Below are 71621 nucleotides of genomic sequence, written 5' to 3'. Positions count from 1 at the left end.
ATATGACCTAATTTGTAATAAAAAATTCACCGCACTCAATATAATATGTTAAAATTATGGATGAAGATATTTTTAAGATTATAAGAAAATTAGGAACCTATAGAAACTTATTTCATGAAATTCCGAGATCGTTAGGTCCATATTTAGTGAAACATAGATAGTTTAGTATTAATTAAGTATGTTAGCGTTTAACACATGCTTGAATATGTGTTTAAAACTAAAAATATAGATCTACAAATGTCAGAATTTCATGAAACAAGAGTCTATAAGTTTCTTATTTTCCCTTATTCATAAATATATCCTCTTCCTTAATTTTAAAATAATATATTGTGTTTCGTGTTTTTTTACCTGAATTAGGTCAAATTCGAGTTAAAAAATCACCACGCTAAATATATGAGATTAAAAGTACGGATGAGGGTATTTTTAAGATCATGAGAAAATTAGGAACCCATAGAAACTTGTTTCATGAAATTCCGAGATCGTTAGGTCCATATATAGGCCTTCCAAATAAATTTTCTTTTATTTTTTATTTTTTTAAATTTGGGACGAATTCCAGATTCGTCCCAAAATCTGGGACGAATCCAGGAATTCGTCCCAAAATTTGGGACGAATATCTAGATTCGTCCCAGATTTTGGGACGAATCTGGAATTCGCCCCAAATTTAAAAAAATAAAAAATAAAAGAAAATTTATTTGGAAGGCCTATATATGGACCTAACGATCTCGGAATTTCATGAAACAAATTTCTATGGGTTCCTAATTTTCTCATGATCTTAAAAATATCCTCATCCAAAATTTTAACCTCATATATTTAGTATGGTGATTTTTTAACCCGAATTTGACCAAATCCATAATAAAAAATTCACCGCATTTAATATATTATGTTAAAATTATGGATAAAGATATTTTTAAGATCACGAGAAAATTAGAAATCCATAGAAACTTGTTTCATGAAATTCCGAGATCGTTAGGTCCATATTTAGGCCTTCCAAATAAATTTTCTTTTATATTTTATTTTTCTTAAATTTGGGACGAATCCAGGATTCGTCCAAGATTTAAAAAAAATAAATGATAGAAAAATCATTCTGAAGGCCTAAATATGTACCTAATGATCTCGGAATTTCATGAAACAAGTTTCTATGGATTCCTAATTTTCTCATGATCATAAAAATATCCTAAATCTGAATTTTAACCTAATAAATTAAGTGTGGTGATTTTTTAACATCAATATGACCTAATTTGTAATAAAAAATTCACCGCACTCAATATAATATGTTAAAATTATGGATGAATATATTTTTAAGATTATAAGAAAATTAGGAACCTATAGAAACTTATTTCATGAAATTCCGAGATCGTTAGGTCCATATTTCGTGAAACATAGATAGTTTAATATTAATTAAGTATGTTAGCGTGTAACGCATGTTTGAATATGTGTTTAAAACTAAAAATATAGATCTACAAATGTCAGAATTTTATGAAACAAGAGTCTATAAGTTTCTTATTTTCCCTTATTCATAAATATATCCTCTTCCTTAATTTTAAAATTATATATTGTGTTTCGTGTTTTTTAACCTGAATTAGGTCAAATTCGGGTTAAAAAATCACCACACTAAATATATGAGATTAAAATTACGGATGAGGGTATTTTTAAGATCATAAGAAAATTAGAAACCCAAAGAAACTTGTTTCATGAAATTCCGAGATCGTTAGGTCCATATTTAGGCCTTCCAAATGATTTTTCTTTTAATTTTTATTTTTCTTAAATTTGGGACGAATCCTGGATTCGTCCCAAAATTTGGGACGAATTTCTAGATTCGTCCCAGATTTTGGGACGAATCTGGAATTCGTCCCAAATTTAAAAAAATAAAAAATAAAAAATAAAAGAAAATTTATTTGGAAGGCCTATATATGGACCTAACGATCTCGGAATTTCATGAAACAAGTTTCTATGGGTTCCTAATTTTCTCATGATCTTAAAAATATCCTCATCCAAAATTTTAACCTCATATATTTAGTATGGTGATTTTTTAACCCGAATTTGACCAAATTCATAATAAAAAATTCACCGCATTTAATATATTATGTTAAAATTATGGATAAAGATATTTTTAAGATCACGAGAAAATTAGAAATCCATAGAAACTTGTTTCATGAAATTCCGAGATCGTTAGGTCAATATTTAGGCCTTCCAAATAAATTTTCTTTTATATTTTATTTTTCTTAAATTTGGGACGAATCCAGGATTCGTCCCAGATTTAAAAAAAATAAAAAATGATAGAAAAATCATTCTGAAGGCCTAAATATGTACCTAATGATCTCGGAATTTCATGAAACAAGTTTCTATGGATTCCTAATTTTCTCATGATCATAAAAATATCCTAAATCTGAATTTTAACCTAATAAATTAAGTGTGGTGATTTTTTAACATCAATATGACCTAATTTGTAATAAAAAATTCACCGCACTCAATATAATATGTTAAAATTATGGATGAATATATTTTTAAGATTATAAGAAAATTAGGAACCTATAGAAACTTATTTCATGAAATTCCGAGATCGTTAGGTCCATATTTCGTGAAACATAGATAGTTTAATATTAATTAAGTATGTTAGCGTGTAACGCATGTTTGAATATGTGTTTAAAACTAAAAATATAGATCTACAAATGTCAGAATTTCATGAAACAAGAGTCTATAAGTTTCTTATTTTCCCTTATTCATAAATATATCCTCTTCCTTAATTTTAAAATTATATATTGTGTTTCGTGTTTTTTTACCTGAATTAGGTCAAATTCGGGTTAAAAAATCACCACACTAAATATATGAGATTAAAATTACGGATGAGGGTATTTTTAAGATCATAAGAAAATTAGAAACCCAAAGAAACTTGTTTCATGAAATTCCGAGATCGTTAGGTCCATATTTAGGCCTTCCAAATGATTTTTCTTTTAATTTTTATTTTTCTTAAATTTGGGACGAATCCTGGATTCGTCCCAAAATTTGGGACGAATCCAGGAATTCGTCCCAAAATTTGGGACAAATTTCTGGATTCGTCCCAGATTTTGGGACGAATCTGGAATTCGTCCCAAATTTAAAAAAATAAAAAATAAAAGAAAATTTATTTGGAAGGCCTATATATGGACCTAACGATCTCGGAATTTCATGAAACAAGTTTCTATGGGTTCCTAATTTTCTCATGATCTTAAAAATATCCTCATCCAAAATTTTAACCTCATATATTTAGTATGGTGATTTTTTAACCCGAATTTGACCAAATTCATAATAAAAAATTCACCGCATTTAATATATTATGTTAAAATTATGGATAAAGATATTTTTAAGATCACGAGAAAATTAGAAATCTATAGAAACTTGTTTCATGAAATTCCGAGATCGTTAGGTCCATATTTAGGACTTCCAAATAAATTTTCTTTTATATTTTATTTTTCTTAAATTTGGGACGAATCCAGGATTCGTCCCAGATTTAAAAAAAATAAAAAATGATAGAAAAATCATTCTGAAGGCCTAAATATGTACCTAATGATCTCGGAATTTCATGAAACAAGTTTCTATGGATTCCTAATTTTCTCATGATCATAAAAATATCCTAAATCTGAATTTTAACCTAATAAATTAAGTGTGGTGATTTTTTAACATCAATATGACCTAATTTGTAATAAAAAATTCACCGCACTCAATATAATATGTTAAAATTATGGATGAATATATTTTTAAGATTATAAGAAAATTAGGAACCTATAGAAACTTATTTCATGAAATTCCGAGATCGTTAGGTCCATATTTCGTGAAACATAGATAGTTTAATATTAATTAAGTATGTTAGCGTGTAACGCATGTTTGAATATGTGTTTAAAACTAAAAATATAGATCTACAAATGTCAGAATTTCATGAAACAAGAGTCTATAAGTTTCTTATTTTCCCTTATTCATAAATATATCCTCTTCCTTAATTTTAAAATTATATATTGTGTTTCGTGTTTTTTAACCTGAATTAGGTCAAATTCGGGTTAAAAAATCACCACACTAAATATATGAGATTAAAATTACGGATGAGGGTATTTTTAAGATCATAAGAAAATTAGAAACCCAAAGAAACTTGTTTCATGAAATTCCGAGATCGTTAGGTCCATATTTAGGCCTTCCAAATGATTTTTCTTTTAATTTTTATTTTTCTTAAATTTGGGACGAATCCTGGATTCGTCCCAAAATTTGGGACGAATCCAGGAATTCGTCCCAAAATTTGGGACGAATTTCTAGATTCGTCCCAGATTTTGGGACGAATCTGGAATTCGTCCCAAATTTAAAAAAATAAATAATAAAAGAAAATTTGTTTGGAAAGATCTCGGAATTTCATGAAACAAGTTTCTATGGGTTCCTAATTTTCTCATGATCTTAAAAATATCCTCATCCAAAATTTTAACCTCATATATTTAGTATGGTGATTTTTTAACCTGAATTTGACCAAATTCATAATAAAAAATTCACCGCATTTAATATATTATGTTAAAATTATGGATAAAGATATTTTTAAGATCACGAGAAAATTAGAAATCCATAGAAACTTGTTTCATGAAATTCCGAGATCGTTAGGTCCATATTTAGGCCTTCCAAATAAATTTTCTTTTATATTTTATTTTTCTTAAATTTGGGACGAATCCTGGATTCGTCCCAGATTTTTGGGACGAATCCAGATCGAATAGGTATAAGTACGAGTACCTTATGGCAGAATTGAGAAATTCTATGGGTCGAATCATTAGTATTCTCTTATTTATCACCTGTGTCTACTATTTAGGCAGAATGCCGTCGCCTATTGTTACTAATAAAATAAACGAAATGGAAGAAAGGAGAGAAAGTGAGGAAGAAAGCGATGTAGAAACTACTTTCGAAAGGAAGGAGACTAAACAGGAACAAGCGGGATCCACCAAAAAAAACCCTTCCCTTTATTGGGAAGAAAAGGAGGATCCGGACAAAATAGATCAAACGGAAGAGATCCGAGTGGAAAAAACGTATCCTTTTGAAAAATCTCTTGTAACTTTTCTTTTCAATTATAAGCGGTGGAATCGTCCATCACGGTATATACAAAATAATCGACTTGCACGTTCTATACGAAATGAAATGTCACAATATTTTTTTTATACATGTTTAAGTGATGGAAAACAAACAATATCTTTTACATATCCACCTAGTTTATTGATTTTTTCAAAAATGATAGAACGTAAAATTTCTTTGTACACGACAGAAAAATTTATCCATGAAGACCTATATAATTATTGGGTTTCTACCAATGAGCAAAAAAAGTACAACTTGAGTATCGTCCCAGATTTAAAAAAAATAAAAAATAATAGAAAAATCATTCTGAAGGCCTAAATATGTACCTAATGATCTCGGAATTTCATGAAACAAGTTTCTATGGATTCATAATTTTCTCATGATCATAAAAATATCCTAAATCTGAATTTTAACCTAATAAATTAAGTGTGGTGATTTTTTAACATGAATATGACCTAATTTGTAATAAAAAATTCACCGCACTCAATATAATATGTTAAAATTATGGATGAATATATTTTTAAGATTATAAGAAAATTAGGAACCTATAGAAACTTATTTCATGAAATTCCGAGATCGTTAGGTCCATATTTAGTGAAACATAGATAGTTTAGTATTAATTAAGTATGTTAGCGTTTAACACATGCTTGAATATGTGTTTAAAACTAAAAATATAGATCTACAAATGTCAGAATTTCATGAAACAAGAGTCTATAAGTTTCTTATTTTCCCTTATTCATAAATATATCCTCTTCCTTAATTTTAAAATTATATATTGTGTTTCGTGTTTTTTTACCTGAATTAGGTCAAATTCGGGTTAAAAAATCACCACACTAAATATATGAGATTAAAATTACGGATGAGGGTATTTTTAAGATCATAAGAAAATTAGAAACCCAAAGAAACTTGTTTCATGAAATTCCGAGATCGTTAGGTCCATATTTAGGCCTTCCGAATGATTTTTCTTTTAATTTTTATTTTTCTTAAATTTGGGACGAATCCTGGATTCGTCCCAAAATTTGGGACGAATCCAGGAATTCGTCCCAAAATTTGGGACGAATTTCTAGATTCGTCCCAGATTTTGGGACGAATCTGGAATTCGTCCCAAATTTAAAAAAATAAAAAATAAAAGAAAATTTATTTGGAAGGCCTATATATGGACCTAACGATCTCGGAATTTCATGAAACAAGTTTCTATGGGTTCCTAATTTTCTCATGATCTTAAAAATATCCTCATCCAAAATTTTAACCTCATATATTTAGTATGGTGATTTTTTAACCCGAATTTGACCTAATTCATAATAAAAAAAATTTGCCGCATTTAATATAGTATGTTAAAATTATGGATGAAGATATTTTTAAGATCACGAGAAAATTAGAAATCCATAGAAACTTATTTCACGGAAATCCGATATCTCTAAGTTCATATTTAGTGTTTCCAAATCATTTTTTTATTTTTTTTAAAATTTTTTATATTCTGGGACGAATTTTGGAATTCGTCCCAGATTTAGGGTCGAATTCTGGAATTCGTCCCAGATTTGGGGACGAATTCCTAGATTCGTCCCAAAAAATAAGCAATGGAAAGAAATTTTTTAATTTATAAGTTAACCCTAAATCTCCTCCCACCCATCTGCCCCTTCACTCATCCCTTCACTGCAACTCTTGCGGCGGCTGATTCCTTCCCGATCGGCTGCGGCACAGGTAACCCTCTCCCTTCTCCCTTCTCCCCTCTTCCCTCTCCTTTCTCCCACATCTGCCCACTTCTTCTCGCGTGGCCGCGGCTGGCCGCGCGTGGCCGCGGCTGGCCGCGCGTGGCCGCGGCTGTCAGCGCCTGGCCGCGCCTGGCCGTGGCTGGCGCCAGTTGGCCGCGAGTCGCCGCTGCTAGCACTGATGTCGCAAGATTTGGAATGGTGGAGTACTGATCTGTGAAATTTAGGGCTTCATTCTTGTTTGTTAACAAAGAAAAGCACTGCAACTCTTGATCACTTAGATGCCAATGACCAATGATCTGTGAAATAGGGTTTAGGGCTGTTTTTGGATAAAGATTTGTAGTTCTTCTTGTATATAGATGTACAGTTTAGGGGTGTGGAAGTAATAAAATCTCAACTACACTAGGACAAAATTTTGATACTAGGGTTTCGAATCCTAAATGTATGGGGAGCTCCAGTATACCATAGGTATAAATTTACCTTTGATTTTCTGTGTACTGATCCTCTTTATCATTACAAATACTTGTAGGATAGTTTTTAGATTGGAATTAATTAATGGAGGGACAAATTACAATAGAGTTGACATGTTTTTTTTTCTTTGATACAAAATTCAAAGGGTGCTCATTATTATTATTATTGTTAAAAAGATTTTCTTTTAAAGAAAAAAACAGAAGCGACCCTATTCTATTTTTTATCTCAAAAATATCCTTATCAAAATATTTTATTTTTCATCTAAAAAATGTCAATTCTGATCCACAATTGCTCTAATATAGAGAGTAATTTTGTTTTTTCCAAATTTTGTTCCATTAAAATGTTATTATTTCAATTTAATTACAATTGCTTCAACTCTATTAAAATTGTTAGAATAATACTATAATAATTGATAATGTTGCTTGTGCAGGTTTCAATTTGGCATGATCTCAGTGTAGTTGAAGACAACTGTATTTGTTCACGTCTTTTCGGTATTTCTAAGTTCATTAATATGCATTTAATGATCTGTATATAAAGTTAGCTTTAAATAATTATTTTATAGTTGATTAATTGTATTTCTTCTTTTTGATAAGCTTTTCTTTGTTGTTTTGTCTTCAATGATAAGATTTATTTCTGTTAATAATGTTTAACTAAATAGCTGAATTCAGGTAAAATGCAGAATGAGTGAAGTTGGATGTATAACAAGAATTCAAGTATAATGCAGAATGAGGAAGAGGAGGAGGAGGAGGAGGAGGATGATGATAATCATAATGATGACTTTAATTTTTAACGATGGGTAAGTTTTGTTAGCTTATTTAAAGAAATTTCCCATAATTATGTATGATGATTATTTGTCTCATGTTTACTGTTTTACACATTAATCAATGGCTTGTTAACTTTTCTAATTTTTATTTTAATTAATATTGTCAATTTGTTTTTAACAGGGTTGGTGAGGCGAACTAAAGGTCCGAGAAAAAAAGTAAGTATTAAGTAACATGTTAAACTTTTAATTTTATTTATTTATTTATTTATTTATTTTCTAATTGCTTTTAATTTATTGAAATTTATTACTACTGCTTTATTAGTTCAAATTGCAAATTATGATTAGAGTTTACCTAACAACCAAGTAACCATGATTACTAAAACACTTGTATCACAAAAAAATTAAGTTTAATTAGTTTGTGTTTTCTTCATTTGAGCTATTTTCATATGTTAGGAAATTTTAAGAATATCTTTCATGCTCTCCATGTGATCATATGGACATAGAATATTTGTAGCTATTGATTGATATGGTGAAATAGGTATTATTATAACAATTTGATGTGCCATTTATATTAGGTTGTATCATATTTACGATGTTTTTACTTAGCTTCAAGATACTTCTTATAATTTTATGACATGGATGGTTCATATCGTTGGTAAATAGGACATTTATTTGAATGTTTAAGGAATTTCACAGTTATGTCTTGTTTCCAATCTTTCTTGTTACATGGGCATTTCGTATTATATTTATAATCTTTCTTGTTACACATGATCTGGTTTATTTGTTTGTTGTTATGTAGGCAAAGGAGATTTGAAGGGGTGCAAAGCTTTTGGGCAGACGAAGATGACTTGATGTATTTTTAGTTTATTTACCTCCTTGGATGGATGATGGACTTATATAACATTTGATTGTTGAACTTTATAATATTTTCTAGAAGCTTGAACAAGATAGATCTTGTAAAATTTGTTGAGATCTTTATATTTGTTGAATTATGAGTTGATCGAGTTCAATTATTACTCTTGTATGTGAAATTAAGATGTGTTGAATGTATATAAATGTTATTTGAATTTGGTGTTTATGTATCTATGGATTGAATTGCAAAAAGAAATTTAATCTGGAAAAAAAATTTAGTATTAGGGACGAATTTGGCGACGAAAACGATTTGTTCCCACTCTATCGTAATTGTATCGAATCCAGAATTTGGGACGAATATGTGGATTCGTCCCAGAATTTGGGACGAATTCTGGGACGAATCCACAAATTCGTCCCAGATTCTGGGACGAATTTTGGGACGAAAATTTATTTATTAATTAAATTAGTATTTTTGTCCCCAAATTTGTCGCAAATGCTTAAAATTTTGCAACAAATTTATTATTCGTTGCAAAATTAGGGACAAATTTGGCAACAAAAAAAATTTGTCACCGAATTCGTCCCCAAATTCGTTGCAATATTAGGGACAAACTTAGCAACAAAAAATAATTTGTCACTGAATTCGTCCCCAATTTTGTTGCAAAAATAGGGACAAATTTGGCAACAAAAAATTATTTCCTCCGAACTGAATTCATCCCCAAATTCGTTGCTAAGTTTGCAACAAAAAAATTATTCGTTCCTTTTTTGCGACAAATTTGGGGACGAAAATTTTATTCGTTGCCAATTTTGTCCCAAAATTCGTTGCTGAATTTGCAACAAATCATAATTCGTTCCAAAAGTTGGCATCAAACATTTTGGGACGAAAAAATTTTCGTCCCTGATTTCGTCCCAAAAAATTTTGCAACGAATTTTTTTGTAAAATTCGTCCCAAAATTCGTCCCAAAATGCCTTATTTTTTGTAGTGATAATCGAGCCGAGCTTGAGCTTTATTTAACGAATATATTCATGACTCACGAGTTTATTCGAGCTTTTATCGAGCCTAAACAAGCTTAATAAATATAAATTATAAATTTAAATATTCATTAAAAACTAAATTATATATTTTAAAAAATTATAATATTCTTGTTAAAATTTATAATTTTATTCTAATAAATAAATTTAATATATTTGGCTATGTTTTTAATAAGTAGAGTGTAAAATCTATAAATTCAATATCAAAACTATTATTTTTTTTATTTAAAAGTTGATTTATGAGCTTAACGAACATGTTCATGAGCTAACGAGCCAAATATTGTGAAGCTTGAGTTTGGTTTGTTTATCTTAACGAGCCTCATTAAACGAGTTCAAACGAGCTTTTATCGAATCGAGCTTTGAATACCTCACGAGCGGCTTGACTCATTTACACCCCTAGCGAGAAGGATGGCACGCGGTGCGCCCGAGGGATGAGCAATTGCAGAAGAGTACACCGGTAGACGAGAAGGAAGCGTGCGGTGGTTCCCAGAGACGAGCAGTCGGAGTAGAAGACTGCTCAGGGAGCAAGAGACGTAGCTAGCGAGAAATTCGGCACGGGGTGCGACCGAGGGACGAAGACTACAGATGAGTACGCTGGCAGACGAGAAGGAAGCACGCGACGATTCCGAGGGACGAGAAGCCGGAGTGGTAGCTTGCTCGAGAAGACCGGAAGTTGGGTTCGAGTGAGACCTATTCCGGATGGCAGAGATCACCCAAGCAAGCGGAGCCGGAGCAGAAGACCCGGACGGAGGCGAAAGCAGCGGGGGCAGAATGTTGATACAGTCTGACCTGGCTCTTGTTTTGATGTTGACACTGATTTAAGTTTGTATCAGATATTAATTAAACTCAGATTGATTTCTGATCAAGGTTGATCAGGTGGGAGGGAAAAGTCCAAGTATGGAAACTTGGCACACGAAGTCGAAGAGGGCTCGGAAGCTCGTTCTTCGGACTAGGTCAGAGAGGGCTCGGTAGCTCGTTCTCTGGACCACACGAAGTCGGAGAGGGCTCGGTAGCTCGTTCTCCGGACTAGGTCAGAGAGGGCTCGGTAGCTCGGTCTCTGGACCACACGAAGTCGGAGAGGGCTCGGTAGCTCGTTCTCCGGACTAGGTCAGAGAGGGCTCGGTAGCTCGTTCTCAGGACTAGGTCAGAGAGGGCTCGGTAGCTCGTTCTCTGGACCATGAGAGGGTCGGCAGCTCGTTCTCCGGACTAGGTCAGAGAGGGCCCGGTAGCCCGTTCTCGGGACCGGACGTGGAAGTCGAAGAGGGCTCGGTAGCTCGTTCTCCGGACTAGGTCGAGAGGGCTCGGTAGCTCGTTCTCTAGACCAGAAGGCTTTAGGGTTTAGGGTGGGAAGCTCTAAAAGATGTGGATCGGCCCGCTGACCGATCCAAAGGATACTATGATTATTCGATCGGTCACCGTCGATCAAGAATCGATCAAGAACTCTCGTGAACTCATCGAGATTACCGATCGGTCAGACCGATCGTGAGGCAACGGAGTTCGGGAGAAAGGATAGGGGATCGTCCGGACCGATCCACCTATAGCTGATCGGTCCACGATCGATCGAGTTTTTCGACCGATCGGCTATGGCGATCGGTAAGGATGTGGATCGGTCACGACCGATCCACGATAATGTCTCTGATGTTTCTCTGCAACTTCTGATTCGTCTGATTTAACCATCTGCTGTGAGCTTTTTAATTTGCAGGTTGCAGGTATCATGCCAATGCTTAAATTCAAATTAAACTCCATCAGGAGAATAAGACAAAGTGTTCTTTCTACTGTGTTTCGTTGCAAATGGTGCAATTTGAGCATCAACGTTTACTGGCTGCGATCTGGCTGCGATCAGTTGGCAGTTAGCTTGACTCCTGCTTATTGGTTCGAGCTCAGAGACACCTGCGAAGAACATGGGTTCTATTGGTGTGAGTTCAGAGAACCAGATGAGAAGGAAGAGTGATTGGCGACGCCTTAGCTTGCAGCAGCGATTCGGTGCAGGTTGACAGCGATTCGGTACAGGCTGAACACAGTGGAAAAACAGAGGCATAAGAAGAAGGATGAAGAGATAAAACGGTCGGTCGATCAAGCAAGTGCTAATGTTTTTTGAGATCTTGGCTGAGAAGCTGTTTTCCTTCTTGCGCTCTGCTTTTACTGTCGTCTTCGTGTGGCTGTGAGCATATTCTTCATTCTTTCTAGCCACTGATCATTGTAAGTCTTGTGTTTCATTTACATATCTCCGGAGACTTTGTGGAGAGGTTGCTCCACCGAGAAGGAGGAAATCTTTAGCAGGAATCTATCCAGGGTGTGATCTACCGAAAGATCAAGGAATCGTCCACCTTACGGACACGCCGAGGAGTAGGGGCAAGTTATCCCCGAACCTCGTACATACTGGTGTTAGTGGTGCTTGTCTTTCTTTTTCTTGTATTATATTTTCGTTTGCATATTTCCGCTGCGCTAACGATTTGTAGGAAGAAATTCCTTAAGCTTTTAGAGGAGGCTATTCACACCCCCCCTCTCTAGCCATCCGAAGATCCTAACACAGAAGACCCGGGCTGAAAAAGTCAACGAGGTTGACTTTCCCACCCGGGGCGTCCAGAATCCTTCCGGGCGCCCGGACCGAAAGTATATCCAGATTTCGGTCAAACCGAGATCTGTGCATTGGGGATAAAGTTTTATCCCTCCTAGGGGACCCGGAATACTTCTGGGCGGCCCAACCAAGGCTATAAATACAGTCTTGGTCTTGAAGCTTTTCATCAACTCAAGCAATTCATTTCCAACACTTGTACACTTCATTTCTAGATTAGCTTCTTTGTTTTTGCGCTTCACTGCTGTAAGAGGCTTCTCGGCCTGAAGGAGATAGTTAGTGCTACACTTTCCTTGGATTAACAACCTACCCGGTTGTAACCAAGTAAAACATCCTTTGCCTCTTCTTTCTGTTTATTGCTTTTATATTCTTATGCAAGTGTTTATTTAAAAAGTCGAGAAAGGTTGTGCTTTTTATTTTCAGGCTATTTAACCCCCCTTCAAATCGGCCGCCACGATCCAACAATTTGTACGTTGCATTTGGTTGTAATTTTATGGCTCTTAGATTCAAGATTTAATGTCCAAAGTTTATATGTTAAAATTATTAGGACATGATAAATGGAACCTAAACTAATTTGCTAGTTGTCGTGGAAATTTGGCGGTCTCAGAATGCACTATGTTTCAATAGAAGAATGATACATCATTTTGTGGAGTCTTTTCCTTTAGTGAACATATTTTAATCAATACTTAAAGTTTTATGATGTAATTTAATCAATTATACTCCTAACATATTTCCCAAGAACACTTTAATAAAAAAAAAAGACTAAATCTTGTTTGTGCTAATTAGGAGCAAAGTCATAAATTATGTGTGTCGGTATGTGCAATCACAATGTTTTGAATGTAATCATCATCATAGCCCTTATAGTGATCATGTGATAACAAGAATCATCCTTCCCATCTTATCGAAAACATATAATGGTTCTTAGTTTATTTGATCTGATTTAGAAAAGGAAACTATTCACGACCTATAAGCCATATCTAAAAACTAAGGGGACGTTTAATTTAAGGGAATAAAAATGAGGAATGAGAATAACAATCATTGATTGCCATTGTTGATGTTTGGATTATAGGAATCAAAATACAAATAAGGGAATGAATTCTTATAATTGGGTAATGACTCATTCCCATGTCTCCCCCCTTCAATGAGTCATTACTCTATTTTCAACAATCAAAATATTCTCTTATTCCAAAAATACCCTTGACCCAAAACTAAATTTTTCCCTTAATGTCAAATATCAAAATATATTTATTTAATTTTTCTTTCATATCACTTTCTCTCTCCTTGTTTTCTCTCATCATTTTATCACCCACTTTCTCTCTCCTTAATCTCTTTCACCACATTTTCTTTTCTCTTTTTTTCTCATTACACTTTCTCTCTCACCACATTTTCTCTCTCCTTAATATCTTCCATCACACTCTCTTCCCTCTTTTTTTTTCTCATCACACTTTCTCTCTCATCATACTTCCTCTCTCATCATACTTTCTCTCTCCTTAATCTCTCACATCACACTCTCTTTTCTCTTTCTTCTCATCACACTTTCTCTCTTATCATATTTTCTATCTCATCACACTTTCTCTCTCCTCAATCTCTCCCATCACACTCTCTCCCATCACACTATCTCCTTTTTTCTCAACACACTTTCTCTCTCATCATACTTTCTCTCTCCTCAATCTCTCCCATCACATTCACTTTCCTATTTTTCTTATCACACTTTCTATTTTTTCTCTTATTTTCCTTTAAGGCTAAAAAGGAAATTTTAATTTATTCTGATAGAAAATATTCAACTAACCAAACATTGCTTTCAAGAGTGATATCCATGCTCATACCCATTCCCATTCGTCAATACTATGATTCTCATTTCGATTCCTATTTCTAGGAAAGAACCAAATACCTCCTAAATTTGTCTCAATTTGGGTTGTACATGTTTAGATTTTTGGTCGTAAAATTGATAATTTGATAATGATAAGAACAATACTTTTTGATTATTGTAATGGTTTTATTTGTTTTATATTGTATTGAATGAATTATTATTATGATGATGGCAAAGAGAATGATGATGGTTGTTTGTTGATGTAATGTTTAATATATTTAAAGTAATTGTGATTTTAAATATTAATATAGAAGCTATAAACTTTCAAATGTTAATATCAAATATATTTTTTTTTTTTAAAAAAAATAGATGTTCAGAATGTGCATAAGACTATATATATATATATATATATATATATATATATATATATATATATATATATATTTTGATTAGTTTGGATTTTTTTAATAGGAAATCATTTTTTTTAAAACATGGAACCTGATTGGTATGTTTTAAGAGTTTAATATTCATATTTAAAAATATAATAATAATAATAATAATAAGATAAAAAAAAAAAAGTTGAAAACGTTAACTCTTACCCACTATAACTAATTCCGCATTTCCGCTAACTTTCCATGCCGAGCAGTTTTGTTGTTTCCTAATTCGCTATAAGAAACAAGGATGATGACTCAGAAAGGCACCATCGTTCACCCTCCCATCGGGCCCGGCGGTGGGCAAATGAAAAAGGCGAGATCGGTGCCTCTCCACTGTAATTGGTTGGGTAGGATTTCCATCTCTCGGTCATGTTTCAGAGCTGCTCTCCCAGCAAGAGGACGCGTGTCTTAACGAATGCTGGTCCCCTCATAGAATCTCGAATAAGATGCTTGAACGTGTCGTTATTTGCTGGGGCGTGACGGAGATGTCACAGCCGAGCTCATCTTGGGTTCCGCTAGATAAGGTCCGTCGCCGTCGACGTCTAGCAAGCCCCCTCTTCCGTGCTCTCTCTCCGCCAACGCCGAGGGTAAGCTCTTCCCGATCTTCGATTCTTTGAATCTTTGATTGCATCCCAGTGCAATCCTTTCAATCGTATGCTTCTTCGGAGTTCGTAATCGTTCGAGTTTCCTTTTCAACGCCCTGTTGATGAATCGTGATTTGCAGGAGTTTTGCAGCAAGGGTCGTCGATGGCTTCGATTCTTTCCCCGGCTCCTGGAAATGTGGGGGTACTGAGGAGCATCGACGATAAGGTCTGTGTCGGACTGAGGCCGCTGGCGCCCAGGACCTGCGTCGATGTTAGGAGGGGAAGCAAGGCGAGGCCTTTTTCAGTCGTCCGGGTAAGCAACGACCAAGATGTTTCGGTGAAAAGCTCGGGCTTGAGCATCGAGGAATGTGAGGCTGCAGCTGTCGCCGGGAACTTCCCTGATCCTCCGCCGCTTTATAAGCCACAGGGCCCTGCTGGAACACCAGTTGTTAACCCACTTGTATGTAAGGAAAATGGATGTTTGTAGAATTGGATCGGGAAGATCGAAAGAGTGTATGCGAATTTCATTCTTTTTTCTGCAGTCGCTTACTAGGCGGCCCCGCCGGAACAGAAAATCGCCTCAACTAAGAGCTGCTTTCCAGGAGACAACTCTGTCGCCCTCTAATTTCGTCTATCCACTTTTCATTCACGAAGGTAGTTATCAATTTGAAATTCCTCTTTTTCTCCTATCATTTTCAAGTTTGCAGTATCTCTTGTGTGGATTTGTGTCTCCTATATATCCAACATTTAACCAAAGAGAAGATAGAAATATCATGTTAATATCAATTTTGGATTTTTGATGTTTATAGGTGAAGAGGATGTACCAATTGGGGCTATGCCTGGATGCTTTAGATTGGGATGGAGACATGGCCTTATTGAAGAGGTAATTAGAAAATTTCTAATGTAAATGGATGCTTCAGAAAATTGTAAATAAACATGCTCTTTTGAGTAAGGATAGCTTCTCTATCCAAGAAAATTGAAAGCCTTGTGAATTACAGAAATGACTCCATTTCAAGAACTATTCTCTATTTTCTTTTTCTCTTTCTCCTTGACAAGCTTCTATACTATTAATCATTACTTGTCTTTATAAAGTACTACCTTAATTCTATGCAGGTTTACAAGGCACGCGATGTTGGTGTTTACAGCTTTGTGCTCTTTCCAAAAATTCCTGATGCCTTGAAGGTTATTTTTATTTATTTATTTATTTTTTGCATATTCTTGTAACTTTTATATCATTCTTTTGTTTGATATTGAACTTGTGCAACATGTTTTATTCAGTCTCAAGCAGGAGATGAAGCATTTAATGACAATGGTCTAATACCTAGAACAATACGTCTTCTCAAGGATAAATACCCAGAGATAGTAAGCATTTTTGTTCTTCATTTTCTCTTTTTTTTCTCCAGGTTCCAACTGAACTTTCTGCATCTATTAGGTCATTTACACCGACGTTGCACTGGATCCTTATTCCTCAGATGGGCATGATGGAATTGTGAGGGAAGATGGTAATAATCTATTGATCTTTTCCGTCCTTTATTTTCTTGCTTTCATTTTTCAAATCTGACTTTATTAATGAAGTAGTCTTCTATGATTCTTCTATGAGGTTTTTGCAACTTGGGTTAGCAAAGAACTCGCTTGTTTCATGAGGTTGAAGAGCTGGACCATGATGTGACCCATATGTTTCTGATTAAGATTAAGAGAAAGTTTGAGATAAAATTTTAATGGTAGTATTACTTGAATTAGGTCAACATAAATTGAAACCAAAAATATATCAGGATGGTTATTTCCGTTCTCAATATATTATATAGGACAAAAATAATTCAGATGTTCAATTGCATTCTATGACAAAAGAATTATTACCTTCCGCACTCAACACTTCCTCGACAAAGGGATTTGTATTTTGTGTTGATTCATTATAATTGTTGTGAGCATGTAAATTATAAACTTTAAGAAGTTTGATACTTACACGAGTTGCTTTCCTTTTATCTGAAGGTGTTATTATGAACGATGAAACAGTGTATCAGTTATGCAAACAAGCAGTTTCACAGGTATTTAAGATTTTCTTTTAAGTTTTTTTTATTATTTTATCATTGTTAATGGCAATTGTTGAATTTATGCTGTCTGGTTGACAAACAGGCCCGTGCAGGTGCTGATGTAGTTAGCCCCAGTGACATGATGGATGGTCGTGTTGGTGCCATTAGAGAAGCACTTGATGCTGAAGGATTTCATGATGTGTCCATAATGTCATACACCGCCAAGTATTTCCTTTGACTGCTCTAGTTTGGTTCTTTGGTACTGCAATGTTAATAACCATGTTAACATGTTAGAAATAGCCAACTTCAGAAACTCAAACGTCTAATGCTAACCCTTGTACTAAATGCATTTGCATAATCAGGTATGCCAGCTCCTTTTATGGTCCCTTTAGAGAAGCTCTAGACTCAAACCCACGCTTTGGAGATAAAAAAACGTAAGCAAGCAACATATCGTTTTCTGAAATCTCTTTGTTATCCATTTTAGGGATGTATTACTTGATTAATGTCCAAGTTAAACTAATTGTAGTACTTCTTTGCTGATTGAAGTTACCAGATGAACCCTGCAAACTATAGAGAGGCCCTGGTAGAAGTCGGAGCTGATGAGGCTGAAGGAGCAGATATCCTGTTGGTTAGTTGGTTTCCATTCAATATGAATAGCCCTTTATGATATCTCCAATTTGTTTTTTTTTTCCTTTTCAGTATAAGAATTTTGTAATTCCATATTGTAGGTAAAGCCTGGCTTGCCTTATTTGGATGTCATACGTCTTCTTCGTGATAATTCTGCTTTACCAATAGCTGCTTATCAGGTTAACCCCTTGCTTATATTTCACATTCAATATTATGCACATTTTGTAGCAGTTTTTCATTAGTTCAGAAACTTTCTTTCAGAAAGAAGGTATCCTTTGCTTTCGGTATCATATTATACTCTAGTATTATGGTGGTATACTACCATTTTGAGTATGTTTCTTTTCAATGGAATTTCTGCCTTGTTTGTAATTTTAGAGGTGCATGCGAGCAGATCAAACTTCACATAGAGATCTAGTAGCACCTAATGTTGCATGAAGGATAAACAATGTCACTGGAAAAATGATCTCACACCAAAAATGGAACTCACAAAGAGGAAATTTTATCATGAAGTAGTTCTAACACGGGGATCAAGGTCCCTTTAAAGAATCCAACCAAACAAAATTGAAAAAAAAAATAAAAATATTCTAGGATATACCATAAAGAACTTGATTAAACATGAAATATATCTCTTTTTGTTTTAATTATGGCAATTACCAAGTCAAAAACTACCAAAATGAGGGAAGAAGTGCTGTGGTTGACACGACCAGGTCTATGTGGAGTAGAGATGGTGGTGGTGGTGACGAGGTGCAACTATGCTGGGTAGTGTACAGTGTGCTGACAACAAAGGGACTAGTGGGCGACAGACAATACTTGGTTACAGGAAACCAGTGCTGGACATAATTTGCAGGAAGATTGTTCCTAGGAAGCAATGTCAATTGTTATCAAGTCCAAGTGGATGGAGATGACCATTGTTGTACTACCTACTGTGGTATACAAAGCAACAGGGAGGAGATGCGCGGTGGCACAAAATCTCTAGCACGAAGGACGATAACAAACCTTTACTGCATAAGGCTGACAATGTTGCTGATGGCACCTCAATGCCATGAGATATAGCTGCAGAGACAACAGGTGCAGGCGACTGTGTCACTCGGTTACAAGCAAGGCAGCCACGAGTGGATACACAAGGGACAGGTGTATGTCTGTGTTTGCAAACGACTGTGACTTACAGTAACTCAGTGGTAATTAGGCCTCATATGCAGGATTCAATGAGATTAACCGATCAAGATCTTTGCTGGTGGCTGGGGTACTCAAGGCGTGTGGAGACATGGAGGAACAAGTGTCTGAATGTAGAGGAGATGAGGGTTCTGCCCCTACAGTTCACATGGTTGGAGGAGTCAGTGTGAGGAAAAGGCCAGTCTCCTAAGGTCCAAGAGAGAAAGCCAATGCCAAAGGGAAGGGATAGTTCAGCTACTGACAAACATCTACATAAATTCAAGGGGATTGAATATATGAGATCCTAATGCATTTTATAAGAGGATTCTTTATAAAAAATATGAGTTGGGTATCAGAAAAACTATAATAAATTCCACAAACAATCTAAACATTTCTAAAATTTAATATAGCATAATTTTATACTATGCCACTTTACTGTCATGTCAAAATAAACCAGCTTTTGCTTTCCATTCAAGGAGACAATTGGCGTGCATCTTAATTCAATGACGAAAACTTTCCAAACATCAAATAGGATTTCAAAGTTGCTGCAGATGATAAATTTTCGTTGACTTCATTTAGTTTTTTTACCCTATTTTCTAGTACTAGCACTTATTGTGACAACATTATCCATAGAATAAATATCTTTATGACAATATAGGTCTCTGGTGAGTATTCAATGATAAAGGCTGGTGCTGTTCTAAAAATGATTGATGAAGAAAAGGTCATGCTGGAGTCGCTGCTGTGCCTCAAAAGAGCTGGTGCAGACATCATCCTCACCTATTTCGCTCGTCAAGCTGCAACTGTTTTGGCTGGCATGAAGGGAAAATAGAGCAACAACCACCACCTCATTTTGCAGGTACAGTAGGAGACGTCTTTCAGCGTTGTGTTATGTATTCCTACAATCTTGAATAAACATTTCGATACGGCCCAGTGTAATGCAATAGAGCAGACATACAATCTTGAATAAACATTTGTGTTTATGACTTTGTAAGGGAGGTTATTTTTCTGATATCTTCATCCGTCAAACCCTTTAACAAAAAAACTATTTTCCATCTTTTAGATATTTTCATCCGTCCAACATATTTTTATATTGATTTTGTTGCCAGATTTTACTGAGAATTAGAACTATAGTCAATTTGAATATCTATTAATCATTGATGGAGTTGCAGTTCTAGTGATACTTGCAAAATCAATATGATTAATCATTCGAAACTCGTAGCTTGACTAGTGTTGATGTGATTGGGTTAAGCTACTATCTTGGCTTGTCGTTCGGTTCTTCGCATTGTTGTTTACTTGAGGTTGCATGTTTGGAGTTGTTCGTTTCTTATCAATTTCATGTTTGGCGCATTTGTTTGCTATTGTTATCATCTCCATTGTCGTTGAGTTGCCATCATTGATTGTTTCAGGCTTTCAGCAACTGCCTTTGCACATTCTTTTGATTTTACATAGATTTTTAGTTGATTCTGAATTGCAACCCAAGTTGTCATGAGGATATTAAAATGGATGTATGAATATGAGGATAGATAGGATAGGAAATGAAAATATTAGAGAGAAACTTGAAATTATATTTATTGAGGGAAAATTTTGAGAGACATATTTAAGATGGTATATACCTGTACTTAGATGATTAATAAATATTTTAGGTAGGCGATATAAACTATGACAAATATGTACATTAAATAAAAAAGAGAAAGATAAAAAAATACTTAGTTAATAATAATAAAATAAGATAAAATTTATTTAAATATATTGATCCTGTTCGAAATTTGAGTCAGACGAATGTCGATGAGATAACGTTGGTATTGACGAAGAGGCGACTTTGACGCCCCTTCCACTTAGATTCTGTACATACTCAAATAAGCACACGGAGTGTTAGAAATTAGAAATTAGGAAAAAAAAGTCTCCGGAGCAGGTCCTCTGACGCTCAAGTCATGTCCTTTTTCCTCGGAAAAATAGTGTACGATGGAAGGAAAAAGAACTGTTGAAGACGAGTGTGGATATGTGCGTACCTGGCTAATGAAGAGGATCTCCCTTTTTATAAGACTCTGCCTGTCTTTTGAGCCTGATCGCTGCCAGAGGATGTCAGGTGTCAAGGTATGTTAAGGGAGGGAGGACGTCTGACGACCTCCCATTAGCCGAAGGAAGGTGTCATCTTTAGTGTGTGGCAAACCACTGGAATATTCCCTGACAGATTGTAGTTATTCTCTAATAGGAGGTTATGATTCCCTGACATTGTTGTCGCTTAACATTATCCGTCTCGCTAGGTTCAGCTGTAGACAACTCGGGGTGACTGCTCAGATGTGCTACAAGGATTGAGCTTTAATGAAGAGGAGCTGTGTCGACCCAGTCGGGGATTATTGGAGACGATGGCCTAGGATCTAGCCTTTATGATATGGCTGTTGCAGAGTCAGTCGGGGATTGTCTCATTTCAGGACTTAGATCCGGGGACCTGCCTTGCCTGTGACCGACCAGGAATTATACGGCTGGTGAGGTGAAGCGGCTCTGATTCTCGTTTTCCCTTAACTATTGATTGTCACGCCCTCTTAACTATTGACTATCACGCCCTCTTGACTTTTTACTTTCTAATTTTATCGGACCCCTCTTTTATGTACCGTATCATATATATATATATGTTGATATAATAGGGGATATAATTTAATAACGTAGAAGAATTTATATAGTTCATCATACTTAGTGAATTAAAATTTGATTGTAATTGTATTCATTCGTGTGTGTATACGTTGACAGTTCTCTAAATTTATTGTTTTGTAAATTTGATGGATAAGTTTGTTAGGCATATTCTATTCTTAGCTTAGACATATATATATTTAATATATATATTTGGTTATAGAAAGTATTATAGAGAACTTGTCAAAAAAAAAGATATTTACAATTGTTGTTTATGATTATAGGAGGATTAATTAAAGAGAGTTGGAATAATCAATCAACTATTTTTCTCTTTCTAAAATTTCATAGTTCAATTATATTATTTTAATTTTTCTCTCTTCTCAAATGGTTCGCATTGTCTTATCTAAGAATAATTATTTTTGAAAATAAAATAATCTTATGTTGATTTATAAAGGATGATTCGATGCACGCATCAATGTGATGCCTCGAGGAAAAATTGGACTATATAAGATCTATGCTACATAATTATATCCTGCATTATGAATACATATTTTTAAGTTGGATAATAATTATTTTTAGTTGAGTGTGTGTTATAAGGATATTTTCATATTATATCTTACTACATGATCAAAATTCACTTAACTTGATTGATCAAGTTGTCTTGATCAACCTAATAGGCCCATCTAGCCAAATTATCCATTGCAAGACACCACCATAACTTGTCTACATTTATTTTGATTATAAAAATATCTCCATATTAATAAAAGGATAATGCACGAAACTCCTATCCGAAACTCTTATCTGAGAAAAGATCTATTATACATAACCTTATTCAATATTCTAAAAAATACTCAGAACTCATATTCATCATGTCACACAACTATAATTTTACTATTATATTAAGACTCCTTTCAAAAATATCTTTGTATCAATCATAACTGAAAAAAAAATCTATTTTTTTTAATTATAACATCCAAAAATTAAATATTGATCCAGTATAGATATATAAAAGATTAATTTCAGAAAGTGGTATGCTTGAAAATAGTTTCCAACGAAAATTTACGAAATTGCACAATTTACCTTTAAAAAACATTTAAACTTTATACACAATTTTGATATTTATAAAAGAGTATATTTGTTCCAAAATGTCCCTAAATTTAAATAAATCTAAAATCTTTTAAAATCTTAATCTTTTTTAACAACGAACACCTTAAATTTTGAAAATGCTCAAAAGACAACATATTTCCCGTTTTATCCTGCTACACTTTTTCTTTTCTTTCATCTCTCTCTCAACAACATTTTTTCATTTTTCATTTCTCTTTGCTCTTGAATTAAATTAAACTTTTTCTCTTTCCTTTATATTTTAATATTAATTTTTAAAAATCAACCGTGATGATACTTGTTTCTAAAAATTAACATCATGACGGTGCTATTTTCTAAAAATTAGCACCATGATATTGCTAGTGTGTTAAATTGTAGTGTTGGTTTTTTAAAATAGTAAATAATGATATATTTAGGGTTTGGAGTATTCTAGAAATTCAAAGGAGTTTGAATGAGTCTAATCAAAGTTCTTTAAGCTTATTAATAAGTTTTGATCGAAATATATTGAAGAATTTAGGAAATTTGGATTTTTAAAAAGTTAACATGTAATAGAAGAGGATAGTACAGTAAAAATATTTATGATGTCCATCTTAATTATGAGATCCCTACGATAAATTGTGTATATTTCAATTGTCTTAAAGTTATAAATTTTGAAAACCTTCTAATCATCGTTAATGACTTCAAGATAATGTTTTTGGCACATATAGACTCCGAGGCACTTCAGAAATCTATAACACTTGGAATGTGTCTGATCGGAACTCTTTAGGTCAATTAATGAGTTTTGATTGAAATCCTTGGATAAATCTAAAAAGGTTTTAAATGATGCTTTTTGGGTTGAAACTAGGTTATTACGAGTTTCACCCGACAACAAATGTAGATCTCTGAATGACTTTTGATTTAAAAAATCAACATCTTGTTATGATATCTGAGTTAAAAATTATAACTTTTGGAAGTATGTAATTGATGTATACATACATATAACTTATCATAGAAATATTAGAATCAGACATGAATATTTTATATATCTTTTTCATTGTACTACTCTCTTCCATTATATAATAACTTTTTAAAAATCTAAATCTCTTATATCCATCATTCCATCAATGGAAGATATAAGCTTAAATTATTTACAGATCAAAATTTTTTCAAAATTTATGACTTTAAAGTAATTAACACATACATATAATTTAACATAAGGATATTAACACTGTACATGAACATCATAAATATCTTTATTACATGACAAAATTTTAAAAATTCAAATCTCCTAGATCCATTAATGAATTTCAGTTAAAACCTAGTGATAAACCTAAAGAATTTTGATTAAACTCATTCTAAATCTGATGGATTTCTATAACGTTCCGAAGTCCAAATATATTCTTCTTTACTTATTTTTAAAAATAAACACCACAGCATAACTAATATTATTATAGTGTTGAGTTTAAAAACTAGTACCATCATACCAATATTATTATAGTACTAATTTTTAAAAATCAATATTATAATAGTATGGATTTTTGAAAACCAACCAAGAGCGGTGCTAATTTTCAACAATACTAGAATAATTAAATTGTAGTCTTAATTTTTAAAAATATATATAATATTAACTATTACATACATGAGAGAAAATTTTAATTTAATTTAACCAGAGAAAAAAATTATTACGGGCAAAAAATGAAAGAGAAGAAAAAAAACTCAACTTTTGACCCGGATAAAATAGTAAAGAAATGTGTCTTTTGGATGAGTCTAGATTTTTTAGTCCCCAATTCTTAGTCCCATATGTAATTTGTACGTTAAATCACGGTCGAAATCTAATTACAATTGATTATGATTTCCCTTAGATTCACTTTTCCACATAACTTATAATTTTAAGTCGAGCTAGAGAATCGGAGACCACTGATAGCAGATGGACTATATGATATCGAGCAAGGGGCAGCTCACCCACCGCAGGCGACCTCCAATTACTTGACTCAACCCAAAATTATAACCTACATAGGAAGATAAATCCAAAAGATATCACAATCAATTTTGACCAAATTCCAACCACCATCTAACATACAAACTGTAAAAAGGACCAGGAGTCCTTAAGACGTACCACAGACGGTGGGCGCACGACATCTCTAACGTAATAACCATGATCGATTCTCAGGAACTGACAACTTGAGATTTACCTCATTATACGCTTGACACCTATGTACCTACATATACCTCCCTCTCTCTATATGTATATATAGAATCGTTTTAGATCGTTAATATATATATATATATATATATATATATATATATATATATATATATATATATATATATATATATATATATATATGACTGTGCGCGTCTCGCAGTATATGATGATTTTTTTATTTTGATTAAAAAAGTAAATAAAATATATTAATTTTGATTAAATAAATAAATAAAATATATTTTGCATGATTTTATTGGTAGGGTTTAGGCATCCTAATTGGGATATAATTTTTCAGTTAATTTTTTTTAAGATTTTACCTCTAGAGTTTAGATTTTCCAATTGGATTATAGTATTTAGTTAAAAAAAAATTAAAAATGAAATAAATTTAAGTATTTACGGAGTATTGTAATATGTTAAGGGGATATCGTAACGTATTAGCTACTTATATAAAGAAATATTATTTTTTTTTAATTCAAAATGTCTGTGTTTTGTTATTTTTTTTTAAATTTTGAATTAAAAAAATAATTAATTTTTTTTAAGATTTTATTTCTAGGGTTCAGATTTTCGAATTGGGTTATAATTTTTAAACTAATTTCCTTTTTAAAGATTTTATCTTTAGGGTTCAGACTTTCCAATTGAATTATAGTATTTAGTTAAAAGAAAAATTAAAATGAAATAAATTTAAATATTTGCTGAGTATTGTAATGTGTTTAGGGAATATATCTATATACTAAAATTTTATATAAGGAAATGTTGAATTTTTTAAATTCAAAATATAAAAAAAAAAAAAAAAATTGATATGGTGCGCGACGCGCACAGTCACGCACTGTGCGCATCACGCACAATATCAAAACTCTCTCTCTATATATATACTAGTGATAGTGCACACGCGCCGCGTGTGTAATATAATACATTGAAATCACATTGATCCTTTATAATGAAATTATATTAATTAAAATATTTTAATATTAAAATATTAAAGTAAAGTTATTAGTAGAGTCATTAAGGTAAAGTACCTGACTTTTAAAAATATCACCCTCACGACTTTCCTATGAAAAAAATTAATTTAATTTAATATTATACTTATCTTAGTAAAAAAACTAAAAAATATATATTTTTTAACATTGTTGACATAAAATATTTATAGAAGCTTCTTTGATCATAGTGTGGACTAAGATAATTATATTTTTTTTATGTAAAAAATTCAGAAACTTAATGATAAAAAAAATTCATAATAATATGCCGCAGTTAAGTCTCGAACTCTAGATCACTAATTGTTTCGCTTATGAAATTACTAATAAACTTTGAAATTATTTTTAGTGTGAATAGAAAAAAGGATATTAACATAAATTCATTTTAGACTTTATCAAAATTAATTAGTAAAAAAGAGAGATTTTTAATAAAACAATAATAAGATAATATATATATATATATATATATATATATATATACAGAATTGATATCCTACGGACCTTTTCCTACGGAACCATACGGACAAACTCACGTGGTTATTTTTTATCGCCGCCTTCCTATTTTTAATTATTTTTTAAAACCGCTTTCTATTTTTCATTAATGAAAAATTTTCTCTTTCCTTCGTTCTCGCCGAACTCACCGCGCGTCACCCTCGCGCCTCCTCGCGCCCCGCCGTCGACCGACCGCCCCCGCCGATGGCCCGGCAGCCCTGCAGATGCGATCGCACAGGAATCCGACCGCGAACTCGTTGGAAGCTGATGCGATCGAGTTCGGTCGTGAAGCATCCGGAATCCGGCCGCGATCTCGCCAGATTCTGGGCACGATCGCGACAGGAATCCGGCGCGATCGCATCCGGATTCCAGCGCGATCGCAGCCGGATTTCGGTCTTGAACGCGACCAGGCTGGAATCCGGCCTCGATCCCACCGGATTCCGGTCGCGATCGCGTCCGGAATCTGGCGTGATCGCGGTGGATCGCGGTCGGAATCATGTCGTGATCCCCGACGGGTTCACCTCTGGGCTATAGTGTGGGTGGGTCCAGGCGGCCGGAGGCCGCCGGCGGTGGGCAGGCCGGTCGGCGGGGGGCGCAAGGGTGGCTGGCGCGAGGAGGCGAAGCTGTGCGGTGAGTGCGAGAACGAAGGAAAAGAGATCCGGCGCGATCGCAGCCGGATTCCAGCGCGATCGCAGCCGGATTTCGGTCTCGAACGCGGCCATGCTGTAATCCGGCTTCGATCCCATCGGATTCCGGTCGCGATCGCGTCCGGAATCTGGCGTGATCGTGGTGGATCGCGGCCGGAATCATGTCGTGATCCCCGACAGGTTCACCTCTGGGCTATAGTGTGGTTGGGTCCAGGCGGTCGGAGGCCGCCGGCGGTGGGCAGGCCGGTCGGCGGCGGGCGCAAGGGTGGTTGGCGCGAGGAGGCGAAGCTGTGCGATGAGTGCGAGAACGAAGGAAAAGAGAAAAGACTGTATTTAAAAAATTTTAAAAAAAATGACATGGCAAGATCCGTAGCAATCCGTAGGCAATAATCCGTAACATAACAAAACTCTCTCTCTCTTTTTATATATATATATATATATATAACCAGGAGTTACGGTTCAAAATAATCTGAATTCAGAACTGAGTTACTCTTTAATAAAAATAAAAGCAAACCTTTTAAATATTTCTTAAAATTGTATGCGTGATTTGATAAATTGTCGATAAATCATAATAACTTCTCATTCAACCGTTAGACATCAAATAATCTGTTAAAAAACACTACCATTTGCTGCCAAAAATAATATGTACAAGCAAAAAATAAAATAAAAATAACATAATGATCCTCAACTCTCTTATTTTCTTCCCCAAATGACATGAGTATCCAAAAATAAAACACCGAAAACCAAATTCGGATGTACACTCACTTTCCTACTCCCTCGATTTCAAAACTGAGGGCTGCAAGGATTCCTAGTAAAATACTATGCCTTCGTCGATGAGAATCAGGGTCGGAATAAGACCAAGGCACATTCTAAAGATTCTTCCGTACAAGGATGTCGATAACTCATTCCTCATCCTCATCTTCTTCCTCCGAAGCTTCCTTTAGCCACTGCAAAAATTTGCCAACATTATAGTGATTTCCAGGAAGGAATATCCCAGTTTGAATAGGCAAGAACAAGAAATTCTGTGGTCAATCAAATAATTTCATAAGCAGAATCAGAACTTGAGGTGGGACAAGGGGAATTGTTATGGGCTCGCAAATGTTAAATACATCATTGGTCTAAAAAGTTAACAAATTGTATTCTCTTATCAAACTTTCAGCCTTATGATACCAATAGAGCTTTTATGATTATGCCATCCCTACAAATAATCTGGCATTGGGGTTAGATTCTAGCTAATTATAAAGTCTTTATTATCTTAATTGTTTCTATCGGCAATTGAAGTTCAAATATTTGAAATTCGTTAAGTGAAATTTCATATTTCTATAGCTAAACCTTGATTATCTTCATTAAACAAAAGACTCATCAAAACTGTACCGTGATAAATGATTCAGATTGTTTAACAAATATCTTGTCAGATTCATCTGCTGCTCCTTTCTCCGATGCCCATGACAAAATTGCATCCTCTGATAGAATGTCCTTCTCATAGAGGTAGCTCAAGATCTACAAAAGGAAATGTCTACTAAATAACTCCAAGCATCTGAAGATAAAAAAAGTAAAAAGCTTTTGATAAGGTTCATTGCCACCTACTAGCTCCGCTTGAAAACTTGATCAAGATAAACTATTAAGTGAGTTTATCACTTGGCCAAGAAAAAATAAGTATCATGACTAACAACCTCAAACAGAAGCTATTGTTATATAAAGTTTATTTAGAGTTCTTTCTATGGTATAACATATGAATACACTCGAAACTCAATATGATTATTATTCATCTCATGCATTGAATTCAGCATTAGTTTGAGTCCATCAAACAAAAGAGTTTTTATCTTGCAGCAAAATTGGTTTGATGCAATCTAAAAGATTTGGTTGACGTACTTTTTTCTTGAGCAAACACCAAATTGAATGATATTTTATTCAGAAAAAAGAATCATGATTGCATAGTAGTACTTGGCTGGGACACAAGCATTCTTCATCTACCTCTTTGTAGCAGTGTCAGCTATGCAAACTCCCATACCAACATCCCTATAGTTGTGTTAGACATGGAAATCCATACCCATGTTAGATACTCGTAACAGAGTAGGAATAACAGGTAATAATAATTCATAGTTCAACTCTAAATCTACAATGAGACTAACCAAAAGCTACATAAATACCTAAAGTAATAAATAATAATTCTTTTTACTACCGAATAATGAGATACAAGGTTGGTTATCTAGAGAGCATAACCTTAGAGATTACAGCTTAGACTTTCCCATTTACCAACATTTATTTTGATCTAACATAAAATAAAGGTTCTAGCTCTGCTGAGCAGATAACAAGTGCAAAATGTTATTAACCTATCAAAACATTTTAGTAAATGAGTTAACCTAATGTAGTCAGAAACTTCTAGACAGAACATCCCAGCTTAACAATTTTATGAATTGTAAATAAAATATAAAAATCTACGTTTCTCAATGCAATTGATGAAGAGTAGTTGTATCCTACTGATGAAGCTATTACTTACTGTACAAAACAAAGGTGATAACTCTGTAGCAGTCTCCGAGCAAATCTCTTCAAACTTCAGAATTACTTCAATCTGCACAAAAATTAGATTGAAATCTCATCTTATTTTTTTAAAAAGAAAAAAAACTTAATCAAAGAAATCATTTACAATTTGGAAAAGGAAGGCACTAGGATCACATGATTTTCAATGTCCTAATGGCTCCATACTGAACAAGAAAAAAACCAAAAGGATATTAAATAGAAAAAAGGGAAAAACAAACAAATATGACCTTGTCCTTTGACAAAGTGAGTCGGCATTTTTGTGGGATGTTAGAAAATGATAATATTAACCAATGTAATAAACCAAGTTGACTCTCAGTCTGTTCAGGCTGCGGTATTGTCAGACTTGCCATTTAGATTTAGAGATAAGTTTCACAGCGTATAAGATAATTGATTATGGAAATGCACTGTTTCCATCCTATCATCAAATATTTAACTAAATAGAGTAGGGTTATACAAGATGCATTCATATGCAATTACCAACAGTTAAGATGACTTCTAATCATGGTTCTAGAAAGAGCTAAAACTTTGGAAGGGGGCCCCATAGAATGTTTTGCAATTGATAGACAAATATTATTTATATGCATGTTTTATATATACGACTACACTGTCAGATATTTATTGTTATAGTTCAAATGTTTTGCATTGTACAAGTAACATATAGTACAAGGAGATGTGAATGGCAAGTGTTGACAAATATACTTTAGTGTATATAAACAACAACAACAAGCCTTATCCTACTATGTGGGGACTATACTTTATTGTATATATTGATCATTTTTAGGATAGGGACGGGCCGTGAGAAGCGCCTCACCTTTTGCTACAGTAGAAGCAGTGTATTGAACTGTGTGGAACAAAACTTGTTCCCTGAAAACACAAAAAAAGGCCATCACTTCTAACAAGAATATATGCTCGGACGGAAACCACTTGATTTTGGAAATAAATCGGTTTGAGTTTTTCTATTATATAAATTATGTTTTATTATTCCTCTATTTTATCTTTTTTTTCTGCCTTATCAAGTTATTTCTATTTAAAATATCATCTTATGGTTATAAGTATGTGAGCTAAAGATCATCTAAAAAGTCTATTAACTCTTCTTCCTCGTATATGCCACTTGAAGTGGCCAAAGGAGGTCTACCACTACCCTCCAAGTAATTGACAATCTTGGTCATCTTAGCAATTAATCATTTTGGGGGCAAACAATATCTTCCAGTGACGTACTTTAAGCTGGTAGATATTTTGGATTACCAAGTATATAAAAAAAATCAAGCAGATGGATGAGAACTACAAGAACATTATGGAAGCACATGCAATGAAACAAGACAGAAGATGGTCAGTTAAAATAAGAAATGCGAGCATTAAATGTATAACTTTTAGCATTAGTGAGCCAATCAAAGTTCAACCAACCATCAAATAACAAGATCCAATCTACACTTTATCAAGGGCCTTTGGCATGTTACGAAAGTTGTATTTTCTCCAAAGATTCTTTGAGAATAGAATCTTACGTCATCTTAAGGAGAAATGAATAGCCTATTTGTGCTTCTTGTCTGGAATAACTACCACAATTCTAATGCAGACAAATGTAAGCAAGTGGATAGCATGTATGTTGATATATAGATACATCCAAGGTTTCGAATCCCAAGCCAAGCTGGGGTTTTGGTCCCTGGCCGGCTCAAGAATGTTGCCCATGGCCATGCTGAGTGTTAGTGCTGCAGGGTGTGTTGAAAACCAAAAGAGAGGAGGAAGAAGAGAATATCTCACATACTTGAAACCCTCTTGAAGGAAGAGGAAGAAGAGGGTGTATTAAGGATGTCTTGCATACATCACACTTGGCACTTCAACACCATGCCAAGTGTCAGTGCTAGAGGGTGTGTCAATCGCCAAAAGAGAAGAAAAGGATGTCTTGTGTGCCTAGAATCCTGTCATGCATGTCCCTCAAGGAAGTTGACGAGCATCTCACGCCCATGAGGAAGTCGACGAAGCATCTCATGATGCCTCAAGGAACCTCCAGAAGACTCACAGAAGCCTCCAATGTGTCACGGCAATGCCTCACATGCCTCGAGAAGCCAACACAACATCTCGTGATGCCTTAGAGAACCTCTAGAAGACTCACAAAAGCCTTTGGTGAATGTGACAGCATCTTACATGCCTCAAAAAGTTGATGCAGGTTCTCACGATTCCTTAGAGAACCTCCAGGAGACTCACGGAAGGCTTCGGTTCGTTGTAAAAGCATCTTGTGTGCTCCAAGAAGCCAACAAATTGTCTCGCAACGCCTTAAGAAACCTCCAAAGGATTCATGAAAACCTTTGGTTCGTTGTGGAAGAATCATCTGTTTCGTGTAAGTCACATTCCCTAGGTGAGGGATTAATCTTGGGTTGTTCTGTGTGCCAACTGGCAGGCAGAATAAGATGTTCTGCCTATGTCGATCAACACACAATGAAATTTTAAACCATGGATATAGCAGTACAAATATTTGGGAAAAGAAGATACTTGGAGTTAGTGAAAAGAGCAGATTCTCCAGACAGTCACTTCAATTGATAGGTTAAAGAGACGAGCAGAAGAGTAACTACCACAATTTTCCATGCAAACACATGCAAGCAACAAGATAACATGAAAATTGTTATATGGTATAGTCGTAAAAATATTAGGAAAACAGATACACGGAGTTCACTAAAATAACAGATTCTCACAGCAGCCACTTTGACAGGTTAAACTGATTAAAGAAAGAAGAGCAAAAGAGAATTACCACAATTTTCCATGCAAACACATGTAAGCAACTGGATAGCATGAATGCTCAGCAGTAAAAATATTAGGAAACAGATAATGGAGTTTGCTAAAATAGCAGATTCTCACAGCAAGCCACTGTGATAGGTTAAACCGATACGAGAAAATAGAGTAACTACCCCAATTTTCATGCAGATGAAAGTAAATATGGATAATATGTATGTTGATATATAGGTAAAACAGAATAAATATTTGGAAAAAAGATAATACTAAATTCACTTAAAGAGAAGTTTCCCCAAAACAGCCACTAGAAAGACCACTTTTACTTTTGATTGCAAATTGCAGTCATTGAGACCACCATAAAGAATGTAAGTCCCAGAACATATGTTACTTGCCTCTTCATCTACACTCTTTAGATAATGCTTCAAAAGATCCTTCCACTTGTTGATCTCCTTGGCAATGCTTTGGTATAGCTCACCTAAGGATCAATATAGTACACAGAGTCAATCAAATCTTAGATGTCCATATTATTTGATAGGAATATAGAAATAGTAAATTCTAGAAATTGCAAGTAGATGAATCCAAATATTCGAATATGTTAACCAGGCAAAAATATGATTAATCCATAGTAGCCTTAACACATAAATTTTATCAGATATTCTAAAAAAAATGATTCAGAAGTGCCTAGTATGTAAGAAGCAGTAAAATAAGCATGTTAATATACTCCACTTCCTCAGTCCCCCGACAAGTTCTCAATTGTTGAGTTGGCAGCCAATTGTTAGTATAATTTAAAATTTTCTGCTTTAATTTCCCGCTTCATGTGTTTTCTAGGGTTCAATGAGAGGATCCTATCACTCAAAAGACTAAAGGTATCCAGAATTTCATTATATTAAACATTTTATTCTCATTCCCTTGTTTGTTGTATTAATTACCTTAGCCCTACAATAGAGAAGCTTCATAATACAGGATCACATGTTTATTTCGGCTCCAAGCATGGCCATCAGTCATCAAGACAAACAACCTAGAGAACCAAAGTGACATAAGTTCATAAAGCTTTCACAAATCCTATAATATTCTCATGCAATCTTTGAGAAATACCTAAAACCCCAAAAAATTACATACCACCAATTACCTTGTGTTTTGTCATCAAGAGACAGTTAATAGGGTAAGTAAAACGAAGTCCACACTAATGGCTCAATGCTACAATTCTTGTGATATCACTCAAACAAACTATTCCGATTTCTGATGACTGAATAAGAAAATGTATTACTTATGACTTTCAGGTAGGAAAAAAATCAACTGTTCAGTGATTTTTTTTTTTTAAATCATCATGAAAATACTTGAGTGATGGCTCAAAATACAACAAAAAAATATGTATGTTAAGTTCAAACATAAGGCAAGGCTAGTAAGTAGAAGATAATAAAGTAAAACAAAATTTTGGTGATATAGAATCATTCATCTATAAAAATCTTGATTTATTATTGAAAAACCACAACAAAGTCAGGATATTATTAAAAAAGAAAAAGAAATAGAGAGAACTTTTGTAGCAATCAAGATTTAAAAGGAATTTTTATAAAATAAAATACTGCTAGGCAAAAACTATGTTTTTAGTTCCACTTGGGCTGCAGCTGCTCGCTCCTTAGCCAATGCCTCGTTTTGGTCCTTGCTTGTAGCACTTCTCTTGAGTGCAAGGCCCTTAAACTCGGATACATAATTAAACATGACATACAAATGATTCTAGGAGAGATGTTAGAAGAGGATATAGTGTGAATGTAGAATAAATGAGAATACTTGTCCATCTATAAGAAAGTTTAGCAACACATTTCTTCAAAAGAGATGATCAATTAATAAAAAAAATCCATTTTGGGCCTATTAATACAGGATACAAGTGTCGGAATACACAGCATATAACTTACTGTGTCAAAAAGGTAACTGAGTGCTTGTATGGTGTGGAAAAGCAATTGATCCTACTCATTTAACAATTTCAATTTGTACCACCTCAACCCTATGGTTGTCATTAGCATTTCCATACATACCAAGTTTAATCACTAGCAACTGACCATTGAATGAAATAAAGAAGCCAATGTAATCTATATTTAGTTTCTAGAAACTGAGAATAGTTTAGAATGATAAAATTTTATGCCGATACTCACTGTTAGAGGAATGAGGAGCTTCTAAACCCAACTTCATCACAGAAAAGAATAACGCCCCAACACAATCAGCATGTGACTTATTGCATGACAACCTAATATTGCAAAAAGATCTAAATTAATATGGCTCAGTGAAATATATGTGATGCAGAGGACCATAGGACTATATTCAAGAAGTAATAAAGCTCCAACCAGAAATGATATACAAAATAAAATTCCTAAGCTTGCTCCAAAAAACTAATTTATGTGTCAAAACTCAATTCAGAGCAATCATTTCATCAATCTCGTTCATGGTATTGAAAAAGGAGATAGACCCACAGATGTTGTATATTCAGCAATATTTGTCTACATATTGTCTTATCAATTTTGACACTATTATTCCTTGACTAATTATAAAAAAATGTAATAAGAAGTCTGCTAATGAAAGCACAAGTATCAACCATATATGTAAAATGGAAGCATCAAGGCATAGTTCACTTGATTAGTTCATGATTGTTATCAAAGCTATGGAAACCTTATCAAGTATGCCAAATATTTTAACTCAACAACAACGTAGAAAGAAAGAGTGTAATTCCTGACTAGAACTATATTACCTCAGTGAATTTATTTCTAAAATCACCGTTTCTTGGTTCACTCCTGTAAGAGCTCGATGGAAAGTTGCTTCCACCTGAAGTTGATATAACATAATTGTTGTGAATTAAATGAAAATAAAAGTCTCCACACATAGCTATTCCCATTAATTACCTCCTTATCAAAATCGGTTGAATCTACATAATCTCCCCCATCACCATCATCAAAACCAGTACTTTCTGAATCAAGTTGTAGCTCACCAGAAACTGGAGTATTATTCACAAATTGATAAGACACATCAGGTTCCTCATGATAAGCATGAGATAACTCTGTCAATTTTGCTTCGGGAATTGGAGCAATAGAGTGTCTCCATTCTTCCTCGTGCTCCCCTTCATATGTAGACCATATGTAACCAACACCAGCAATACCAACCTAAAGAACAAGATGGAAAATATCATTGGGATGAGCAACAAGAACTTTTAAAATGACAAGCGGAAGATATTTAGCATCTATACAATAAAAGAGAAAGATGTAATACAATCTACAAACTATAAAGTCACTACAACTAGCAGCACACAACATCTTGGATCAATTATTTTGTATAACCTTACCTCTTGAAATTAAATCATTTTTTACATAGCATAAAGAGCAACTCGCATAATTGTACACATTAAGAATCCTTTTCCCTCTAACAACAGATCTTTTGCCTTAACAAGTTGTTTGCAGGCCTTTTCAACTTAAAAATGATTGAAAGCAACTTGCTTTTTTAGCAAATTATTTGTCATCCGTTTAAAATAAACAATTTTTATGTTTAACTAGGATCCTCGCCATTAGGATCACATGTGTGAACAATATATGTGATGCAACACCAAATTTGAAACCTCTAATAGGACAGAAAATTGGGACAAATTAGATGAAGCATGGACAAATTAGATGAAGCACAAGAATAGCTATCCCGTATAGAGAAAAGGGTCTAACACAGAAATGAAAGTGGCAACTGATTATTACATGAAACACTGTTTTGCAACTCTTTTATAGACTTATCCTGCAAAAAATAGAAACCAAATAAGCAAATTCAACAATTCCCATTAATTGACTACACAAAAAGACAAATTGCCAAACAATTTGAATTATTACCAAACAACTTAAATTGAATTCAAAATTGAAATTGATTCGCAGATGGCATCAATATGATTTATATGAATCCAAGAATAAATTAGATGAAGAAAGAATAATAAAGTGCATGTACACCTCAGATGAGTTAGAGTTTTCCATGACTGAATAATTTGGGGTTGATTCTGCATTCCTACTACTCACCATACTAGTAATTGCTGCAAAATGCCAAAGTGAAAATTCTATCAGAGTTCCACCAAATCAAAGAAACCAAAACAATAACATGCAGAAACTAAAGACTCATGATGTCACGTAAGAAGTTCACAATAAAAAGTAATAGCACTAAATAGAGGCTACAATGTCTAAGAAAATTTAATAAATATGGATGGAAAACTAGAATGTAAAGTTTGTGTAAGAACTATACAGGAAAGAACACTCTTACAAGCAGTACAGCATCATTCACAACTAGTAATATGCATAATGACATAACCTAAACATAACAATTAAATTGATTGAATCTTTTAGTGCTCAAAATTAAATCCTGGGCCATGTGAATAAGTAAATCAATTGACTGAGATAGAATTATATGTAGCTGAGTACTGGATTCGACCAATAGATTATACAATTATAATAGCTAATAAACAGGAATCAGATCACGAGTTAAAGAATTTACAAGGACTTTCTATAACTGCACTGCTTGCATCAGCGTATTCAAGTTCCTCGTCACTATCTTGGATAGAAGGCTGAGGACGTAAAGAAACTTTCGAATAAGCAGGAATTGTAATCAATCGCCCAACTTCAACCTGGCAATGGAAAAGCAAATTAATCAACCAAATAAGAGAACTGAAAAAATACAGTTACAAATGTAAAAAAAAAATCATCAATAATTTAACTAGAACTAGAAACTTCATAGGTCACAGAGGTTAGAAACTGGAAACACCAAGCTTCCAGTATTAGTGAATATCGTATGCTAGATAATAATCCATAGTAGTAGTTGCTAGATACTTGGACGTGAAGACAATGCTACTTAGGCATTCCATTAACATAAGACCATAGGAATGGAAAAGCACAAAAATACACATCACAAAAAACAGGTTTTTTTCAACTATGAAAAGTTTATATGGCATTTTGCTGCTGCACATCACATTTTGTTGTTCAACAAATTCAATTGTCGATTCTGGTGTCTATTTATGTTCGTCAATCCACTAATATGGCCCACCAAACCATCTAATGAAGATCATACATTCCACAAAATATTACTGCTTCTAGATGAATAACTTATCATACATTCTACAATAATACTGCTTCTAGATGAATAACATGAGATTGGCCTCTCCGCCAGTATGCCATAGATCAATCTGTGAAAAAGTGGATTACGTGCAAATACAATGTGGCTAGTATGTGATCTAAAAAAACAAAGAAGAAGAAAAAAATGAGAATTTGAACTCCAAGTTTAACAATTTCAACTTTCAAGCTTATCTCACAATTGAAAAGCAAAGGGTTAATTAATGAGACATGAGATATACCTAATTGGAACTAGGTTTCAATGTCATAAACAAACAAAGAAAAGTGCATCTTCTTGTTCACTTTGCCAATTTATTTGAATGAAAACTTTATATGGTAGAAAAGACAACTCATTTTTATCTCGGATATGAGAATACACATCAGAATCAAGACACCACAACGCCTTAAATTTTCCATAAATGCAATAGCAAAGTGGAAGTAGTGACAACAATTCACTAAAGGTATTCTGTAGTAAAGCCAAAAATTGTTCATACTCAAAGAAAATATTGGTTGAGGATGCTGGAACAAAGTCAAGATGATGTTAGAGTAGCAATGGCTAGCCTAATAGAGCAACATTCAAAGTGTGCCCACAGTGTACATTGGATGGTTGATGTGATCACAATGAATATATTGCGAAAATTAGCAATGGCATGCCCAATAGAGCAACATTCAAAGTGTGTCCACAGTGTATATTGGATGGTTGATGTGATCACAGTGAATATATTGCGAAAATTAGTTTTGCTCGAGACCACAAACTCATCCAGCAACAGAAGCAGCAGTTTAGAGGAAGCTGTGGAAATCATGGATACATGAGCAAGGGAAGCACGAAGGATGTAAATCAAAGCGTCAAAGAGATGATACCATTACCAATTGGTGGTAGCATGTAACTTATAAGTATGTTGTAAGTAATACTTCAGATATTATCATATGCATGTTGCTCAAATTCTTAAGTACAACCTATTTTACATTGTTATATGGGGACAGTTGTCATTCCACCTTTTAACCATTAACAATGTTTAGTTTCCTTTGCCAGAGATATCATTTTTTATCAACATAAAGATTTTTGAGATTCTTTCTCAACATAAAGATTTCCAGTATTACTTTAATATCGAGCATAGTTTGTATATACCTCTGATACCACATAAGCATTGTGCATTGGGTCAATTTTCTACCGCCTAAAAATGTCCTTTAAAACCTTGCTACCCTGAGTTCTTCTCCATGACACACTAAAACTTTGAGATCAATGGAAATATGATGGTATATGAAAATTTTGCCTCAATCTCCTTGAAGAGGGACAAAGTACTTGAGTTGAACAATCATCTTTCAAGTTAAAACTATCTTTTTTCACATAATAAATACAAGGAAAAAAAATCGGCTCACGAATAAATTCCCAAGAGCATCTCATATTTCCTTGGAAGTGGAGAGGAACATCACTCATGACCACAATTAATTGGTACTATGAAGAAGTCGTGTAAAGATGGTGAGATATAAACTCCACCATGTTGAATAAGTTGCATCCTCCTACTTTGAAAGTGGAGTTATAAAATGGTAGTCCTTTCATACGAGCCAAAAAGAATCTAAAATACATATTCATAGGAGATAATTGGCTCCATGTCATTGGTAGAGGATGTCTATGGGAAGAGAAATGACAAGGAGGACAAATGATCCTAGGTTTAAATTAGCATAAAGAATTAAAGAGAAAGAAAAAACATCCTATATAGTGGGAAAAATACAAAAGAGGCACATAGTAACAAGGCGAGGAGAGGTTCAAGACAGAAGGGCTAAGATAGCTTGATTAGTGGAGGGGAGTGACGTGGAGAGGGAAGGGGTGATGTAAATTGATAGAAGTGTGAATAAGGAGGTGTACTTGAAGAGGAGTAGGGAGCCAGGAAGAAAAGGAGACAAGCTTAAGGATGCAACTCAATACAAGGAGCAGAGAAAACAATGAGGGGTACAAAGTGAATAGGCACCCCATGTCATCACGCTTGAGGAGGGCAACAAGGTGAGGTTACTAGACTTTAATACCACATATAGATTATGTTTAATCGTGCAAAGAGTATTAGAGCTGATATGGTCATTAGAAGGCTTTAAAATATTATTTCACGCCAATGTTTCAGTCCTCTACTATACTGATGCAATTTTGGTATTATACTATTGACTGCCGACATGCTACAACACACATTAAAATGTACCAAGATGAATTTAGGTGGACATCAATCCTTCAATTATTTTCAACAAATTTAAGACTACAACAGTAAAATAGTGCATTAAATTAAAACTTCATTGTACCATACCATGCCAATGCTCAATATACTTCAACATGTGGCCAAGTGTGTTAAGATGAATTCAAATGAAATTTGCTTTTTTAATCCTTTTCCATTTGCTCCTTTAATCCCCTTCTACGTAGGGTTTTTATTCCAAAAATAAGATAGTAATTGAATTAAAAATTTCTCCACACTTCAACACATATTAGAACATGCAAAAATGAATTCAGTTTTGCACTTTTAATCAACTTGTTTAATTCTAAAAAAAAATACTATGGCACATGCATTGATGCATGAGGAAGCGTGTAAAACATCATGGAAAAATACTCCTGAACCAAGCGACGTGGAAGAGGTAACACATGCCAATTAGTGTCAAATTTTGATAATTTAATATAAGTGTACCTTTCATGTTTCAACTATGTTGCCAAGCAGGGCACAAAATTTCAAACCATGGTTATTGGTACGATGGATTTAGCCACAAATTAATGTTTAAGATTTAAGGTTTAAGGTTATGCCATTGATCTTTTATATATCCAAGTAATATGCATTTATAGTCAATACATTAAAGTATTTTTCTTCATTTAATCTTCAAAATTTGTACATTAAAGATATATTACAACCCATGTATACATATCGCCGAGAACTACTAAAAATGTAGAACTAAACTCATTAAATGCTAACACTAGCAATGAACAATTGGATATATGGATGTTATGATCTAGGTTATGCAAAACAAGAAAAAGTAGCACAAACTAATTAACTACAAGAAAATAGATATCAAAGGAGAACAGCAGGTTGAGTATAAGCACCATTACCTTGAATGATAAAATGACTCCAGGTTCCAAGACTACCCCTGCTCTTAGATGAACACCATCACAAACTATAGCATGATTCAATCTACAATCATCTTCTATAATGACATTATCCCAAATGTAACAACCATTGATGCATACATTGTTCCCAAGTGTACAACCATGACCAACTACCGAGTTGGTTATAACACTATGGTTTCCAATTGTAGTTCCACTTCCAATCAGGGTAACAGCGCCTATTCGTGCAGATTGTGATTGAACAATATCTGAAGGGAAAAAAATTAACAGTATATCAACCAAAAAGGAAAAAAAATTAACTTCAGTGAACAATAAACACATTCAGGAATCAACGAGAAAAAAAGGTGATGATTATTGAAGTGATACATGCAGGTTTCTGATTGGTCATAGTGTGTGATAATTGGTTGACATTCACCAATTCAACCTTTTTATCCTACTTAAATAACTTGAACTTTGCCAAAGAAATTGCCCAGAGGCAAACTGATTTGATAATATGATTGAAATTTGTTGAAACTGAAATGGGTTTCCCAGTAATTGGTTGAAACAAATTAATATCAATAGCATGTAAAACACACCTAAAAGCTATAACCATCGAACAAAACAAAAGTATACATAACAAAAAATTGGCAAGGAAACTTGGATCAACAGGATTCAAGCAAATTAGGAATAAAAGCTTTGACCAACCAAGATTCTATTATTTTCCAACAAATTCCCACCAGATCAATGGTGCTGGAACCAGCCCAAGTAAACCACAGAGCTGGTATTAGTACAATGCCATCAAAATACTAATGGTTGCAATCAAATCACGACCCGTGCCAAAATTTCGGACCTGAACTAGAATGATACGGTTTCGGTCTCATATCATATCGTACCGTGTCCATATAGTTTTGGTATTTTTTTAAATATAAATATAAATGTAAATTAATATTTGATTATTATTATAGTTTCGGTTTCCTAATAAACTATTTATCATATATTTTTAAAATTAAAATAAATAAAATATTTAATTAATTATATAATTTTATTAGGATTTAATTAAGCATCTTTGAATTACCCTTGTCCACCTTGGGAATTATTTTAATTAACAAAACATTTAATTAAAAAAAGGGATCGCAACCACAGGCTCAGCCGCGACCCCTCAGTCGCGGTTGCCAGGGTCGCGCGGCCCCTCCCACACGACCGCCAAGGTTGCGCGACCCCTCCGACGCAGCCGACGGGGTCGCACGACCCCTTCGACGCTACCGCGAGGCTCACGCGGCGCCTCTGCCACGACTGCAGGGCTCGCGCGGCCGCGGGGCTTGTGCGGGCGTTCCTATGCGGTCGCAGGGGTCACGCAGCCCCTCCTGTGTGACCGAGGGTGTTGCAACGCCCTTGTTGTGCGGCCGAGGGCGTCGTGATGCCCTTCCTGCGGCCGCGAGCATCGCGACGCCTTTGCGGCTGCATCGGGACTGGTGTCGGGTTCGTGCCGGTGTCGGTCAACGGGCAGAACGAAATGTTTCGCCCGTTTCGACCGGCTCGGCATGAGATTTCAAACCTTAGTTACAATCAATGGACTTAAGAACAAGTGCCCATCCAAGGTGAAGGCATAGCTAAAAGACACCCTCATGTAATTGAAGATGCTCATCTATAGTATTAGCAATGGTTGTCTGCTACCATTTGTTCACTTGGAAGGTTTAGAATGTCCTATTCAAAAAAAATGTGAGGCCATGCTCTAAGTTACAACCTAGACAAGACTTATTCAATCAATAATCTAAAGACAGGCAGACTACATCAAATACTTTCCATCAAAGCAAAAAAACTGAAGACATAATTACCATATAAGGAAAAGAGATGATCATCAATAAAACTTCTAATTGAGGTTAGACATTTACCAGATGCTTTGTATATTCCCTCTCTATCTAGCTTCACCTTTGATGAATTCCCAAAGTATTGAAAATTTGGCACCAAAGGATATGTCCACCTTTGCAGTATGTCCTTGCTAATTGTACCATAACTCCTGAAATTATCTATTCTTGCTGCATAACTTGAATGAATTTCATGGGTAAAAATCTTGTAACCCATGATCTGCAATATATCATCAGGTGATATTAGTAAAAGTTTATATGATTATCATATTGTGAACATTTTCAGGAACTAAATTACACAAGTGAAATATGAAATATATCTACAAGCTTACATTTGCCATAAACATAAAGACTGGGAGTGCAAGGTGTGACTGCAAGAGGAATGCAAGTAAACCTAATTCAATGTACAAAATGAATAGTTTATGCAATTTGTACCTCACATCAGAGGGAGTTTAAGAATTAAAGTGGTGACTTTCATTTGAAGCACAAAATAAACTTGCCTAAGGTGTAGATGGTAACACATTTTCACAAGATAGTAAAATTTACATATATAACAAAAAGATTTCTGGAATTCCTAGATGCTGTTGGATTCTTCCAGGGAAGAAAATCTATAGTAGTATACTCATTCATTTGTCCAATAAAGCTAACTGATCAAAGACGCAACATAAAATGTTTGCAAAGCAACAAGGAACAAGAAGATTCTTGAGAGATTAAAATTTTGAAAAAGTAAAGTCCTGAAATTTCACTGTTACTTTATAGTTTCTTCCTTATGCAAAAAATAAGCAATAAACAAGTCTTGGAGACCAAGAATTACCAACATCTAATCTGTCAGACATTTCATCAAACTAACAAACCAACAAAGTGTAATCCTATAAGTAGCACCTAAATTTTTACAAGAGATTTTGAATGGGATCCTAAACTGAACGTGCTTGCAAATTAGAAACTCAATTCTCAATGCCAAGATAAGGCAACCATTAGGGTATGAAGTACCTAATCAAATGCACCACAAGCAGAATCCTCAAATTACAAGTAGAAACAGAGGTAGAAAGACAAAGGTAGAATCTATAATGCATAATTATCAAGGATTTCCAAAATTAGGAAAAACAGCATGAAACAAATGTAACATTTAATCATGTTGCACATGATGTATAAAAGCAAACAATATCAAAAGTGAATCTCACATCATCAACAAGCAAACCCTTGACAAAATGGCGGCGAAGATGTTGATAATCAAAATTGTCCATAAAAAGACTGAGGACTTCTGGAGAGCAGATATCTATATAGCAATCCTGCAAAAGAATTATTTAATCACTTTTAAAAACTGGCAAATACTTGTTCAAAATATCACTAATAGCACTGTAAATCCAACATTAATAACATTGTGTCTAGGTATTACAGACGACCATGATGCACTATCTTAGATGACATTTTACAGATCCGAAATATCACAACTAAAACTGAGTGCATTGACATTTCAATGTAAACCAACACTAACAAGGTGGTGCCCGTTGCCTCCAGTAAACCAAGGTACACCCACTGAGATAGCCTTTACAGGACCCATCAATTGTACCGAGATGTAACACAGGAGTGACATTTATACCTACATCCTATTTTATTAGTCTTGTCACACCCACTGAGATAGCCTTTACAGGACCCATCGATTGTACCGAGATGTAACACAGGAGTGACCTTTATACCTACATCCTATTTTCTTAGTCTTGTCATGCATATGAACGAGATTTACTTGGATCAAAATTAAATATATTCATCTGTACAAGAAAAACATTGCTCAGGTAATTTTTCTCTGTAAGGAAGTTACAAACAAAATATTTTCCTTTATATAAGCGTAAGGAATTAAACAATTTTATTATACAGGTTCATTTTTCACCAATTGCTACCTATATATTTTTTGCAATTTGCACTATCCCTTGCATGGTTTCTCTTATATTTTACTACCCATATTAAACAAATCTCCTCTGTGCTTTAATATATTGAGTCACGCTTTTTCATATCAACAAATGATAACCACATGTTAATTGGGGAAAAAATTACCTTTAAAACACTTCCCAAATAATCATGCTAAATGCCTTACTATCTTTATATATGTGCCACTTGTGGGTACAGTCTCCACATGTCGCCAAAATCATGATACTTGGCCTGAGTGGCAATATGCCCCTAACTTTAATCAGGTTACTAAAGATAATGTCCAACCGCAATAGCATAAACATACATATGCAACTATCTTTCAGCACCAAGATTTTCAGATTGATTTGTGCACAAAAGCCCTCTAATTGATTGTGGATGTCTTGAACAGTAAGGCCAGTGCATCTATGTGCGATTAATTGCCAGAATACCAGTAGATGTAAAATAATAAGAAAGACAAGTGAGAAAGATATATAATAAGCATATAAACAAGTTGGGAAAAATACCTGCTTGTCATTGTGCAAATAAACTGAAGTATTGTCAGCTAACAACGTTTTATCAATAGAAATAAACCGCTGAGAAGGATTAACCTTGTCCTCATAAAAAATAAGCTCTTTTGTTTGAGGATCAATAGCCATTAGAACTTTGTCAGTGCCGAACCGAGTTTGATGTGTCAAGTTTGATGGTTTGGAGTGTTTAATGATCATTGTCATAACAGCAAGCGGATCTTTTTTCTTTCTTTCCTTGTGTTCGCGGAGGGCCTGAGCTAAGTTCATATTGCTAATTGTATCGCCACTAATGAGAACAAAGTCCCCATTTATCTAAAGAGGCAAGAAAATGTAAAATAGTCAAGATAAATGGCTAAACTTATTCTATAATACATACAAGATTTTCAACCTCAATATGAAAGTTCTTTTGAAGGATATATAGTATACGTTCGTCATACAAATCAAAATGTGCATCATATGAATCAAATTAATAGCCTTATGCTGCAGGGTCCACAATCATCTTTTATCCACTAAATACTATAAATTACCCTTGTGTCAGTAGGTAGAACAATTATCTTAGGGATAAGAAATCAAGTTACATAATTCCAGCACAATTAATCTCATGATTTGTTTTCTATAATAAGCTTTATAAGTTAATATTACCCACCAAGGACAAACTTAGGCACAGCTGGATTTTTGGTCTTTGCAAAAGGTAACTGTCTTAGATCTGTCTGATGAGTGTCACTCTTTGTATGCTATTGAGACTTGAGAGGCATCTGCAATGCTGGTATGTCGAGAGAAGATATGATGCTCATTCCTAGCATGACTAATCTACCACCAATCCATCTACTGTGAGAAATGTTATTAGAAAATTCAAATGTCATTTTTGTTCTTGAACAGTCATTTAATCTTTCTATGCTTCTCCTATTACTTCTGTACAATCCAACTCTACAAACCTTCATAACAAATTGACAAGTTTTTCCATTTGAGCTACTTAAGAATACATTAAATCTCCAGCATTTCATGATTGTTTTGGTATTCTGGAAGATTGTTGCTACCAAAAAATTCTCCAATGAAATCAGATTGACATCTATGTTTTTTCATATGCCTTAAAGGGCAGTTAATATTTTTTTAATATATTTTTCCTTTGCTGAAAGAAAGGCTCCAACAGTAAGAAGCCATAAGGAAAATGTGGCGACACTTATATTCTTTCTTGGCAAATTTCCTAGAATAATATCTAGGATGAATCCTGCAACCAGGATACTACAACAAATTCTAGTAATAGAATAGTAGCATACCACAGATTTTTCATATATCACACGGAGCGCATCTCCAGCACTAATGGCGTCATGCGACTCAATCGTAGTGACAGAAAACCTGGATGTAGGCTTAGTCCATTCAGACTCTTTCAAGTAGTCCTTCACCTGTTGTGAGTGGGAGCAGCAGAAGACAAAAACCTCCTCGACCCCGACGGAATCGAGCCAAGCAAGAGTGTATTCGATCATGGGAACGTTCACCAGAGGCAACAGCACCTAAATGCACAATTCGTGAATCGAGTGAGTATTCAAGGGAAACCCTAAGTAGGGGAGGCTTCGATAGATCGTTGATCGGAAGTACCTTGGGCCGTTCGAGGGTGATGGGGCGGAACCTGAGGTTGAAGCTGTCAGCGAGGAGGACGGCCTGGAGGGGAACGCGGGAGACAACCTCCGAGTCATCGGCAGCGACGGAGGTGGCGCCGCGCTGCCCTTTCTTTTGCGCCATAGCGCGGCCGCCGGTGAGAATGGATGAAATCGCAGCGGGCGCTGAGGAGGAATCGAGCGAGAGCCGAGGGATTCGTCGAGTTTAAGGCGTCGAAGCTGATGAGCTTGTCTGCGGTGAGTTCGAGCTCGCGAGTCCCCAAAAGGATCAACAGGTTCGACTCGGATGCCGAGCTGCCGGAGAATCGGTTTCGGGTCCTTTTATGTTTCGGATCCGGATCGTTGGTTGGTTTAAACCCTCCAAATAGGCGCATGTCACAGGCTCCTTATTTAATAATTCAAATTTTTTTTTTTCGATGAAATGAGCCGGCCACAGCATGCAGACGCTGGAACGTTAGGGTTCTTAGAAGCGAGAAGAGAGAAGAGAGCGGGGAAGGGAGAGGAGGAGGAGAGAGAGAGGAGAGGCGGAAGTAGACGGAGTTTAGGGTTCTTGTTGCCTTCGTCTTCTTCCGCGTCCGGATTGGACTCTAGGGTTTCGTCCTCGTGGCGCCTTTGGACGAGAGAAGAGAGCAGGGAAGGAGAGGAGGAGACTCGATAGGAGGAGAGAGAGAGAGAGAGAGGGAGAGGCGGAAGGAGACGGAGTTTCTTGTTGCCTTCCTCATCTTCCTTGGTGCCTAGGACGAGGTAATCCCCTGGACTCCCTCCCTCCTTTTCTCAATTTTTGATGTGATATCCTCTAATTTCCACCTTCAACCTCGTGTTGAAACTATTTTAGCATTTCTGCATCTTAGCACATCCCCACCCTAAATGATCAAACACAATAGGAGGTCTCTCATGGATTTGTTGAAACTATTGTAGCATTTCCATGATTCAGAATCCGAATGATACTTCTACAAGTAACTTGGGTGATACAGCTAAGGCAATGGTCTACACTTGCTAGTCTTTTAGCAGCTCTACTGACCACAAGGAATGCCTTAATCAAGTTGTCAAGTTAAATGGCCTTTCTTTTCTGAAAAAATGTCTTCAAGAAGCACTAGGTAATATATTGATGACAGTGGAATTGTTGTGGAGGAACTGATCCTTTCATTATTGACATCATGCGAGAAGCTTCCTGTGGATCCTGAAAAAACGAATGCATCAGGATTTGGAGAAACTATTGAACCTTTCATGGATTTACAGGCTCATTGCATTTCATCATGGGGCCATGATTTCAGGTTAGCATCAAAGATTTTCAATATGGATATTGTATAGGTAATGGCCTCAGTTCTTGCAGGCAGTATCTCAAATGCTTCAGGCTGATAGTAATGAACTTCTTTATCCCAAAAAGTTTCAGGGATTGAAGAGGCTGTTGAAATTTGACCGTAAAAGCAAGGGAGAGGCAAGTGCGTGACTGGTTGGTCATGCCCGTCAATTAATTATTCAGTAGAGGATGATGCAGAAGATCTAAAAGCAGCTGCTTACGAAAAGAGCCTTGATACATCTTCAACTTCCCTCCACGAGATGTATTGTCCACCATGATGTAGATTAAGAAAATTTCTGTCATTGTTTCTGCTCATGCCGTGCTCTTGTACTTTTACATTGATCGTGCTAATTCTAGTTTGGTCCTTAAATTTATATTAAAAGTTGTGTTATGCGGAGCATATATGTATTCTTGGATTATATTCATTATCTTTAAAAATAAGGTATTATTAGTGAGTGATTACTCGATTGTGTTAAATTTTAGTTATTTATTTTAATTTTGAAAAATATTGTTGTTATTATATAAATTCGTGATTACTTGTGATTTTAAAAAGTTGTGTTGATATTGCAAATTTACACACAAATCTATGGTACTATCATACAAAAAAAAACATCCGATTTTTATTCAAAATAAAAATAAACTAACCAAAATGCGGCACCTACCGAATGCATTGCCTCTGAGGCTTGTGCAGCTGATACAAGTGCGCAAGCCTTGTGTACAATTTCACTTTCAATAGAATTCTCAGGGAACTCGTTACATATCTCTAAATCAATCGGTGATAAAACATCTTCTTTCACAGCCCTTGCGAGAAATCGCGATGTGGCATCCGTTTGGTTCCTCCATTGCACGGCGAGTGTGATTAATTTCTTAATAAAGAAAATATTATACTCGGGTGCAGCCAGGTCTTCAAGTCCTTTAATAAGTCGTGGAATATCATCTAAGAGGAAGTATTGCTCAATTTTCAAGGAAGCAGCTTTTTCGTATTTCCTTAATTTCTCATCTCTGTGCCTTTGATCATCGTCTAAACCTAATCAAGAAGCCAAACATTAAAAAATAAATAAATAAAAACCATTTAACATGAATAAAACGACTAGTTTGCAAGAAATAGGGTTTCGAAGCCTCCTTACCTCTATTCGCACTGGCCGTCGGAGAACTAGAACCGTCTGCTCCGCCCTCGCCATCCGCCGTCTTCGCTTCTTTTGAGGCCATCAGCGTCTTGCCCGAGAAGTCTCTTTCCTCTATTCTCGCCGAGGCTCCAGGGACGACTTTGCCTCGCGGACGCCCGCGTCGACTGGTGGGAGGCCCGCGAAGCTAGCGTCTTCAAGGCCGATCTCCCTGGCCGGCACAAGAGGGGCGTCAAGGTCGAGTTGGGAGGATCTGACGTGCCCGAGAAGTTTCTTTCCTCTATTGTCCCAGAGGCTTCGGGGATGACTCTGCCTCGCGGACGCCCGCGTCGACTGGTTGGAGGGAGGCTCGCGAAGCTAGCGTCTTCAAGGCCGATCTCCCCGGCCGGCACAAGAGGGCGTCAAGGTCGAGGCGGGAGGATCTGCCGTGCCCGAGAAGTCTCTTTCCTCTATTGTTGCCGAGGCTTCGGGGACAAATCTGCCTCGCGGACGCCCGCGTCGACTGGTGGGAGGCACGTGAAGCTAGCGTCTTCAAGGCCGATCTCCCCGGCCGGCACAAGAGGAGCGTCAAGGTCGAGGCGGGCGGATCTGCCGTGCTCGAGAAGTCTCTTTCCTCTATTGTCGCCGAGGCTTCAGGGACGACTCTGCCTCGCGGACGCCCGCGTCGACTGGTGGGAGACCCGCCGGCACAAGAGGGGCGTCAAGATCGAGGTGGGACGGCGTCGATCGCGGGGAGAAGGTCTCCGCTCAGATTTCGCCCGACTCGCCTGAGCTCCGCCTCTCGCCGACAAAGGATTCTTCGAACGCAAAGGAGAGGAATGAAAGAAACGACAGGGGTAGGGGGCTATTATAGCCGTGTGGCGGGCTCTCAGTCAGTTGGGCCGGGTTGGATAGAACGGTCCGGTTAGACGGCTCGGATGGGTTTAAATAGAGGGAAAAAAACGCTTTGGCAATTTATTGGACAATGTATTATCTATTTCACGGATCTAAATTTTCAAATACTTAAATCACATAAAATATTTTTAAAATACCTTCTTGTTTTTTCTAAGTCCATTACTCACTTTCGGATGAAACTGGCAAAAGATCTAGACAACTCCAAATTTTTTAAAATTAAAATGATTATAATTTTAAAAACCTCCTTAATATATTTCTCTCATATTTATATTATCTATGCTCTCATAATTATATTTGATAGTATAAATTAAGAGTGATAAATTTTTAAATCAGTAAACTAATAAATAAAGATATACTTTCAATTTAATTCACTACTCTCAAATTTACTATATATCCAAGAATACATTAAGTAGAGATTTTTAGGAGTATACTAAGTTTAGTTTAAATGATTCAAAATTCTCTAAGTCAATTTCGTTCGAAATTGATTGATAAATTTAAAGAGAAAAAAAAAGATATTTCGAAAATACGTTATACGATTATTTTTAAACTTGAGTATATGAAATAGATAATAATTGAAGTAAAAGTTGAAACTGTCACCTTAAAAATCTCTCTAGGACAATTTCACACTCTAGAAATGGGTATATCAAGAGGTATTTGCCCCTAGTACAGTGACTCTTTGCATGAGAGAGATTAGATACTCAACAAGACATTTTGTACCCATTAAAAATTGACTCTAAAATTTATTGAAGCAACTACTCATATAGGTATCAGCTATGTTTTACTCACACAGCTCATTAAATTGCCAAAAAAAAAAAACTTTATTTTCTAAAGACTAGACTGAACTCGATGTTGACTTTATTTGCTTACTCCTCCATCAAACTATACCCTTGTTCCTAAGTTAAGGTTGTTTACAAGTCCTAAAATGAGATAAATCCTTATTCCTAGATCAAAGGTTCTTTACAAATCATATTTATGTATATAACCCATCAAATCCTTACAAACTTAATCCACACATCAAATACACAGTCAAACCTAATTTACTCTTCATCACACTTAAACATCTTAGTCGAACCCCACCAATTTAGGGCTTCTTCTGATCATGAATGATTTTAGCTTAAGTCGATTAAAAATTAATTTAGTTAACTAAATTGATTTGAGTCGACTTGGAAAGTATCCAATTGAATGAATAAATTTCACAACAATAATTAATTGAGTTGATAAGAACAAATTTAATCTATTGACTTGAATATGAGTTGACTATTATTTATTTGACAAAATAAATAAGTGAACCATCTATAATGGCAAAAAAAACTTATTTTTTTGGTAAAAAAACTTATTTTTGATTGATTAACAGTGAATTTAAAAACCATCTAGAATGGTCAGATGAGCGTTCCGGGGCTACAATATGATGATAAATAATAGATCAAACTCTTCAAATAATGAGAGTTTTAATATCACTCAGCACACATTACATATGATAAGTTTAAATTATTTATGACGCTGAGCCACCCGCCTAGATCCATCTAAACTTTTTGATTTATCTTGATCATCGGTGAGAAATTTTTATGGAGTAGGCCAGTCATCTTGATTAGTCAGATTGTAAGAATTGGATACTATATATATATATATATATATATATATAGTGTGCTTGGAATAGAGCTGTTAATTAGGATTTGATCCGTTAGATTAATCCACCCCTTTTAAATAATTTAAGTGATTAGATTGAAATTTTATCAACTAATTTAAAAATGTATCTCGTACGGGTTGCAAGTCTAAGCAGGCTAACTAATAATGGGCTCAAATTAGCTCGTGAATTGATAATTTTTTTTTAAAAAAATTAAAATTAAAGTGAAAAACTTAATGAGGTCGTGGACTGACCCGCCTGATCCACAATAGAAACATAAAAATTCTATTTTTTTTTTTCTATTTTTTAATTTTTTGATAGATTCGTAGATTAATCTGTCTAATTCACAACCTACCGGGACTGACATGAATATTTCTTGGTTTGGTAAGATCCCACCAGATGAGGGATTTTTTAATGGATCGGCTGTAGCTCGGGAACTAATGACTTATTTTGGAAGGGGCATTTTGGGTAGACCACATATATCATTTCCAGCTCATTTCGGAAATTTCTGAATTTTATCGGTCTGATTCAGAAATGTGATACTCTTGGGAGTAAACTAAAATTATCACATAAACCCTTTTGTGACCATAGACGCTTCATCGCGGGTGGCAGCCTCTTTTTGCCCTACTCGTCATCCGCTGCCTTCATCTACCCGTCTTCACCTTCGCGAAGTAGCATCAAGGTATGGGCTTCTCCTTCCTCCTCCCTTCTTTCTCTTCTTTCTATCGCTCTCTATTCCTCTCTTCATCATTTTCTGCAACCTCTTCTCCTCCCCTTTCTTTTTTTTTAACTCATGGAATGAATTACTTGTCCATATCGAATTCTTGTTGTCTGCATCAGATTTATTCTAAAGTTGGGATCTTTCAACCTCCATATATAGGTCATAACCTCATTTTCGAGTGTTTCTAGTATGTATGTGCTGATTTCTAGAAAAAAGTTAATGCAGATGCGCATATGAACAAATATAGAGATATGTAACATCAAGTGTAGGAAATAAGTGAACGAGATAAGATTGCATAAAGAACTTGTGTAAGATATACTCGATTCATGAATTATTTGGTTCATGTATGGTTTATCCCCATGTATTAAGTAGTTTCCTTGATGTTGAAATATTCAAATTGTCATATGAATAACTACCAATAAAAAATTACGGTGAGAACCCGTCACAAATTCTATAGATATTTATTTTGTAAAGAAAGGAAAAGAGATGGGGAGAAGTTTAATCCCTAGGCGAGCCAGGGCTCATTCTGACCCCTGTGCGGATGAATCAAGCCTTCTAGCACCTCAAGGATGCAACTGACAACACCTTCGCTGCCTACACAATGGTGTTAGACCATTTCAACTCTTGAGTAACAATGGAAAACAAAGTCGAACATCGGAAAGAAAAGAATGAAGGAGTTCTTTTAGATATTTGAGAGCACACAACAAATTAGTCACAATTCATAAGTGTTTCCATATCTGTGAGTGGGTTGTATTGACCCTCTTTTATGATGGTTGGCTCCCCAAACTTGTACCTGTTGAAAGTTTTCACTCCCTAAAACTGATGAATCCATATGAAAAGCTACATCTGCCTATTGAAACTCGAAATTAAAATAAAATTAAATAGCTAAAAGGTTGTTCCAATTAAAATACTCACTCCTGACTTTGCCCGACATGGTATGGCGATCCCACCATCTTCTGTCTTTAATTCAAAGGCCCATTAGGTAAATCCAACGGCTAATACCCTTGAAAGCCCCAAAGGCTTAAAGAAACATGGGTGTTTATAAATGGAAAGAAAAGTTAGTCACACATGATGTGTGAATAGAAGGTATAGACACCATTTGGAAGTTTTGGATTTTCCTGCTATTGTTTTCTTCCCAACAATGAGTTTAGTGCATTTATCTAGGTTATACATGATAATATCTTTGATGACAATGTGGTGATGCAAAAGTATCGTGCATTATTGATTGAGAATATTTTCTACAAGCTTTCCATAATCCTTTTTATTCTTTTCCAGTTAGTTTATTAGTTTTCTTTCAACGATCAATAATAGGAAATAATTAAGTAATGAGGTGATAGTGCATAAGTAGTGTGTTCCTGGGAAAGAAGTCTATTGTAGTTGTACTTGAAGATCCACCAATTCATTGTTACACTGAAGAATGATTATGAAACTATGCTTACAAATTATGCAACATCATAAAAGTTTTTTAGCAAAAATGGACATTTTTTTTTGTGAGAAAAAACTCCAGTGTTTACACTAGACCAGCTCTTGAGTTAAAAGTTCAGGTATAAATAAGAATGTGGGATCAGACTGCTTTAGTTGAGGAGCTTATTCAACGATAGTATGAGTTAGGAGGACACACTAACTAAAGTATAAAAGACCACGAAGAAATTTGTGTGATTATTTCCCAAACACTGCTTTTTCAACCGAACCAAAGAACTATAGGACCTTCAAAAGTTATGCTGTTCCTTTTTCCAACTTTACAAAATGGATATCAATCTACTATTTTGAAGAGGATACAGTTTGATTGAGCCTAATTTACCATCAAGCATCAAGATGAGCGCATTGTGCATTTCACTCCTATGTCAAACTATAGAAGAGTCATATTTCTTCATTATAATTGTTATTGAAGAGATTAAGATATTAGTAGAGTCCAAATGTGTCTTTCTTATTCTCAAACACAGACAGTTAGTTTGCCCAACTTCTCCTTTTGAGCTAGATGTAGAATAACATTAGATAGGGTTGATGTTGAATGAATACACAATATTCATTTATATAATCTCGATAGCAAAAAGTTTTATTCTTATTTATGTTATGTGTGCTAATTGTGAATCAGTCGGTAGTTATATTCATTTCTAAATACATGCATAATCTGCAGCTTCAAACTTGATGCAAAAGACATGAGTTGCGGGAGGTTAATGAGAGGTTTCATCATTCCCAACAAGGCTGCACAATTTTTGGCAATCAGAGGGTTTGCAGCAGGTGGCAAAGCGAAGAAAGGTTCTAAAGGTGGTGATGCTCCTAAAGCAGCTGGATTAAGCAAAGAAGTGAAAAGCACAACAGTTTATGGAGCCAACATCCTTAAGGAAGGTGGAGACCCCAAAATTTTGCCGGACACAGAGTATCCAGATTTGCTGTGGCATCTACTAGACAAACGCCCTCCATTAAGTGAGCTCCGAAGAAAGGACTCAGAATCTCTTCCTTTTGAAGACCTGAAACGATTCGTTAAGCTGGATAATCGTGCACGTATCAAAGACAATAATTCTGGCAGGGCTAAAAGCTAAGTTCTATATGTTTGATTTGTCATCCTCCTATTGACTCTGCAGTAATAAATTTTTTGATATTTCATGCTCAAATTTAGTTGGATTCTCTATGTTACTACTATATATTGGATGTTGAGCTTGCATCATTAAAATTGCCTGACCAATCGATATCAACTTTGGTTCTAAATCTCGTCTGGAAACGAACTTTGGTTCTAAATCTCAGCTGGAAACTTTGTTGAGATGTTCATCTTTGTTAAAGCAGTTGTATTTTTTGCTTAGAGTAAATTATATTTCATCGATACGTGTGTCACATGTTTTGCCATTTGACCACTTGTTGCAAGACTTTCTACATCACTTTGCCTGCTTTTAAGATCTCTACTGTCATTTTCATACCGCTCCTTTCTTTTCACGTAATTATTTTATGGATTTTTATGTTTGTTTTTCTAAATTTTTCTCAACCCGTTTAAAAATTTGCTTATAAAGTTTTAGAGAACTTTGAATCACTTCAAATTAAAATTAACGTACCTATAAATTTCTTTAATGTATTCATATCCTCAAATCTGAATTCGATAGCAGAAATTGAGAACGGTAAATTTTTAAACTTACAAATGTTTAAGCAAATTTATCTTAAGCTCGTTATAAGGCTTAGGAGAATGATATTTACTGACCAACACTATCAATAGATTCATAAGATTCTCCCAGTTTGAAAAATATTAAAATTTTAAATTTCTAAATGATGTAGGTCTATTTTTATCTATAAAACTGTTCGATAGATTTAAAGAATTCTGAATCTACTCATTGAAGTCTCCTTAACGTATCAATGCCCTGTTTGAGAATAGCTAATTTCTAAACAGGCTAAGAAAATTTTAAAGATGTACTTAAATGATATGTGTTTTTGAAATTATGAAAGTTGAGTACGGACAATGGATAATAGTGAAAGTCCCTCTCGTGGTTTAGTAAGAGCATCCGCAACACCGCGTTAAAACTGTGTTATAATGGCTCTGTAGATTTAACACGGTGTTACAGATGATTCCTTCTTTGTTCATCCTTCATGGGGTGGGCCAGGGTTGGCCCACCCCATGTGTATATATATAATTTTTTACTTTTATTTATTAAAAAATTTATAAAGTTTAAAATTAAAAAGGTAATAAAATGGTTAATTTTTTAACGACTATTTTTTAACGGCTAGTTCGAAATTTTATCTATAAATATTCATCAATATGTATACATATTTTCATTCTATTAAAAATAATAATAATAATTTAAATATTTTAAAATATATTTAAAATATATTTATTTAATATGATATAATTTTAAGATGGTTGAATGGATTCTGAGAATCATAAATAATGAGTGATGAAAGAAAGATATTATTATAATGAGTATGTAGATGCCCTAAGTAAAATGACACTTAATCTTTATGAGGTCAGCACGACCTACCTCATGCCTAGGGGGAACAATATCCAGAAGATTGATTATTGCTTGACTTCAGAGTCAAGTACAATTGCAAATTTAGATGACGATGGAAATTTTGTGTTCTAAAGCGACATCTCTAAATGCTGTGGGTCCTTTTGTTCCGTGTAAGTCTGACAACTCAAATTCTTACCTCAACTCATCCATAAATAGTTGTTTTTAAAAAAAAAAAATTATGTTAAGCATTGGTTGAGCTAAATCCTCCAATCAAGTTATTATCATTATCATTATTATTATTATTGAAAAAGAAAGGATCAAGAGTGATTGACCAGGATAGACCTTTACCTGGAAATTAAATGAGAATTTAGAAAGTTCAAAGTTGATATGGAGAAGCCAAACAGTCGATCATGATTCATCAACTTGTTCTTGACTGACTGACTAAACTCCAAAAGAATTGACCTTGAGCAATGGTGAGAACAATCACTATATTTGAAGAAGTCAACCCTAGAGGTCTGAGAAATTTGTTGTCTACTGGTCGAGCAAGGCCTTCCTCTACAAATCTTCTTCACATCGATTGGTTCGGAAGGATTTGTGACAGAAATCTGGTTCTTCAGAGGGAGAGATGGTTGCTGAAATCATGGAGCTTCTTTAGTGGTTCAGTTAAATGTCTGTAAGCATCTCTAACCTCTCATTCCTCATCTTGCCCTTTTCGACTTTTCCAATGGCCATGCTTCATCATGTAAACTCAATTTCTGGTTTAGTTAACTTCTTTCCCCTCCTCAAGATCTTTCTTTAGCTGATAGGAATTTGTTATGCTTGTTAAGCTTTCATGATTTCGACAAATTCGAAGATAATCAAGCCTCGGGTTCCCTTCAGCATCATCAGAGAAGCAATAATAGCTGCTTCTGATTACACAGAGCAACAAAATTCCATGGAGGTTGTGGAACCACAGACCCAAGACAGCAGCTCACAAGGAAGAACAGATTTCCTATTGTCTTTCTCGACCAAAGTCGAAATTGCGAAGGAGCTCGTGGCAAGATGTAGCAGCCGAGATCAGTCGGCCCCTGGCAACGAGCTCCAAAGCACCATCAGACAACTAGAGGAAGTGATCAAAAGCATGGCAGAAGACTTCAGCAATGTCTCACTTTCAGATTTTGAGATCAACTACCCTCTGGATACTTCACAAAGTGATGTGGAGCCACAAAGTGCATCTCTGGGAGAAAATGGTTACGAAAATTTCGTCAAGGGGATGTACGATCGAATGGGAAGAAACGATATCGAAGAAGACTCGAATGTTCTCCCTCGACTGGCTGACATTCTGCAACCGGCATACCAAGGATTCTTGTGTCCACTGACAAAGAAGATCATGGACGATCCAGTTACCATAGAAAGTGGCATAACTTATGAAAAAGAGGCCATTTTGGAGTGGTTTTCGAACAATGTAGTCTGCCCGACAACAAGGATGGAGATCAGAAGTGTGGGTTTCAGCAGCAATTTGGCACTGAAGCACTCCATCAAAGAGTGGAAGGACAGGAACGAGGCGACGAGGATAAGGATCGCGAGAAGCGCTTTGTCACTAGCTGATTCAGAGGCCATGTTGCTGGATGCAATCAAGGAGCTGCAAGTGCTGAGCCAACTGAGAAGGTGCAACAGGGAGCACATGCACAATGCCGGAATTACAGAGCAAGTTGCTCATTTTCTTCAGCACGAAAGCACGATTGTGCGGTGCGAGGTGATGCAGCTTCTGCGCTTGCTGGTGGAGGATGAAGCCGGGAAGGTTTGAATTCTGGTCTTGCAGGTCCAGTTAGGCTGCAGTTTCTTTCTGATCATGGATTTGAATTGTCAGGTCATTGTAGCAAACACAAGAATAAGAGCCCTCACAAGGACAATCAAGATGATATCCAGCTACAACTCCTCCGAGAGGCATGCAGCTGTTTCATTCCTCCTAGAGCTCTCCAAATCCGAAATGTTCTGGGACAGGATCGGGGGAACCCCCGGCGGCATCTTGATCCTGATCACCATGAAATACAACAAGGAAGCCGATCCTTTCTCGGCGGCCAAAGCAGAAGAAACTCTCAAGAACTTGGAGAAGTCGCCGATGAACATCAGATACATGGCAGAGAATGGCTTTGTGGAACCCCTTTTGAACCACCTCAATGATGGTATCCATTCAATCCTTCAACATGTATCTTCGAATAATAATTTAGATTATTGTTTATCATGATGAATGCAGATTCGGAAGAGGTGCAGATGGAGATGGTGAGCTACCTCGGAGGAATTCTTCTTGAAGATGAGATGAAGACTTATGTTGCAGAGAGAGCCTCCGCCACCCTGATTCAGATGATCAACGGCGGCAACACTAGCATCAGAAGGGAAGCGCTGAGAGCGCTGGTGCAGATCTCAGCTCACCCTCCCAACTGCAAGATTCTGGTAGCCGCAGGCATCATGCAGGCCGTGGTCGAAGAGATTCTTCCGCGCAGAATCAACAGCGAGCCGCTGGATTCCCCGGAGGAGGCAGCCGCGATCCTCGCGAACATGCTCGAATCTGACGCAGAAGGTTCGTCGGAGATGAAAGTGAGCGAGACCGGGCACACCGTCGTCTCGCATTTCTTCATTTACAGCATCGCCCAATTGATCAAGAGCTCCATGCCGGAAGAAGCGAGTGCGAACCTTGTGAGGATCTTGCTTTCCCTCGCCAAGCTCCCATACGCGATGGCCACTGTACTTTCGGTGGTCATGGAGATCGGCGCGATCCCAACCATCGTTGAATTCCTCAACTCTGAGCTGGAGGAGCTTGCCGTGGTCGCTGCAAAGCTGCTCATCGTACTCTCGCCTCACGTCGGCCACGCCATAGCGAACGGTGTCTGCAAGACGATCGGCCAACCGGAGGGCCTGATCGTGGGCTACAGCGCCGAACGGATAACCGAGAGGCAAGCGGTGTCGGCGAACCTACTCGCCAAGCTGCCGCCCCAGAGCACGCCGCTCAACCTGGTCCTCCTCCTCCAAGACACTGTGCCGGTGATTCTTGCAAGGATAGAAGAACTGCAAAGGGGCGAAGTGAGAGGCGGCGGCAGGATCACGGGGCATTACCTGGAAGGCCTAGTGGGGATCCTCGTGAAGTTCGCCGGCAGCTTGTTTGTCCAGGAGATTCTCAAGTTAGCCCTGTCGAGGAACTTGACGTCGGTGTTCGCCGATTTGCTGGTGAGGGCGGGGGGAAGCAGCGAAGTGCAGAGGCTGGCAGCGGTGGGGCTCGGGAAACTCTCCTCGCAGTCCGTGTATCTCTCGAAGCCGCCTGCGGAGGCGAGGAGGAGGTCCGCAAGGCCAGTCAGCTTCTTCTCCAAATCCACCTCAAGCAAAGAGGAAAAGACGGCATCGATTTGCCCGGCGCACAGGGGAGTCTGCTCCGCGACCACCACGTTTTGCTTGCTGGAGTCCGGGGCGGCGGAGAGGCTGCTGGTCTGCCTGGAGAACGAGGACAGCAAGGTGGTCGAGGCAGCGCTGTCCGCCATTAGCACGCTGCTGGAGGAGAGTGTGGACGTGGAAGGGAGTGTGCGGGCGCTGAGCCAGCTCGGGGCAGTTCGGAGCGTGCTCGGGGTGCTGAAGGTCCACGGCCGGGAAGAAAGGGTGGTGCAGAGGGCGCTGTGGCTGGTCGACATGTTCTTGGAGAAGGGGAAGGAGAAGGAGAAGTTGTCGGAGGAGATCTACAACGACAAGTTGTTGCGCACAGTGCTAGTGTCTGTATTCAACAGAGGGGATGGCGGCGGCGACAGCAAGAGGATGGCGGAGAACATCCTCAGGCATATAAATAAAATCCTCAGCTACAGCAGCAACAATTTGGGCATGTGATGTTGCCTTTCGATTGTTTAAACTGGTTTATTGTTTATGAGGTCAAGCTTAATTAACGTTTAAATTTCATAATATTGTGGTAAAAAGACGAATACGTTCGTCTCAGCGTTCTCGTCAATCCGTCTCAGGATCAACCATCAATCCTTCTCAGTGGCAAAAGGTGGAATCGTCACCCTAACGACCCCCTGGCCTCGACCCCACAAGATTCCAGAGGGAATAAATCACGATTAATGTGGGGCAGGATAGGTGACTGGGGGTCGAAGGAATTTTTGACACAACAGACCAGGATTTTATCTCCGAGTGCAACTGGCGACCTTCGACCCCACGACTTCAGTGGCAAGCTGCAGGCACCGAACCAGCTGATCCAGCCCGTGGGGGCACCGTCAATCCGTCTCAGGATCAATATGAAGAAGGTAAATCATGAACTATTATTAACTTTTGGAATAATGATGTAAATCATGAACGATTATTAACTTTTGGAATAATGATTAACACGTAAGGACGTTTAAATTTCATAATATTGTTTATGGTGTATCGTGCTAAATTTTTTAAGTTTATTTGATTGGTTGACAAGTTTAATATTTCAAAAGTTACTTTATATATTTATAAATGTGACAACAACTATATTTACGAATATGATCTACAAATTCTGTTCATGGTTCATAAAGTTCATAATACTTATTCATGATTGTAGTTTATCTCCTACGTGTTGATCCAGGAATAAATTGATGGGGGCATTGAGAGCAAACATATTCGTCTTTTGTTACTATAATATTTATTTATGAATGTTAACGAATGAATTCATGTATATTTATTTAATTTAATAAGTTATGTGAGTTTATCATTTAATTAATTTTTTAATTTTTTATATATTGAATGAATATAAATAAATATTTTATTTTGTTTGAGGTGTGGATTGAGGAGGGACAGAAATTCCTGCGAAAAAAAATCTTTCGAGTAGAGAAAAGAGAAAAGTAAACAGAAAGAAAACGAAAGAAAGAAATCTCGTAGAAAGTATGAGGAAAGAAAACGAAAAGGAAAAGGAAATCCTGCCTGTGCAATGCCACTGTGTAGGGAGTCGTGCACCCGCGAGCCATGAGGATCGTGTAGTGTCAATGCACAGGAACTGCTCGTGTTGATGAATTCATAAATTTATCTGTCCATTATTTGATAATAAGTAATTAATGGTAAAGGGTCATCCTTATGAAATAAATAACGAAACATTTCAGGTGTGAAAAACTTTTCCCAATTTTTAAATTGCCCTCTCAAATAAATAGGGGCTTAGTTCATTTTTAAGGAGCCGAGCATTTGAGCGTCTATTTATAGAACTGGTAGACTTTAGATTTCCCATGTTTGTTTTAGCTGAAATATTTTAATATTTATTATTTCAATTTAATAATCATATCGAGGGTGCCATAATATCCTTACATAGAGTACTTAGTATTTAACTTGACCATGTATATATTGGAGTCCAGCGGTTGAATTGTTGAGGTGTCAAACTACCTGTTTGCTCAAGTACTCTGAAGCCTAAGCTCGAGTGCTCGATTACCCCAGAGCATTGATCGCCTGAGCACCAGTTGATTCGATATTGTCTATACAGATAGTGCCCTTACCTCTTTCTATCTATCATACGTGGATAAGAGAGAGGAAAATGGAGAGGAGATAGATAGAGAGAGGGGGCATGGCAGCATCAAATCAACCCCTGAGCACCCAAGAGTTGAAGACTCGGAGGCTTGATCCCGAGTATGAAGACCTTAGACTTTATTAGTATGTGACAGTGTGGGGATGCACGCTTTAGTACAAAATGAAAGAGGAGCACCCTTTGAAAAGAGACAAGATATCTTTACACGCTCCCCTCTCTCTCTCTGTATAGGGTAAAGACACAAACATCAGAGGTAAGTGGCTCTCTGTTATCCCATCTATTTAACAACTCTTATTTTTACCGAGTCTGACTTAAGCATAGAGGAGTCTCGTCGGGGAATCCTAGATGAGCCTTCTAACACATGTCAATCTAGACAGATTGTATCACGGAAGAAATTTTCATCAGCAACCTCAAAAAGACTAAATAGAGTTACTAATTAGAGTTATGAGGTCGAGATGAAATTTTCTCTATGACTTATCCATATTGCAATATTTTATTCATACAGTCGCATTATTTCCTCTTTGTTCTTAAGAGAATTTTCAAGGTAAAAATTGTATTCTAATTGACAACTCAAATGATGATTCGATACATTTCATGGGAGGAGAATACATGACTGGTGTAGGGAGCTCCAAATTGAATAGGCTTTCACATCGGTAGTCTATCCTCAAGATAATGGACAAACTAAAGTCACTAATAGTGAATTGGTTCAAGGCTTGAAGACCAAATTTGAACATGTAGGAGACACTTGGATTTTCAGAATGGTCAACATAGCGGGCTCTGCAAAAGCACGCAATGAGAGTTATGCATGATGATATTAGGGAACTAAAAGAAAAGCTGGACATGCCCAAGGAGAAGGATGGTCATCAGGCGCAAAGCTTAATACCATTCAGGAAAGAATGGATTTCTTTAGAAGTTTACTTAGAACATACTCTCAATCTCCTAGAGGAAGAATGACCTTTCTATAGTTCTCATTGGTCCTACAATTGTGAAGAGGTGAGCCAGTCGGAGGAGAAAGACAAAGGCTGAGGAGAATGTACAAAGAAATATTGCTCCTTCCATCCTTTGAGGGACGACGGAGCTTTAGTTAGAAAGGGGAAATCTGATCATGCCAAGAAGAAGAATACACTTGGTTGGACATTTTAAGTTGGAAGAGGCGGAAAAGGAAAACTAAGGGTATGCAATAGGAGTAGGTAAGGGCTATGTAGAACCCGGTCAAGAATAGGAAGGTATTGGGGCTCAGCTGATGTAGCGAAAGAGAGAAATAGGAAGAAACCTCGAGAAAGAAGGAAGGGAGAGGGAAGTAAGAGACCTCGAGTGGCTAGAAAACAAGCGTATCCTTTGAATTAAGTCATTCTCATCACCATACATGTTGAAACCTTAGATTTATCATAAAAGTAAATCTAACAAAAGGGATTGTTTACTTGATGTATACAATCTGTAAGTGCACGGTTATCGTTAAGTAATAAAAGATATCAAGCCCACAAGGACTAGATATAAATACTAGAGATTAATCATAGTGAATTAGCTAAACAATCAATAGTTGAGAATTTATGCACTAAAGAAAAGAGAAGAAATATTAGAAGAAAGAGGAAGAAAGAGAGAGGAAGAGAGAGTTGAGGATTGATTGAGGACTTTGGTTGAAGGAAACTGATCCTGTCTGAGAAGCTTGACAAGATGGAGATCTGAGAGAAAAAACATGCCGCTGGTGAAGAATAAACCTGTAGAACAATGATCCGAGAAACCCAAAGCGGATCGGAAAGAACAACCACCGAATGCTCGTTCTGCACGAAGATCCGATGGCGAGAAAGAAATCCAATCGAAGAGAAACCAGACTCGAGGATTCCAGGACTTCCTGCGCACAAGAAATCAGCCAACACTATCGTCAGCGACCTAAGACCGGGGTGGGAATCCCTGGCTAGGCCCTCCGACGCTCAAGTTAGTGATCTCTCTTGGTGTGGAAGAAGGAAGAAGATGAACAGTAATCCAAAATTAGGGTTATGAATGTGCGCAATGATGTGAACTTACCTTGCCAACGGAGAGGATTCCCCTTTTTATACCACTTCATATAACCTCCGTAGTCATGAAGTGGACCCCGATTTGTTAGAGTTTGTTATAAGATGACGTAAGCTGCGTACTTGAGGTAAATGACTTTTAAGGAATCTTTTTTGTACCCCAGATGCACCTTCTTTGTCATCTAGTACCTGCAAAATAGTCTAAAAATATATTTCCAGCCAAAACATATAATACCTGTCATACAATCACATATTGCAAATATCTTCCTGCACCGCTTTATTTGAAATATTACTTCTCCTTTGTTTCACAAGTTCTTTTAAAGTATTTCTACCTTTCCTACTCGTCCCTTTTGTTTTTACTACATCATAGATAACTTAATATACTAATGTTTCTTGTATTGATCGAGGCTGAACTTAATTAGATTTGATCGATTATTATTACCTCTCATGAGGCTCCTGGGGCAGTGCTCGTCCGGGCTCCTTTATGTTTATTATTCTAGCTAGCCCTGGGATATCAAGTATCTGTTTAAGGTATTAGTCAGACCGGTCGATATTGGCTTTCCTTCTTAAAGGCATGTCTCAGTTGATATTAGTCTACTCACTCGGAAGTATATCCCGGCCGATCTTGGCCTACTTCCTTTGAGGCATATCCCGACCGATATTGGCCTACTTTCTTAAAGGAATGTCTCGGTCGATACTGGCCTACTTACTCGGAAGTATATCCCGGCCGATATTGGCCTTCCTTCTTAAAGGAATGTCTCGGTCGATACTAGCCTACTCACTCGGAAGTATATCCCGGCCGATCTTGGCCTACTTCCTTTAAGGTATATCCCGACCGATCTTGGCCTACTTCCTTTGAGGCATATCCCGGTCGATATTTGCCTACTCACTCGGAAGTATATCCCGGCCGATATTGGTCTACTTCCTTTGAGGCATATCCTGGCCGATATTGGCCTACTTTCTTAAAGGAATGTCTCGGTCGATACTGGCATACTTACTCGGAAGTATATCCCGACCGATATTGGCCTTCCTTCTTAAAGGAATGTCTCGGTCGATACTGGCCTACTCACTCGGAAGTATATCTCGACCGATCTTGGCCTACTTCCTTTAAGGTATATCCCGGCCGATCTTAGTCTACTTCCTTTGAGGCATATCCCGGCTGATATTGGCTTACTCACTCGGAAGTATATCCCGCTCGGTATTGGTCTACCTCCTTTGAGGTATATGCTGATCGATATTAGCCTACCTCCTCTGAGGTATATCCCGACCGATATTGACCTACCTCCTTTGAAGTATATCCCGACCGATATTGATCTATCTTCTCCGCTTGATCATCTCCTTTCCCTTTCTTATCAGGGATCCATAAAACCTAACCCATATCACTAGCCTTTCCTTCAAGTCTAGTCTAAGGAGGTGTAGACGACTAACTAGACACAAGTCTGATTTTGTTTTTTCCTTACCCGTGACTTTGCCACAGGTACTGAAATGACCTTACAAATTTTGTGTACAACTATCTGGTGAACTTGAGTATAGTGATCCCGTGAACCTCAGTACAGTGATTCCTTGGGTCCTTTGATCCTTTAAATAGGGTTACAACACTTTCTTCATTCACCACCCATCTCAGTCCTTCTCCTTCCTTGCTAACTTTCCCTCCTAAGAGTATGGTCTTGGATCCTCCCTTTTTTGGGGGCGATTCTTGTTGGACAAGGCGAGATCTATGTATGAGTTTTATTCAAGTTTCTACTTCGGCAAACTCTAGGATTCGAGAAACTCTCCCAAAAAGCGACGTTTCTCGAGATTTATCGTCTCCAACCAAATGCGCAGCTGCTCCGAAGACTCAACGAGCTTCAGAGAGGTTTTTGTTACTTATGGAGGGACAACCACATAGCCCCTGGGTATCACTACGAACGCGTAGCCCATGTTACCCTTGGGCTAAGCTTGGTGGCTCTAGTTGCAGAACTCCAGGGCTTGAGCAGGAACAGGGGCTCTTTCGGTCACCTTTCCACCAAGGCATGAACAAATTTGTCCCTCTTTTGCTCATGTGCCCATTCTGCTTCATAGTTTCCTTCATCTTGACGAAATATTACTGCTTCTGCGCCTTGACAAGCTCGGATGAGCTTCCTCCATGCTAGTTAATATATTCTTACTTCTGCTCCCTGGTAAGTTTGACTACAAGGGGATCAAAATCTTCTAAGTATTCTGAGGGCTTGTGTTTGTAATTTTTGTTATCTGTTTGAGGTTTAATGTTCTGAGGGGAAATGTAATGTCATGTACTTGACCAAATTCTAAGTGTAAAAACAATCTTTTGTATTGAATTAAGTGACTTTATTGAAGCCTTCTAATTTATAAGAATAAATGTGATGTTGTGCCCATTACCCGTTCGTATATCTCATGTGACAAATATTTTTCATTTATCATGGCCAAGGTTATCTTGACCGCGGGAATACTTACTTATTATAGCTGTCGTTATATTGACCGATATTCACTTATTTATCATAAACAATGTGATTTAAACCGATATTATACTCATCTATCACAACAAAAGTTATGTCAGCCGATATAAATAAAATTATCTTGATCAATGCTAGTTTACACTTTATAATGATATTAATTTAAACATGTTATACGCCTAAATAACTCTCCTTAAATTTTCTTGTCTTTAGCCTGGGGCTTAGTCAAACTCAGTCCCTCTCCCTTTATTATGCCTAATAAACTACGTTTCCTTTCAAAACTTCCTGGTTTGTGATTGACCCTTCCTCTGGTAAGAGAATGTTGGAAGCGTACAACGAGGTGCTACCAACCCCAGCGTGATCCGATCTGTCGCATCCAGTATAAATGTTTCTTTATGATTATATGACACATACTTTCTCTCTTTGCCACGTCATGTAAGCCTTTGCCCTTTTTCTGTAATCCTCGGCGTCTACTGAGATAAAAACGTTTTGATCTGACGACGGCTGTGTGTTTTTCAAACCCTAAACCCTTTGTCTTCTTTTCAACTTTTCTCTTCTTTTCTTACCTTAGCGTTCTTTTCTTGCTGCAGTTTTCGACCAAACCTCGTGCTCACCGTTTCTCGGCGATCTCCTTTCTTGCTTTTAGTAAGTAATCTGTTGTTCTGCTAGCTTCTACTCTTGTCTATGGCTGAGGAAGCAATTGCTCCTTGGTATGTTCAAATGTCTTCTTCCTTTGATAAAAGTGCTAGGTTCACCATCCGTCGTCAATATGAAATTCCTCGGGAGTATAGCATCTTAATCCCGAAACCAAATGATCGTCCTCATCGTCCCCCTGCTAATTGCGTGACTTTTTTCAAGAATCAGTTGATAGGAGGTTTAAGGTTTCCCATTCCTCCTTTCCTGATCGAAATAAGCCAGTATTTTGATATTCCTTTGCAACAGCTTGCCCCTAACACATTTCGTTATCTATGTGGTGCTTACATGCTGTTTCGTTTGCTAGATATTCCTCCTACTCCTCAAAATTTTTTTATGTTTTCTTACCCCAAGTGTTCAGAACCTGGTGTTTTATTGTTCCAGTCACAAACAAAAATGGTTCTTTTTGAGGATATGTCCTCGTCTCTTAAAGCTTGGAAATCTCGCTTCTTCTTTATAAAGTTTCCCGGACCTCTTCCTTGGTCTTATGCTTGGAAATCCTCCTTACCCTCTTTGCCCGATGTCAGAGAGTTTCATCTTCATCATTATTTTCCTATTTATTGTGAAAAGTTGTTAAATCGTCGACTTTCTATTCCCAAGTGGCTGAGGGTCGATCTTCTATACTTGTTCGGCCTAAGCCCCGTCAAACCTGATACACAAGGCTCTTTAGGTAAAACCATGTTTCCTTCTTGTTGATTTTAACTAACTAAACTATTTTTCCTTTTCTATGTAGTGGAGAACTTTTATGATGCTTTGATCGATGAAGAACTACGTCTGGAGGAGGACGCAATTCGCGCCAAAGAAAAAGAGCTTCTGGCTGCTATTACTTCGCCACCTTCAATCGAAGAACCGGCTCCTTTAGCTAAGGTACCCAGCTCTTCGGGAGTTCTTGAGGCTCCTGAAGGTCTTCCCGTAGAAATCCCTGTTGCTTCTTTGTCCGTTGTGGCTTCAGCAGTGGCTACTGCTACCTCATCAGCCGCCCCTCTCCCTATTATTGAACTCACGTCTCCTGGGAGTTCTGGTAAATCAGTAGCTGAAGTTACTATCGGCAAACGCCCTGAGCGCAAACTCACCCGGGCTCCTCCTCCCAAAAGGAGACTTATCCTTCCAGCCGACGAACTTATCTCGGAGGGTTTTGTTCCTACCGACCTTCCTTCCCATGAACCTACTTTGGCTGAGCTCTATCCTTCTCTCACTTTCTCTGCCTCACCCTCTTCCAGCACTGGCGCCCCTGGTGATGTTTCTTTTACCTTTCCATTGTCTATTCCCGAGCTCGGATCCTTACCTTCCACACCTTCTTCTTATTTAGTTTTTGTTCCTCCTTCTATTCCTACTTCCTCCTTTTCCGTGGGTTCTTCCACCATTCCCGTCCTCCCCATATTATTAGGAGGTTCTTTTGCTAATGCTTGGGATAAAGTTTGTCCCATGTTTAAAGAACTTAACACCCCAGAAACAATTGACCATTTTTCCCATAACGAGAATCAGGTATGTTTGTTAACATTTACCTTTTATTCCCCAGTGATTATGTTATAACCCTTTATCATATTTCTAGCTATGGATAGAAAATATGAGCTTGTCTTGGCTGATGCATAATTTATATAATGAGAACAAAAAGCTGAGACTTGAGAACGGCAAGCTGAAACAGCAAGTTACCGAGTTATCTTCTGCCCCATTTTCTGCAGCTTCCCAGAAACAACTTGAAGCCCAAATTGAGAGTCTTCAGACACAGTTCAAATCAGCCACGGATCTTAACCAAGAATTAACTTCCAAGATTGGCAAATTAAAGGCTGATTATGAATCGGAGTTGGCTGAAAAGCTTAAAGCCTTACAGCTGAAGGATGATGAAATAACTTCTTTGAACACCTCCTTAAATTCAGCTAAAACTGAGGTCTCTATCAAAGAAGACGAACTGAAGACTTCCCAGATAACTTTGGTGGTCTACAAGGCGAACGAGGATACTCGCTACAAAGAAAGGGCCACCACCATGATTGAATCCACTGAATTCAATAGGCCGATCGTGAAGTCAATCTTAGCAACCTTTACTGCGGGAGCTAAAGGGGCGGTTCAACAATTGCAAGAGGAAAACTACTTATCTCGTGATCCCCCTCCCAACTTCCTAAATCGTCGCAAACTTATTGAGGAGAGACCTCCTGATCTATTTCCTCAGCTGACCTTAGTATGACTTTCTTTTCTTACCTAAATTCGAATCCCTGTAAAGGGGACCGGGACTCTGTGATGACAGTCTGGTGGACTCATGTACAGTTGATTATCCCTTCTCATTGTTAAATTTGCTCTTTCGTATGACGCTCGTCTGTTTTGTTTGAATATGTTGAATGTCACTTGGCTGGTTATCATAAACCCTCACCCAACATATTATTATGTTTATCTGTTTAAACCGTTTCATCATGACCAGACAGTATATATCAATGCTGACAAATACCGCCCAATACTTTATAGGTTAATTGTGTCCCGTTCAATCTAGTACAGTTCTATTGAAATATTCTCAATATCGGTCGATTTGTTCTACTCGATTGATTTACACTCATATTTATGTATGTCATCTTATATATTAACCAAATTTCATATGGTTTTATTATAGTGCATGTCATTTGACTTACCATGATAAGCCTTTGGTCGACATATTTGAATAGCATTTATCTCGGCCGATCTATTATGACTGACCGATTCATATTCACATTTATGAATCTCGTCCGGTATCCTCTAACCAAGTTCTGTCTATCGACTAATGCCTCCTATATAACTCTTGCCTGGTCTATTATGCTCATTTGGGTTTGTTGTTTTATTAGACAAATGATCCGAACTTATAGTACCTGACCAATTTTTCTTATATTCGTCGGACTCTCTTAAGGATTAAAATTATACCTAGGGAAACTTTTCATAATTTTCGAGGAAGATTACTTAACTCAACCTATTTTTTCTAGGATTTGATTTTATCCTTTAATGACATCGCTCATTTATGACGATTGGAGTTTCGAGTATTTTTTCTTTTCCTGTTTCTTCTGCTATCTTTATTGGGGGTTTTAGCACAGGACCGAAAGGAAAACAAGGGTTTTAAGAAGTTCTCTCTCACTTTCCCACTTTTTTCTTCATCTCCCTCGATTCATCTTCTTTCCACTGTTTCATCATGGCAACTTCCCCTCCTGCATGGTTCCTTTCGTGTGCTTCTGATCTTACGGAGACAGAAGAGGTGGATTTGAAGGCGACTTATGGTTTTCCTTCTTATATAGCCCGCCCTACTCCGCTAGATAGTCCACATCTACCTCCTTTAGGGTGTATATTCATCTTCCGGGACCAAGTTCTACAAGGTTTCTGATTCCCCCTCCATTCCTTTTTTTCTGATGTTAGTGCATACTTCAACATTCCCCTCAACCAACTTATTCCTCAGTCTTTTTCTATTCTCATGGGTTTTATTGGAGTATCTAAGCTGCTAGACTTTCCTTTATCCCCTCGTCTTTTTCATCACTTCTTCGTTCCGCGCTAGATAGATATGGGTGTTTTCAAGTTTCAATCTCGCCCTAAGGCTATTTTGTTTAACCACATTCCCCCTCAAGGGGAATGGCGCCATAATTTTTTTCGTATACGTCTTCCTTCTCCTCCTCCTTTTCCTATCCAATGGATATGCGATTTACCCCCAGTTCTCAGTACCCATAATCTCCTTAATGATCCCTCTCTTGCCTTTGCTTTATCTAAATTGAGGGGAGCAAAATTCAGCTTGCCGCATTTAATTGTGGAGGGTTTGATGTTTCCTTTTGGGATAGGCAATATTGACACTCCCTTGGATGGTTCTTTTGGTACGTATAAACATTTCGCTCTATATTTACTGATTAGTATTTCTCTTTTATAATGGTGTTTAATTCCTGTGTTTCAGCTGATGCTCTTCTTCCAGCTTTTATGTACAAGAATCCTACTATGACTAAGTCCTTTGTTAATAATCTTGGAGAAGAGTGGTTGCAGAGGTTGCCGAGCTAATCCTAATTTCTCCACCTTGGGCTTGCTATCTGAAGAAGAGCGACAAGAAGAGGTTGTCGCAGACATGGAAGAGGAAGAAGAACAGCCTTTCGTTACTGTAATCAAAAAGCCAAGGCTTACCAAGAATGTACCCTTTGGTGATATGTTTGGTACTTTCATGCAAACTCCTCTTGTTCCGGCACCTGTTTCTCTTGAGAGAGGTAAGGCACCAATGTCCCCAACCCATATTATCTCTAATCCTACTCTTAGGATGATGAGACCTGGTCTACTCATCCCCTCTTCTTGTGCTATTATTTCAGCTCCTTCTACTTCTGCCTCTGCTTTTGAGATGGCCATTGTCCCTTCTATGTCTTCTACACCTCTTGCATTGGCCTTGCCTCCTTTGGCTTCTGGGCCACGGGAGAAACGAACACCTTGCCGGAGATCTTCTCCTAGTGCCGGGCCTTCAGCAATTTCCGTTCCCACGACTGAGTCAGTATCCTTTGCATTGCCACCTTCTATTCCATCTAGTTCTTCTTCTGCTGCTCTTGTTTCTACTACTTCTTTCCCTTCCATTGCATCTTCTTCTTCCCTGCCTCCTTCTTCTTCCGTTTCCCCGTCTTTATTCAAACAAGTTGTGGGTCTACCTTCCCAAATGGGACAATCCTCTGATCCGCCTAGTTATGGCTCTCTACAATTACAGGGCCTATTAGCTGAATCTTGGTTTCAAAGCCAAGCACAACTAAGGGGCATTAGTCTCTCAAATCGTGCCGACCACCATAGTCGTCAAGCAGTAGCTGTAAGTATTCTTGGTTACATGTTGTTAACTTCGTATTCTTATCTTTAACTATATCATTATTTTGTTTAGTTCCTTGCCTCGAGTCTACACATCGACCAGCTACTTATGGCTCGG

At 36.6% G+C, this 71621-nt stretch overlaps 5 protein-coding genes and 2 long non-coding RNA genes across 9 annotated transcripts; 5 read left to right on the top strand and 2 right to left on the bottom strand.

The window, feature by feature from the left end:
• The first annotated feature begins 6637 nt into the window (after positions 1-6637).
• On the top strand, positions 6638-7938 carry LOC122033430. Its single transcript, XR_006126540.1, has 3 exons — positions 6638-6774; positions 7684-7744; positions 7922-7938. It is a non-coding gene; the product is annotated as an uncharacterized LOC122033430 (long non-coding RNA).
• Positions 7939-8094: 156 nt separating this feature from the next.
• LOC122034955 lies at positions 8095-9083 on the top strand. Its single transcript, XR_006126841.1, has 2 exons — positions 8095-8232; positions 8816-9083. It is a non-coding gene; the product is annotated as an uncharacterized LOC122034955 (long non-coding RNA).
• Positions 9084-15145: 6062 nt separating this feature from the next.
• LOC122034373 (delta-aminolevulinic acid dehydratase, chloroplastic-like) lies at positions 15146-20146 on the top strand. The gene is made up of 13 exons (XM_042593604.1): positions 15146-15303; positions 15441-15760; positions 15843-15954; positions 16110-16183; positions 16414-16482; positions 16579-16662; positions 16733-16802; positions 17290-17345; positions 17434-17555; positions 17693-17764; positions 17877-17958; positions 18059-18136; positions 19768-20146. The coding sequence occupies exons 2-13, from the start codon at positions 15464-15466 to the stop codon at positions 19936-19938; spliced, it is 1287 nt and encodes a 428-aa protein (XP_042449538.1). The 5' UTR covers positions 15146-15303; positions 15441-15463; the 3' UTR covers positions 19939-20146.
• Positions 20147-27735: 7589 nt separating this feature from the next.
• Positions 27736-46786, bottom strand: LOC122033623 (translation initiation factor eIF-2B subunit epsilon-like). 2 transcript variants are annotated; one of them, XM_042592687.1, is made up of 15 exons: positions 46479-46784; positions 46160-46393; positions 44880-45194; positions 43632-43739; positions 42478-42670; positions 40592-40854; positions 36902-37031; positions 36367-36446; positions 35290-35547; positions 35139-35212; positions 34549-34640; positions 32791-32873; positions 29634-29705; positions 28508-28633; positions 27736-28080 (listed from the first exon to the last, which is right to left on the bottom strand). In XM_042592687.1, exons 1-15 carry the CDS (start codon positions 46620-46622, stop codon positions 28036-28038), a joined length of 2217 nt encoding a protein of 738 aa, XP_042448621.1. In that variant the 5' UTR covers positions 46623-46784; the 3' UTR covers positions 27736-28035. The 2 variants fall into 2 exon arrangements, 1 of the variants encoding a protein (XP_042448621.1); XR_006126592.1 differs by lacking the exon at positions 27736-28080 and adding an exon at positions 30486-30538 and having other exon boundaries at positions 28576-28633; positions 46479-46786.
• A 1629-nt stretch (positions 46787-48415) lies between these two features.
• On the bottom strand, positions 48416-49180 carry LOC122034413 (MA3 DOMAIN-CONTAINING TRANSLATION REGULATORY FACTOR 4-like). Its single transcript, XM_042593659.1, has 2 exons — positions 48926-49180; positions 48416-48825 (listed from the first exon to the last, which is right to left on the bottom strand). The coding sequence occupies exons 1-2, from the start codon at positions 49005-49007 to the stop codon at positions 48419-48421; spliced, it is 489 nt and encodes a 162-aa protein (XP_042449593.1). The 5' UTR covers positions 49008-49180; the 3' UTR covers positions 48416-48418.
• A 5140-nt stretch (positions 49181-54320) lies between these two features.
• On the top strand, positions 54321-54704 carry LOC122033824. Its single transcript, XM_042592988.1, has one exon. It carries the CDS (start codon positions 54321-54323, stop codon positions 54702-54704), a length of 384 nt encoding a protein of 127 aa, XP_042448922.1.
• Positions 54705-56536: 1832 nt separating this feature from the next.
• Positions 56537-60009, top strand: LOC122033470 (putative U-box domain-containing protein 42). 2 transcript variants are annotated; one of them, XM_042592492.1, is made up of 4 exons: positions 56537-56762; positions 56921-57873; positions 57943-58258; positions 58330-60009. In XM_042592492.1, exons 1-4 carry the CDS (start codon positions 56564-56566, stop codon positions 59940-59942), a joined length of 3081 nt encoding a protein of 1026 aa, XP_042448426.1. In that variant the 5' UTR covers positions 56537-56563; the 3' UTR covers positions 59943-60009. The 2 variants fall into 2 exon arrangements, with proteins under 2 accessions (XP_042448426.1, XP_042448428.1); XM_042592494.1 differs by having other exon boundaries at positions 56636-56766.
• Positions 60010-71621: the final 11612 nt, after the last annotated feature.

Source organism: Zingiber officinale, chromosome 11B (assembly GCF_018446385.1).
Source record: "Zingiber officinale cultivar Zhangliang chromosome 11B, Zo_v1.1, whole genome shotgun sequence".
Classification (NCBI taxonomy): Eukaryota; Viridiplantae; Streptophyta; class Magnoliopsida; order Zingiberales; family Zingiberaceae; genus Zingiber; species Zingiber officinale.
The sequence above is the reverse complement of the archived record's forward strand: the minus strand, read 5'-3'. Positions and strand labels throughout refer to the sequence as shown.

Coding starts and splice junctions, on each gene's coding strand:
- LOC122033623 (XM_042592687.1), bottom strand. CDS start 46,622: ATGGCGCAAAAGAAAGGGCAGCGCGGCGCCACCTCCGTCGCTGCCGAT. Junction 40,855..42,477: donor GGGAATATACAAAGCATCTG/GTAAATGTCTAA, acceptor TTTTCCCTTCAG/ATATTGTTCAATCACAATCT. Junction 28,634..29,633: donor TATCACCTTTGTTTTGTACA/GTAAGTAATAGC, acceptor TTCCTTTTGTAG/ATCTTGAGCTACCTCTATGA.
- LOC122034373 (XM_042593604.1), top strand. CDS start 15,464: ATGGCTTCGATTCTTTCCCCGGCTCCTGGAAATGTGGGGGTACTGAGG. Junction 15,955..16,109: donor TCCACTTTTCATTCACGAAG/GTAGTTATCAAT, acceptor TGATGTTTATAG/GTGAAGAGGATGTACCAATT. Junction 16,663..16,732: donor AGGATAAATACCCAGAGATA/GTAAGCATTTTT, acceptor TGCATCTATTAG/GTCATTTACACCGACGTTGC.
- LOC122033470 (XM_042592492.1), top strand. CDS start 56,564: ATGGTGAGAACAATCACTATATTTGAAGAAGTCAACCCTAGAGGTCTG. Junction 56,763..56,920: donor CTTTAGTGGTTCAGTTAAAT/GTCTGTAAGCAT, acceptor ATGCTTGTTAAG/CTTTCATGATTTCGACAAAT. Junction 57,874..57,942: donor TGGAGGATGAAGCCGGGAAG/GTTTGAATTCTG, acceptor TTGAATTGTCAG/GTCATTGTAGCAAACACAAG.
- LOC122034413 (XM_042593659.1), bottom strand. CDS start 49,007: ATGGCCTCAAAAGAAGCGAAGACGGCGGATGGCGAGGGCGGAGCAGAC. Junction 48,826..48,925: donor GACGGCCAGTGCGAATAGAG/GTAAGGAGGCTT, acceptor CTTCTTGATTAG/GTTTAGACGATGATCAAAGG.
- LOC122033824 (XM_042592988.1), top strand. CDS start 54,321: ATGAGTTGCGGGAGGTTAATGAGAGGTTTCATCATTCCCAACAAGGCT.